Source organism: Lepisosteus oculatus, chromosome 12 (genome assembly GCF_040954835.1).
Source record: "Lepisosteus oculatus isolate fLepOcu1 chromosome 12, fLepOcu1.hap2, whole genome shotgun sequence".
NCBI classification, from domain to species: Eukaryota; Metazoa; Chordata; class Actinopteri; order Semionotiformes; family Lepisosteidae; genus Lepisosteus; species Lepisosteus oculatus.
In genome coordinates this window covers 7,333,372-7,390,684 of record NC_090707.1, presented here as the reverse complement: position 1 = coordinate 7,390,684, position 57,313 = coordinate 7,333,372, and the positions used below count along the sequence as shown (strand labels likewise).

Sequence of the window (57,313 nt, the reverse complement as noted above, 5' to 3'; positions counted from 1 at the left end):
CTGCCTCCCTCTCTCTCTCCCAGTGCCTCAGCTCTCACCACTAGCCCACACTGCCTCCCTCTCTCTCTCCCAGTGCCTCAGCTCTCACCACTTTCTCACAGCTCTCTCCTAGTCAATTTGTTTTCCCCTGCAGTTAAAAGAACTAGACAAAGGATGTTTACTGTACACTAGTTTTAAAGCTTTTAATTAAAGATGGTTTTTGACTTCATCAGAACAATTGAGTGCCACCCTGTCCCCTGCAGTCTGAAGGATCGGTGTGAAGCGTGGTCCTGTTCTGCAAGACCAAGAAATACAATCTGATCCAATCCCTGACGCCACTGGCAGAGTCTCTTAACTCTCACAATCCAGGTCCTCCTGGCCAGTGTGGGTTCCACACAAGTTCTACATTAACTGACCCCAGATTTGATGAGCAATTTTACCATGTGGGAAACTTTTTTTCCCAGTTTTTTAAGCAGTTTTTAGGCATGCAGAACAGACCCAGCAGATACTGAGGTCAGGCGCTGGAGTTCCCTTCTTCATACTCCAGTGGGGCTCTTCTGTGGCCCTGCTTCTCCAGGGTGATGGAGGCCTCAAAGCTGCCCAATTCTTTCTCTGGACTAGAGCTGTGCCTGCACCTCCCTTCTGAACCCCGGCAAACCATTTTCACTTTGTAATCAGTTGAGGGATATCTAGGGAGAATGTCTGAAATAATTTCTTCAGAAACACAATACCTATTACTGATGTCCATTTAACAAATATCAATTAAATTACAGGTTTAAAATATTTAAAATATTCTAAGGCCCAATCAGCCCTGTTATGTCAAGCTGCTGATTCTGTCAAGTCTTCAGGAGCAGAGCAGGTGACCCAGCCCTTTTCATTCTGTGCAAAAGTAATACCGATTGACCGGTTTACAGTCTCCTGCATGGTATTGCTTGATACTTTGCAAATCTAGAAACAGAAAAACAACAGGCACTTTTAGAGTGCCACGTGTAGATGCTGAGGCCGAGTTGCCGATCGTGGTTTTGAGCTCTGTTCTCTCCTGTTGCAACAGCACGCCCGTGAGAGCAGACGCTGTACTGTGTCCTCTCTCGGTCTGAGCTGCCATTTCTGTAAACCTCTCCTGTAACTCATTAGCCAGGCAAATGTAAAACTGGTCCACCCTGTGAAAGCATTCCCAGTTCTCTGTAAAAAGAATCACGCACGTCCTTAAATCATCACATGCAGCACAAGTCATGCGTGTCCAGCTGAGCCAATAATTAAATCAGTACTAAGTAAAAGGAGCAGCTGCAGGTGGACCCATGGACAGCAGGATTTGTGCCGTGCAGGCGTAGGAACGCATCTCCTGGTTTACAGCCAAATTTTCCATCACTTTGCACCAAAATGGGTGGCGCAGATCCATAAAGGAACAGGTAAAGGAACTACGACCATCTCAGTTTAAGGACAGGTTTTAAAGACACACAATGGACAACTGCAAGTGGTCACAAGCTGGAAGCTTGCAGGGATGTTGTTGTGCGAATCCAGCCTTCGAGACCGATTGCCACGTCGTTCGATTGGTCGTGGATAATCACTTCTTTTTAAGACCTTTTGAAACTGGTAAGAGATTTTAGAGCTGTGCTCTTTGAAAGAATTGTACACATTGCGGGGAATTAAGTTTATTTTCTTTAAAAAAAAAAAAATGAACGACTGCGACAGGCACCCCGCATCTCCGGTTTGACGCCTGCCGGCAAAGCACTCTGGTCACGCCTGCTGCCAGATCATTCACAAAGCAGCCGTCCGGGAGAGGGGGACAGGCCCTGCGGGAGCCCCTGAAACGGGTGTCCCACGGCTCGCCTGGAAGGGAAATGGACAGGAGCCTGCAAGACTGCGGTCCCCGGACTGATGGCACCACTGTGGTAATCAGTGTCGAGGCGGATGGGGACGATGGTGCACCCCAGACGCCTTCCTGACCCTGTAGGCACGCTGTCCCAATCAGCTGCCGCGCGCTGCAGCACGCACAGCCCACAAGAGCCCTCGCCGTCCCATCAACGGCGGTATGCGCGGACCAATTAATTCGGGCTGCCGCCACACCAGATTCCATTCTTTTAACGACAGGAAAATAAAACAAACCGAAATCATCAGTCACATCAGAACCCTCACAATTTAATTGCACCGTATATACAATCCCAGACTCGCCCGTGCAGAGCAGTGCTGCACGAGGTTTCGCGCAGCGCTTGCATGGTACAGCATTTTTCTAAACTCGTGAAGCTGAACAGAATTGTGCCCAAGGTGGTGGTGATCGCAACTTTAATACTGTAGGGATAATTCCTTTGTGTGGATTTTTGAACATTTCACACCGTCTTACTCCCTTAAATGTCGGGCCAATCGGGACAATCCCGATTCTTGAAGCCGTTCTTCCTGAAAGGATGGGCCCCATGCCCCAGTGCCTTATGCCCCCTTTACACAACGTCTATCCATCTGTCCACAGTCCTGTCTCAGCCCAGGCCATCTACCACCTGCCTCACTGCAAGAACCTCACATGGCCAGAAACCACTGGCACGTGAGCTGTAGTATCTTGTCCTACCCCTGCAGCTAGGAGCAGTGGCCCATCGGAAAACATTGGGAACAGGTATAAAGAGGAGAACCTGTGCTGCCCTCCAGAAAAATCTCAGAACGTGTCCATTTGCAGTACTCAGAGGAGCTGTAACAGCATGTCAACTGGGCTTGTCATCGGGTATGGATTACTGCTCTGGCCAGGCTGACCCATCAGACTGACCCACCAGGGAAATACCACACAGGGACCACCGACAGAGACCACTCCGAGGGCATCCCAGTGTGCCCTGGGCTCCCCCCTGCTGCTTCTGTCTCTCAAGCTCGCCTTCTGCCTCCGTCACTGTCTGTCTGTCTGTCCGTCCGTCCGTCTGTCTATCTGTCTCCGTCCCTCAGTGTTGGTACTGAAAGTGCAGGATAATCCATAGGAATCGAAAACGTTATTTTTAAAATTAAAAGAAAACAAAACATCTATTATTAGTGCCACTTGTAATAGAAAACTCCAGGCCCCTTGCTCGGTCTTGCTCAGCCCCGGGAACCTCCACCGCTCTCCTGGGAAGAAAACCGTAGCAGGAAGCGCTCTCTCGCTCTCCCTCCCTCTCTCCGTGGCAGCAGCGCAGGGGGACTTTGGGGATGGGGATGGGGGCTGGGGGGGAGGGGTCTCCTCGGCGCCGACCCCCTGAGGGGGCATTAATTGCCACAGCAGCCCCGGCTGGACTGGGCGTCGGGGTCGTGCAGATTGACCCCCCTGTGCCGCGCTGCGTGCGTCGGGTGCTGGGTGTCTGTTTTTGGCATTTTCTTGGCTGGAAGCAGAGAAGGGAGAGGGTTCAGATGGCGCGCGTGCAGGCTACACAAGACTGACACCAGCAGGGGGCGGCGGAGGGCGGGCCTCACCGATGGCCAGGAAGAGCTCGTTGACGTTCATGGCCGTCTTGGCGGATGTCTCCATGAACAGCAGGCCCGTGTCTTCGGCGTACGTCTGAGCCTCCTGACGGAGAGAGAGGACATGACGTTGCATCCATTAGCCTTATCGCATCTTGAAGTTTAACACTCTTATTGCGAAGGTGCGGTATTGGCATCAGACGCGTGCCCACAAATACCGAGTCTTGCCCTCAGAGGATTAGAAAAACTGTTCATGTGGATTACCCGTGCTCTCTTGGCTTTCAGGTTAATAATTAACAATATTATTAATTAATAATATCCAATTGGAACAAACACCGTGAATACTTTTTTCACTTAGATTAGATTAGATTTCACTTAGAGGCACAGTTACACGTCCTCTCGCTAACCAGCAGAAAACCTTCAAACGGTTTCCAGACTCTGGATCCCGATTTTAAGCCCTTGAAGGATTTAGAAATAGTTATTGATCCATTCATTCACTGTAAGAAAGCCTGCATTACCATCAGAAATAATTTCTGTGACTGACGCTTTTATTTCAAGACCTACATTTGGACTAATTTCTACAGAGGGGTATCTCGCTGGAGCACTTCAGGTGAAGCGCTTTGCTCAGGGGGACAGCAGCGGCCTCTCGCCTGCGATTCAAACCCAGGGCCTTCTGGCCGTGAGTCCAGCGGCCTCACCACTGCCCCGCACAGCTCATTACACCCAAACGATGAGAGGAAGCCCAGCTCTTAAAGACCCCCTGGGACACCCCGACCCCGAGCACATGTCCCGTTCGTCTCTGCTCGTAGCCTGGGCTCGCGGCTCTGCTCGTGCCACTGAAGCGCAGGGAGCCAGTGAGCTCCGATGGTAGCCCTGCCCCTGCCCCTGTCCCTGTCCCTCCCTAGAGCCGGGCGCCGCCCCTACCTCGTACTCCACCATGCGCTTATCGGCCAGGTCGGCCTTGTTCCCCGCCAGCGCGATGACGATGCTGGGGCTCGCCTGCCGCTGCAGCTCCTTCACCCACGCTTTGGCACGCTCGAAGGTCTCCTGCGCGCAAGCGGACACGCACGGGACGGTAAAGCAGTCGCCGCAACAGGCACCAGGCGGACGTCTGTCAATCGTTATTCTAATATCATTCGAGCAATTATTCCATGCTTTTCTGGACGCCCCACTCTGGACGCTTTACAGGTAATGGGGCTCCCCTCCACCCCCTAGATGATGCGACGGCAGCCAGTGTGCGCCAGTACGCTCCCCACACACCAGCTCTCAGTGGGGAGGAGAGCAGAGTGATGGAGCCAGTTCAGAGACAGGGATTATTAGGAGGCCATGACTGGTAAAGGCCAGAGGGAAATCTGGCCAGGACACCTGGGGGGACACCCCTACTCTTTCTGAGAAACACCCTGGGATTTTTAATGACCACGAGGAGTCAGGACCTCGTTTACAGTCTCATCTGTGCCTTTTTAAAGTATGATGTCGCTGTCACTATACTGGGAAATTAGGACCCACACAGACTTTAGGGTGAGCGCCCCCTACTGGCCCCACTAACACCTCTTCCAGCAGTAGCCTTGACTTTCCCAGGAGGGCTCTCATCCAGGTACCGACCAGGCTCTTGCTGAGCTTCAGTGGGCTGCAGTGTCATAGTACTTTCTCTTGATATGTCAGCTACAATACTCTGTTTCAGCACGTATTGCCTGTTGTTCTGCAAATATATTTTTTGCGAATACGAATTTTTGATAAGCTTGGCCTAACCCGGTCACATCCACAACATCTGCTGGGCCCCGCGAATCTGGACCAGCATGCTGTCAGCGCAGGCGCGGCCAGGCGTACCGGCTTGGTGATGTCAAAGACCACGATGGCAGCCTGCGCCCCGCGGTAGTACATGGGGGCCAGGCTGTGGTAGCGCTCCTGCCCGGCCGTGTCCCAGATCTCAAACTTCACCGTGGTGTCGTCCAGGCAGACTGACTGGGCCAGGAACGCAGCTACAGGGGGGAGATCAGTGTGAGCAAGGCAAGAGGGTTTAAGAGAGGGGAGCAGGAGAGAGGATGCAGGGGAAAAGAAAACGACGGGAAGAGGGAGAAACACATCCCATTAGACAGCAGGAATCTACAGAATTTCTGAAGACATGTTCGCCTCTGCCCTAAGACACTGGGAACGCGTCTCAGCCCGATGCTATGGCAGTCCCACTTGAGTGGAGTAAACCAATGAACTGTGATGGGCTGCTGGACCTTTCCTCATTTGTTAACTTGCCTGTGCTCTTAGAGCAGCACACTGGCCCTACCTCGTTCTTCTCTGCCAGGTCAGCCTTGCTCCCTGCCATTATGAAAACAATGCTCACCCTGTGGGAATGTGTCCTGTGCTTCTCCTTCACCACCTTTCTCATCGTGTCAGAGAGCTCCCCTCTCTCTCTCTCGTCTCTGTGTCAGTGTGTCAGAGAGCTCCCCTCTCTCTCTCGTCTCTGTGTCGGTGTGTCAGAGAGCTCCCCTCTCTCTCTCGTCTCTGTGTCGGTGTGTCAGAGAGCTCCTCTCTCGTCTCTGTGTCAGTGTGTCAGAGAGCTCCCCTCTCTCTCTCTCGTCTCTGTGTCGGTGTGTCAGAGAGCTCCCCTCTCTCTCTCTCGTCTCTGTGTCAGTGTGTCAGAGAGCTCCCCTCTCTCTCTCTCGTCTCTGTGTCGGTGTGTCAGAGAGCTCCTCTCTCGTCTCTGTGTCAGTGTGTCAGAGAGCTCCCCTCTCTCTCTCGTCTCCATGTCAGTGTGTCAGAGAGCCCCTCTGTCTCTCTCGTCTCCGTGTCAGTGTGTCCCTCTTCCCTCTCAGTATCCCTGACAAGGATCCCCCTCTCCTGCTGCCCGTGCTGGTCTCGTTTCCTCCCTCCCTCGCCCCCCTCACCCCCGATGGTCGTCTCCTGGAACTCGTCAAACTGGCCCTTGACGAAGCGCAGCACCAGGCTGGACTTGCCCACAGCCATGTCCCCCAGCAGCACCAGCTTGAACTGGCAGATCTTGGTCTGGGGCAGGTTGCCGTTGGGCCGGGCAGTCCCTCTGCTGGCCATGGCTGGCAGGGCGGGGGGGCTCCTTCAGAAGGGCGGCAGGCACAGGGATGGGAGAGTGTGAGGCCGTCAGACCCTCCTTCGCTCGCTGCGTCACTCTGTAGCCCTGTCTGCTGGAACACAACGGCGAGACAATGGCTGCAGGCCTGCTGACACCCTCTACGGTGGCACTGCCATTCCTGGGGTAGATCTGATCAACGTGGGTGTTAGTGATGAGCTCCTGAACACGTGGTAAACCACAACGCCACCACAAAACAAAATAAGAGCAATAGCTGGGACAGTCTTGAACTACAACAAAAGCACCACAGGAATGAGGCAGGAGGAACGTCCACTGGGTTGACTGCTGGCACACAAACGGGAATAAAGACCTCTGCCGACAGTAAGCCATCTCCGCCCGGGTTGCCTGTGGTGGTGATGGCGCTACACTGCCCGGCGGCCCGGGGTGACACACACTCTGGGGCAGGAGCAGCGGGCGGTGTGCAAGGGGCCCGGTAAATGACAGGCGCCCGTTAGGGATACTGTACGCCGGACCGGGGTCAAGCCGTTCGTCTGCTGGACAGGCACTGACCAGGACAAAACAAACTGCAAGGAACTCCTCGGGTAAGCTCGACCGCACGCACCGGGTTCCGCCGCGCCTGTATTGTTAAACTGTTTCTCCCGGGACCTGCCGGTCGAGTTTTACACCGTCTGTAAACACCCGCTTGATACCGAAGACCAGATCGGCAAACTACCGGTTTGAGAGAGAGAGAGAGAGACGCGGGGGGGTGAGACTTCCAGGCCAGCAGGCGGAACTGCGGACCGTGGCTACCGCTGGGGCTGGCGCGTTGTACCGTCCCCCCTCGCTCCCTCGCCCGCTGTCAACACCCGAGCCGCCCGGCCGCCGTGTCGCAGTGCCTCTCCGTCAGTCCCCGGGGCGTCGGGTGAGATTCCCGGCGCAGACGGCCGCCGCCGCGGGTTTGTTACGGCACAGCAGCAGGACACGGCTTCCCCTGTCATTCCGCATGAGAGGGATCTCGTCCCGCCAGCGCTGGGCCCGGCGCTGCTCCCAGTACGTCCAGTGTAACCCCACACCAGCCCGAGCGGAACCCAACTCCCACCCCGGCCGAGAGACGCGCTAGGCCCTGTTCCCGGGGGGGCCGCAGAGCCGCTCTCTAACCCCTCGCTTTTCCCCTGGAAGTGACCGAGGGTCCGAGCACTTTACCTGTGTCGGCACGGCGCTGCCCGTACTGCGGCTGCGGGCTCTGCTTGTTGTTGTTCTGTCAGCTGGCCGAGAAGCGACTCGGTACTTCCTGCTCTACTGCGCAGCTGCGGCAAGCTGACCCCACCCCCACCCCCCTGCGCCTTAAAGGGGCAGGCGGCCTTTTCGGGGATCGGCGTGCGTTCTTCGGCATTTGACTTAGATTACACTGCTTCCTGGTAGCATATTTGTCATTCTTCCCCGCGGACGCTTTTCCAGCACAAGTTGGGCAAGCCGGTTATCTACACACGAATATTTCAAGACTTTTAAAAGCTTTCTGATATGTAAAGTATGTAAAACTCCTCGTTGTCAGGTGATACATCAGTTAGGTCGCACACCCAGGCTGCAGCCTTCACACCACCTAGCCTGATCTGGTCAGCTCTCGGCAGCCGAGCAGGGCCCAGTCTGGTCAATACTGGGGAGTGTGTGACTGTGACCAGTAGGTGGCGCTCCCTACCTCTGATCCATAATTTCCACATCAATGATGAGCACGGTGACAAGGAACACTGTGCTGTAGGAGGTGTCGTCCTTTGGGTGAAACTTTAAACTGAAATCCTGACTGCTTAGTCATTAAATTTCTCTTAGTTAGTAGTGGTGTTACCTGCAGTGTGCAGGTACAGCCCGGCCTTCCTAAAGTTTCCCGTTCACACCTGGGGCATCTCACCCTCTTTTAGACAGACAGACAGACAGATACTTTATTAATCCGGTGAGGGAAATTGCAGTGCAACAGCAGCCAGGCACAATCAACACAGCACACTACAACGTAATCATACAGATCATACAAAAATAACACAGAATGTACAGGGCACAAAGAAGACGTATTGCACAATCCTATACGTTACACAATTACAGATAGGTTGCAAATCCACTTCCTTATATTGCACACCAGTTGTAAACGGAGGACTCAGGTTTAGTCCCAGAACAGGTCAATGTTGCCCCTGCCCAGACACCCAGTGGAGGAGTTGTAAAGTCTTATGGTAGTAGATCCCAGATACAGGGGGCTCCTGGCGCAGAATAGCTACTGTACGTCACCCAGCTGAGGCTACACATTCCGTGGTGAATGAAATAAAACCCCTCTCATAAGTCAAAGTAAAGCTCTTTTGGATCCTCTTAGGGATTAAAAGAGCTGTATATACTATACATGTAAAATATGTTTAATGTAGTTGAAGAGCACTGGAGGCCGCTGCTGTATTTGGGCAGGTTTGTGCTATTATTCAAGGAGCCGAACATCTGGCAGAAGCAGCAGCTCCATTCCAAACCGTTCCTCATGTCCTTTCACCCACCTGCAGCAAGACACCGAGACCGACACCGACATTGCGTGCTAAAAAAAAATGCCTCCTTGTCAATAGATGGCGCTGTCTTATTCGTTTCAGGGCCATCTGCTCTCATCGATTCATTCTTGGTAGATTTGTCTCCCTTAAAATGCAATGTATCCCAGAGCGATCGAACTACAAGAGTGCTGTGCTGCAGAAGTTCATTGTGGTGTAAACAGTCGGGAAAGACTGCTGTAAACTGACTCGCTGAGGCTTGTTTTCTACACAGTTTCTAGTGTTTTTATTCCCGAGAGAGACTTTTAACATGTACATGCCGTTTTCACGGACTCTGCAGGGTTGATATTCACGCAGAGGAGTGCTCCCGCCTGCTCTGCGTCTTCGTCGCCGGTGACCATGCCGGGCGGAGACGGCGCGGTGGCTCGCGGGGCAGAGAGGCGAAAGAGGCAGGTCGCGAGGGATGTGGCGGTGAGTTCAAAGCTTGGTGTCGGACCTTCTCGAGCGGTCGATACCTCTGCGCCGTTTCCGTGACCCGTTTTGCAGACGATGTAGAAATGGTCACTCTCCCAACAGCCACACCGCTAGATGTAACTGAAGGCTCGGGTGGAGGTGTGGTTAGAAAGCAGACTCTCGGACCTGCGTCCGGGGCTGAGAGATCTTGTCTTAAGGTAGGGGTCCCCAGTCCTGGGTCCTGGAGGGTCAGTGTGTCTGCAGCAGGAGTCTCCAGTCCTGGTCGTGTAGGGAGGGTCAGTGTGTCTGCAGCAGGAGTGTCCAGTCCTGGTCCTGTACGGAGGGTCAGTGTGTCTGCAGCAGGAGTGTCCAGTCCTGGTCCTGTAGGGAGGGTCAGTGTGTCTGCAGCAGGAGTGTCCAGTCCTGGTCCTGTACGGAGGGTCAGTGTGTCTGCAGCAGGAGTGTCCAGTCCTGGTCCTGTAGGGAGGGTCAGTGTGTCTGCAGCAGGAGTGTCCAGTCCTGGTCTTGTAGGGAGGGTCAGTGTGTCTGCAGCAGGAGTGTCCAGTCCTGGTCCTGTAGGGAGGGTCAGTGTGTCTGCAGCAGGAGTGTCCAGTCCTGGTCCTGTAGGGAGGGTCAGTGTGTCTGCAGCAGGAGTGTCCAGTCCTGTCCTGTAGGGAGGGTCAGTGTGTAACAGCAGGAGTGTCCAGTCCTGGTCCTGTAGGGAGGGTCAGTGTGTCTGCAGCAGAAGTGTCCAGTCCTGGTCTTGTAGGGAGGGTCAGTGTGTCTGCAGCAGGAGTGTCCAGTCCTGGTCCTGTACGGAGGGTCAGTGTGTCTGCAGCAGGAGTGTCCAGTCCTGTCCTGTAGGGAGGGACAGTGTGTCTGTGTCTGGAGGATGGCCCATCCTTATCCTAAGGTCATTTTTCTTAAGAGCAGCGGTCATAGGCCCTGCCCTTATGCCCACATCCAAAATCAGCTTAAAAAGCCTGGGCCGGCGAATAGTGAAATCTCCCTCCCCCAGTCTGAGAGAGGAGCTTGTGTTGCCCCTCCCTGCAGGTGGCGGTGTGTGGCATTGCACTGAAGGGGGGAAAGGAGCTCGGTGTGTATAGACTGTACCTGCTGTGGCCCCGGTGCTGTGTGGAAACGTTGTGGTCTTGCCCCACAGGTGCAGGGGACCAATGACAGCAGCGTGGTCAGTAAGGTCTCTGCGGCCATGCAGGGCTACTTCCCGGATCCCTTCCTGAAGAGCTTTGTGTGCCGAAGCGTCAGGAGGGCGCCCCTTATCAACCGGTAAGAAGCAATACAATACATCTGTACACGCTGCACAGTGCCTTGCGCCACACTGAGTGCACACGTCTCCTCTCCCTCTGCCTCTGCCTCTGTTCCCCCTTTCCTCCTCTTCCTCGTGCAGCCTGGGAGGGGTGTGTACTTCCCTTCTTCGCTGCTCTCTCTCTTCATGTGGTATCACGTTAAAGCTCACATTGTGGGTAGTTTTGTAACAGAAGAGCAGGAGATAGCCTTGTGCTGTTGCGGGCTTTATTGAGCTTTAACACACGCAACAACAGGCAAGCCGCTGACCTTTCCTAACCCTGTTTATACAGTCAGCAGTACGTGACTGGGTCGTCTGCCTCAGGCTCATGTGGGTTCCATCCTGCTCTTTGAAGCTGATCGCTCCTTCTGTTAACCTTGTTAGGAGCAGAGAGTGCGTTCTTAGCTCACCTTCACAGACATTGAGGCCCTTTTGGAGGCCAGAGCAGGCAGACCACAGACTTTCTCACAGCTGAAGGCTCCACAGCCGAAACGTTGTGTTTTCTTTCTTCTCTTTTCAGCAGGGAATAAACCTATGACTTGTTCCTTTGCAGCCTACGGTATGCGTGCTGACGCAGCTGCCCACCTGCACTAGATCACAGATTAGCTGTGTTCACACGCCTGGGATTGTTCACGCGTTCCGCGACTCCATTACTCACCAGCCCCGTGAGCTTGAACGTGTGCCGATGTGTTTGTCCCCCTTCGCCCACGTGCTTGTGACACCGGGGGGGGGTTGTGGCGTCTCTCCCCAGGGGCTACTACGTGCGCTGGAAGGCTGTGGACCACTGTGTCAGGGAGTTCCTGCGCGGCACGGCGGGCAGCACCAGGAGACAGGTGAGCTCTCCCTGTGTGGTCCGTGCCTCCCGATGTCGGCTGCCCGCCGCCCGGCCCGGCGCCTTGTCCTGGTGCTCCGCGGGGAGGCACTGCGTCACGGGGGGACTTGCCCTGACGCAGCCCTGTAGCTCCGCCTCCGCCGGCTTCCGCTAACCTGGCGTCGCGCGTCGTCTTGCAGAGCTCTGAAAAGGGCTTTGCAAATTGCGACCCGGACGCGAGAGGAAAGAACCCGTTGCTGGGAGTGGCTTCATGCGCAGAGGAGGAGATTTACCCCATGGCTGCCCCCAGAGCACCAGGCACGCAAGGAAGGGCTGCCCCAGAACTGATTTACCCCTGGGCACAAAACTACCCAACAGTCGGGGCCTAGAGTAAATGGGGGGGTCCCCTTCTTTTGATTAGAATAGGATTTTCAGTCAGGTGGATCAAGGGTGAGGGTCAGGCCTGCTGTTAATATCCGAGTTCCTGTTTAGTTTCTGCAGGGTTAGAGTTAGTTCTATGCGGCGCACGTGTTTGGTTCGGTTCTAAACTGTTTTGGGCTGGGGGGTACGTCCGTGCTGCTCTTTGTCCTAGGCGGCGCTGTGCCAGTGATCTGAGGTTGGAATCCCTGTCCCGCCCCTCTCTAGGTGCTGTCACTGGGAGCAGGGTTTGACTCGCTGTATTTCCGGCTGCACAGCGCAGGGGCGCTGGAGGGGTGCGTGGTGTTTGAGCTCGACTTCCCCGACGTGTCGAGACGCAAAGCTGGGCTGGTCGCTGCCAGTCCCAGCCTCATGGGGGCGGTGCAGAGCCCAACTCCACCACTGCAGCCTGGTAAGACCCTGGGCACTCTGGGCGCGTTGCATGATGCGATTGGAATAAGGGCGGCCGTGGTTCGAGGAAACAATGGAGACAAATTCATGTGACTGCAGGTTGTTTTGGAGCTAGATCTCTGGTTTCACACGCCACGTCTCTCTCCCGCAGTGTGTCTGTACAGTGAGCAGTACAGGCTGCTGGGGGCGGACCTGAGGGAGCTCCGGGGGGTGGAGTCCGCTCTGATGGGGGCGGGCCTGGACCCCACCGCCCCCACCCTGCTCCTCTCAGAAGTGGTGCTGACTTACATGGAGACGGAGAGGTGAGACGCCGTCTGGCCTGCTGTCTGCTGACTCTCTGACACAAGGCCGATGTTCCCTGCCGAGCGCAGAGCTGTAAATGTGCTGAAGGTGTCCATGTGCCTGTGTCTGCCTGTCCCAGGTCCAATGCTCTGATTGGGTGGGCGGCTGGGCTCCTCCCCCATGCCGTGTTTGTGATGTACGAGCAGCTCCGCCCCCACGACCCCTTCGGCAGGGTGATGCAGGAGCACTTCCGGCGGCTGAGCTCCGCCCTGCACGCGCTCAGTGAGTACCCTGACACCGAGGCCCAGAGACGGCGCTTCCTGGACAGGGTGAGGGTTGCGTGTCACTGGCGCGCTCTGTCACTCGCTGCGCACGCGGATTCCAGCTGTGCCTGCGTTTCTGACCTACACACTGGCATTGACAGGCTTCCTGCTGTCTGCGTGCCAGACTTGTAATGCAAAACTTTACATACTGTAGGAGAGAACATCGCCATCGGGTCAAGGTGTTTTGAGGCCTTTTCAGTTAAAGATTAAATTATCGAATTTTCTAAATGTTTAAGCTCCTGTCGGTTCGTTGCTGAAAAGAAGCTCGGTAAATGTGTATGGTTTTGAGTGAGCAGGCATCCTTTATTCATGCTGGTTCTGTTTCCAGCCTTTCGGGGGGCGTGCACAGTGTCCCAGCTCTGTGCTTGGCCTGCTGTAACGCTCTGCTGTGTCTGTCCCCTCCCCCTGCTGCAGGGCTGGGAGCATTGTGTCTGCCTGGACATGAACCACTTCTACCTGGGCCAGCTGGGGCCGGGCGAGAGGCAGCGAGTGGAGGCCCTGGAGCCCTTCGATGAGTTCGAGGTGAGGGGCCGCGGCCCCAGGACAGCTGTCCACCCCTGGCCTGTGCATTCCTCCTATTCACAGTAAATCAGAGCAGCGTCCGTCTCAGTAAAGCCTCCCTCTTGCACACTGCCAGGCTCCAGCAGCAGGCTGGGGCACTCTGGTGTCTCTCTCCCCCCGTGTCTGAATCTCACACTCCTAACCTCATCTCACCCTCCATGTCTCCCCCTTCCTTTGAGTTACTTCGGTCTTTGTGTGAGGAAATACAATGGGCAATCAAAATGCTAAAATATCTAGTTAAAAGTGTAGACTGTAAAGGCATATTCAAACTGTGCATTGCATTAGTAAGAACTCATTTAGAAAATAGTGCACAGAGCTGAGGGGACCCGACACAAGTATTCACAATCCTCAAGGACCGTGACAGAGTCGACTCAGAATGAGCAGTGAAACACAGACCAGAGGGTCTGAAGAAGAAGCTACTGGGAAGTGCATTTAAAACTGAGCACAGGAGGCACTTCTCTACCAGAGAGTTGCTGCCTGGCCATGTGGTTGAAGACCATGCCTCCGCTTCTCTCAAGAATCAGCCGGGTGAGATCATCCGGTCTGTTAGCTACTAATGACTGAATGGCCTCTCGGGTCTCTGACCTTTCTTATGTCCTAGGAGTGGCACCAGAAGTGCTCTCACTACTTCATCCTGACAGCCTCCAAGGGCTGCCTGACCAGCATGCCGTTGCTCCCCTCCCCTGTTGGTGAGTCCAATCATGGCGCAGCTCGCTACACAGCCCCTCCCATATCGCTAAGCCCCTCCCACACCGCCACCAATCAGAACGAGCCTGATATATTCTGTTGGTGCCAGTAGACTGCATGTCTGTTGTCATTTTTATTTTACCCAGCCTTACACAAGCTAACCCTCAGTGTAAACCCCTTACTGTCCTAGCTGGTCAGGAGACCAGTTTTGTCATGGCTGGTCAAGCAGTGATGGTTTGGTGCAGGACAGCAGAGCTAAGTGGAGCTGTTACTGGGATGATGTTAGCTGGAAGGGGGTGAGGAGGACAGTGATGAAGGCGATTAAGACTTACAGCTGAAGAACAGCTGCATGGGTTGTATTGATTCTTCTTGTATTGAGCACTAGGTGCTCCCCATCAAACACAGAATGTTTTTCCCCCGATTGTGCAGTATAGAAAACCAGATAACTAGCAGGCAGGAATATCGGCGCAGTCTCCCCTTCCCAGTTAATCACTTTTAACAAGACCTCGTAGGTTTGAAGAGCCAGGCGATGGCTTTGCGCCCCGGTCCACCCCTGACATCTCTCTGTTCCCCACAGCACCTCCAATTCCCCTGCTGCGCCCAGTGTCGCGAGCCCTGGCAGTGCGGCCCGTGTCCCTGGCCCCTGGAGGGGGCTCTGTGGAGGGACTGGGGCTCGGCTTGGGCGAGCTCAGCCCCGGGGCGGTGCTGCTGAGCGGGGGAGCGGGCCGGGGGGGCCGCGGAGGGGAAGCCCGGGTCCTGATCAGAGACCAGGCTGGCTGGAGATGTGCCCGTGTGGAGCCATGCAGTGATTGGGGTGAGCACACGGCCTCCAACTCTCACACTTCACCCACCCACTGCTGTTTTGAGAAAACTGAAAAGGAATACAGGTGGAAATGACTGCATTTTTTAATGTTCATTGGTTTCACTTCAGTGTTTTATGACATTTCTACTGCCAGCCTGATGCAGCTGGGTCTCAGTCCAGTCAGTGAGGAACAACAACAAGTAGTAAACCCACCAGGACAGAGAGCAGAGTTGCAGCAGTCCTGACTGATTACGTCACAAGGTCCTCTGAGCTGTTAAATGTCGGGTCCATTAGATGTGTTGTCGATTTTTACATCAGTCAGCGCATTCTTCCAGAGCACAGATGATTCCCTCTCATTGTGTCTGGGTCTCCTTGCGTCTCACAGGGCTGCTGTATTGTTTCGAGCTATTGTGCTCCTCATGAGCGAAGATGTGTAGGGTCTGGAAAGATCCAGTTCTCTTCCTGTTTTGCTGCTCTTTCTTCTTAGAGCGCAGTTCCGCTTGACAAAGTAGCTGAGCACTGTCCCATAAGTCCTCTGTCGTGCCGTGCTGCCACGGTTCTTCGGCTGTGAAAGAGCCACCAGCACCAACAGCAGAAACTAGCCTTTATCTACTTAATCCTGAAGACAGTGGGGTGCAGTTTGAGCTTATGTCATCTTTTAGAGGCCCACATTTAAAACATGACCATTTGCCTTGTTATTTTAATTCTTTTTAGTTCTGAAAATGTTTCCTAGCCTGCTATATAGATTTGAAACGAGACAGAATATGTGTTTGCCTCAGTACAGATTTTACGAGAGCCCACAACGTGTGCAAACTGCAACAGCTCAAGCTCCTGGGCCTGGGAGGTCCAGCTCGTGTCCTTGCAGCGTGTTGACCTGTAATTCCCTTGCTGTCCTGCAGGGGTCAGGGTGTTCCACACGGTGACAGCCGTGCCGGGCTGGGGCTGTGTGGTGTACGGTGGACGTTCTTCCCCCCTGCAGCCTGTGACCAGCGTCCTCCGTGTGAAGTATGACCCCCCGCCGGGCCTCGTGGGTCCCGTGTCTCCGGCTGACCTCTGTCCAGTCCGTCTGTCTGCACGAGAGCTGGTGTGCAGCGGCGGCACAGCACCGCGGCCACGATGGCGGCACACTGCCACCTCGCTGGCCTACAGAGGTAAGGGGCAAGATCGCAAGCAGGCATCAGCCTGGACACGGGGTTGCTTACCCATCGCTCTTGAACCGGCGAGTGGGGATATCCTGCTATAAAAGCCCTTCCTGTAACTTCCATGTTTGTCGAAAAACATGCGAAAGCATTTCCACCTTAAGGCACCAGGGAGGGGGTAACGCATGATTCCTGCCCCCCAGCCCCGACTGGGACGAGCTCTCCTGAGCTGCTCGGGTATCTCTCTGCATCTCTCGCTCCGGTCCCCGGCCTCTGTGGCCGCACTCGGGCGGGCGGCTGGCGGGATCGGCGCTGACTCTGTCGCGACCCCCCCCTGCCAGGTCGCGGTTTCCTGTTTGTGTTCGGGGGACGGACGGCGGAAGAGCCGGCGCTGGGCGACGCCCACTTCCTGTGTGTGGAGGAGCAGCGCTGGGTGGAGGTCAGTCGTGCGGAGGGGCGGAGGGGCTGCAGGATTCCTGGGAGGAGCAGGGGGGCTCTGCCGACGTCTGGACCGCCGTGGCCGTTCCTTGTTCCCAGGGTTTGATCCGAGTGCGCACGCACGCACGCACGGATCAGCCCGCGGCCTTCGGTTTGAGCCCCCCGAGACCGCCGGGGGTCAGATGGCAAGGTTTATCACAGAAAGGCAGCCCGTGGGGAAAGGTTCGGGCCTCGAGACGGGTTCCGGTGGGGTGTATGAGTGTGGTGAACGAGGTGAACTCTTACGCTCAGCTCTGTTTCTCTGTGCTCTCTAGCTTTTCATTAGTCTGTCTTACTGCCTGTTTCTCTCTTGAGGGTATGGCACACTCTGATGCTTTTAATAAGCATTTTTCCATCCTAAAAAGAATCGGACCAATGCAATTCAGTACTACATTTCCTACAATAGCATAGTTTCTGCAAACATCATTGGAAAAACGGGTTGATTTTGGGCTGGAAAAACACCGTCCTCTTCATCACTTCGGCCTGTAAAATATTGTGTCCGTCGTCTGCTTCAAAAATATTAAAAAACGGCTACGTACATGCCCTCCAAAAGTTTTGGGACAGCAGACTCAAAACTGTTTTCTTGCTGCAGAGTCTAACAGTCTGGATTTGTGATCATGACATCAATATTGGTACAGGTGTGAGCCTGGTCAGTACCTGGAGGGGAGACCTCCTGGGAAACACTAAGGCTGCTGCTGGAAGAGGTGTTAGTGGGGCCAGCAGGGGGCGCTCACCCTGTGGTCTGTGTGGGTCCTAATGCCCCAGTAAAGTGACAGGGACACTAGACTGTAAAACAGGCGCCGTCCTTCGGATGAGACATAAAACCGAGGTCCTGACTCTCTGTGGTCATTAAAAATTCCAGGGCGCTTCTCGAAAAGAGTAGGGGTGTAACCCCGGCGTCCTGGCCAAATTTCCCATTGGCCCTTACCAATCATGGCCTCCTAATAATCCCCCTCTATGAATTGGCTACATTACTCTGCTCTTCTCCCCACTGACGCTGATGTGTGGTGAGCGTTCTGGCGCACTATGGCTGCCGTCGCATCATCCAGGTGGGGCTGCACACTGGTGGTGGTGGAGGGGATCCCCATTACCTGTAAAGAGCTTTGAGTGGAGTGTCCAGAAAAGCGCTATATAAGTGTAAGCAATTATTATTATTATTATTATTATTATTATTATTATTATTGCAGTGAGAGGTTTTTAAAAGCCTCAAACACACGGATGGGCATAGAGCAGGATTTCTTGCTCTTAACTGTTAACGTGGAGGGCCCAGCCCATACAGGTTGGCAAACTTAAAAACAGGTGGGCGCTGGTCCATACCCTCTGGGGTTTCTTCCCGTAGGTCCTCCTGCTCATGCGTTAAGTACACCCAGGGGGTGAAACGCAGAAGGCGGATCACACTACAGTACAGCAGTAGTACAGTGGTACCCAGTGAGTTGCATCGTAGTGTGACCTGCCTTCTTTGTTGCCTTTTGTCACCTCTCTCTCTCTCTCTCTCTCTCTCTCTCTCTCTCTCTCTCTCTCTCTCTGCCGGGCTCTGTGTGTTTGCAGGTGCCAGTAGGTGGCGCTGTGCCCGAGCCTCGTCACTCCCACACGGCCTGTGTGTACGGTGAAGGAGTGGTGGTAGCCGGGGGCTTGGGACGTGGGGGTGTCCCACTGGGCTCCGTATTGCTGCTGCGGCCACAGGAGACGGGCTTCTGCTGGGAGGAGCTCCGCACACAGCCCCTCCTAGTGCCCAGGTGAGGTATTGCAAGGACAGTAATTGAGTGGCCAGCATTGCACACCTGAAGAAGGCTCCACGGCCGAAACGTTGTTTTCTTTCTTCTCTTTTCAGCATGGAATAGACCTGTTACTTCTTTCTTTGCATTTTATAATATGACTTGTTTTTCTTTCTTAAAACATGTAGCCTTTGATAAGTAGATTGCCTTTAATGTGAATGATAAGTACAACAATTGTTTTGTTTTTTGTTTCTGCTGGTATATCCCACTAAATGCTGGCTGTTGGAGAAGGATTTTGGGTCATGCCTCTGTGTGCTGCATAGTACTGATGGCTCTGTTTGCTCGCTTTGTGTGTGTGCTCCATCAAAACAAATGAAAACTCCCTTGTAGCTAAGGCTCCTCCCCCTGTTCCAGGTACTCCCACTCGGCACACGTGATTGGCCAGCGCCTTATTCTTGTGGGAGGAGTCTGGCTGCAGGCAGAGGGAGTGCCAGGCGTGGCAGTGGTTGACCTGGCCACTGGGGGCAGTGTGGAGTACAGTCTGGACACTGTGAGTCACACACACGCGGAGGGGGAGAGGCTTGACGGGGTGGGGGGACTGGGGGAAGAGGGAAGGGAGAGAGAGATGTGAGGCTGGTAGAATGGGAGCACTCTGGAGGGGAAGAGAGAGAGGTAGCCAGGCAGCGAGAAGATCGGGGAGGTGGAAGAAACCTGCACAGCTGCACATCGGAGTGATGGAGACAGGGAAGTGATAGGAGAGACATGCTTCTCTTCTCTTTTTTTCCCCCTGTTTAAAAGGCTGTTGTCGGAATTCTGTCTCCCCGTGCAGTCGGCCGTGCCCTGGCCTCTCATGCTGCACTCCCATCGCTCCGCGCCCCTGGAGGATGGAGGGCCCGAGCTCTTGCTGGTCGGAGGAGGGGGCAACTGCTTCTCCTTCGGGACGCACCTCAACCCCTGTCCCGTCAGCCTGGACCTGCGGCCCGCACTCAGCTGAGGAGAGGGCCCCCACCCCCCCCCGCCTCAGCTCTGCTCGTGACTGAGCCTCCCTGCCTCCCTGTGCTGAGGCAGGCTCTCCGGACTTCTCTTCCCAGACTGACCGCCCAGCCAGGAGAGACCATGAGCCCTCCTCTCTGGAGCGGACCCTGCACCACCCCTGAGACAGTACTTGTTACTGATAGGTGTGAGCACGTGTTTCCCAGCCTGCAGGGGGCGTCCTTCCCAGCTGCTGTACTAGCTGGTACTGACTTGCTTTAAGAGGCACCCCTGGCAGAGCTCTCCGCTCTGTGTACCCCTCAAACACTCCCGGCAGCAGCAGCAGCCTGGGTAACGGACACACACAAACACACACGACCGGCGCCGGCTCAATAAAGACACACTCGCCCACAGTGCGTGCAGTCGGGATTTATTTCAGCCGGGGCTCCGGCAGGGAGCTGCAGGCCAGCCCCGTCCGGTCAAGGCGGGTGATGAGGAGGGGGCGAGGGGGACGGGGTCACACGGCCGCTCGCGGGGACTGGGGGGGGCGGCAGGGATCACTCCGTGATGCGCCGGAAGGACAGGACGGTGGGGCAGACGGCGCCCCACTCGACTGGCTTGTGGTATTCGCCCTTCTCCAGCAAGTACTGCCGGCCGCGGTAGTTGGGGTTCTCGTAGAAGACCCAGACGCCCTCCAGCACCTTGCAGGAGTGCACCTCGCGCGTGCGGTAGCGCTCCAGCACCGAGGGGCAGTCTTCCGTCGCCTCGAACACCTGCCCGGTGAAATCGCCCTTGTCGTACAGCTGGATCTTGTACTGCGTGCCGCTGGGCTGCAGGGGGAGAGACGGACAGAGGCATGAGGGGAGCGCTGACCAGCTGTGTGCGAGAGCTGGGGCTCAGCGTGGCCTCGTGCCTGTGTGCGAGAGCCGGGGCTCAGCGTGGCCTCGTGCCTGTGTGCCTGTGTGCGAGAGCTGGGGCTCAGTGTGGCCTCGTGCCTGTGTGCCTGTGTGCGAGAGCTGGGGCTCAGTGTGGCCTCGTACCTGTGTGCCTGTGTGCGAGAGCTGGGACTCAGTGTGGCCTCGTGCCTGTGTGCGAGAGCTGGGGCTCAGTGTGGCCTCGTGCCTGTGTGCCTGTGTGCCTGTGTGCGAGAGCTGGGGCTCAGCGTGGCCTCGTGCCTGTGTGCGAGAGCTGGGGCTCAGCGTGGCCTCGTGCCTGTGTGCGAGAGCTGGGGCTCAGTGTGGCCTCGTGCCTGTGTGCCTGTGTGCGAGAGCTGGGGCTCAGTGTGGCCTCGTGCCTGTGTGCGAGAGCTGGGACTTCTCAGTCCCATTACCTATTAGGGCCCCAACAAGCTAAATGTCAAGCAAGTACTGATGAGGCCGAAAGCTGCCTTTCCAAAAGCAGGGGCTACTCCTCTATTCCACACAGTCCAAACAGCAGCTGCCCGGTGGCGTCACCTGGCTGCTCACGACTGGAATGACTAAGGAGGCGGCAGCAGAGGCCGCAGGCCGGACTTACGAAGTGGATCATCTTGCAGGAGCCCAGCCGGTCGCTGAGGCCCATCCAGCGCTGGTACTCTGGATACTCCCCCCGGGTCAGGACGTACTGGTAGCCCATGTAGTTGGGGCGCTCGTACAGGACCCAGGCCCCGCTCTCCACTCGGATGGAGTTGCAGCGGCTCAGGTAGGTGTGGAAGTCGGAGCAGTCGCTGTCGCACTCATACCGGCGGCCCTGGAAGTTCTTGTCCTCGTAGAAGATGATCTGGGGCAGAAGGGAGACGAGAGGAAGCGCTCTCAGTGGCCGAGCAGTACGTGGGTGTGAAGAGACACCGACCTTCCAGGCAGGCTGGCCTGGAAGCCCAGTTCAGCGAGGGATCTGTCAAGAACTCAAGAACTTGCTATTACCCCATTCTCCCTCTTTCACAACCTAATGAGAGCAGCTGTGTTACAAAGCTTCCTCTTGTTAGGCAAGATAGGATTGATTGAGCCATCAGATGGATCTTAAGATCTGTTGGCAGACAAAAAATATTTTTCAGGATTTCTAGCATGGGGGAAGTGTGTCTAAACGAATACCCAAAGCGTTTTCTGAGATGAGTAGCACTGGCAGGTACACGGAGAATCACAGATAACTGTTGTTAAGTAAACTCTCTCCATTTCTGTAGAATAGCCTCCTTCATTAGGAGTTGATACAATACTGCTTTCAAAGCTCCAGTGAAGAGCAGGCTGCACCTCTGATTGAATACATCTGCAGAAGTCATGACATCCTCCACAAACACAGGTCGGCAGCTACTGAAATGTTCACCCAAGACTCTTCTACACTATGGAAATGTTGATACTAAAAAGGGACGGAGGTCTACAGAGACCTCAAAGCAGGAGTTCTTATGAAAACGAGTAAAGTTGATTGGGAAGCTTTTGATCATTTTCTGTAATGACAGCTCTGTCATCATTTAAGGGGCAATTCCTGTTTGCAGGCTCTTCAATTAATCCGAGCAGCAGTACTTCAGTTATGAGCCCTCTTGAAGTGGTCACGGACGGTCATCGTCTTAGGACACAATTATTAATACTTCAGACATTCTAGCCTAAACTAGAGAACTAATCCCGAGGCATAGCAATTATATTTATCTGTACTGTCTTTGGATATCTGAACGAAAGCACATTCCAATAACCCCTACTTCACTTTACAGTCGCACTGTGAGGTGTGCAGAACAGTAACATTTTGCATGCAAATCTGTAGAACTAAACTAAAAAAATCAGAACAGGCGTGCAGACTGAGTAATCGCTTGTGGTTGGTGCCTGACTGGCCCAAGGCTACAATAACTTGCAAAGAGGCGCCAGAGATTTACAGTAGTAACACAGGGCAGAGGCAGGATGCGATGCTACGCCGGACACTGGTGACCTGGGCGCAGCTGGCCTGCTAGGTCTCTGTCCAGTCTCTCGGTACTCACCCGGCCCATCGCTGACATCGTTTCCCTGAAGTCCGCGTGAAGTTGCACTGTGAAGCCGGACCCTCGCGCTGGGCCCTTTTTATAGCCCGCTGGGTTTTATAAACGGGACAACCGCTTTGTCATGAAAATGAGATCCAAAAATTGAGTCAGTGATTCTAACGCTATTCAGGTTTTCCAGAAAAGCAAAGCGGGATTATGGCATAAAGGCAACACAGTAGAATTCCCATTGAAGCCCCCTGCTGCCCTGGCCAAACCTGCCCCCCCGCCAGGGCCAAATGCACACACTCTGCCCACTTACCCCTCCTGTGCCAAGATCCCTGCCAAATTTGGGAGCCCTGATGGCCTGGATTACTGCATTTCATTGCGTGTACAAAACTGATCCCCTTACTCAGTGCTTTTTTCTTTAATATGCAAGTTGGTGGTGGTGGGGGGGGGAGATTCTAGATCCATCAGCTTTGCCAATAGAAAAACAGAAAGCAGATCACAATCAAGGGCCAGCCTTAGGTTCAGTCAGTGAGCAAGACCCATGTAGAGGAGAACTGATCATCAAGATGGAGGGGAGGAACTGAGCAGCTGCTACTTAACAGGAAACTCTTCCCTTCATTTGTAGTCCACTGGAGACAGCGGCACACTTGTGACTGATTATACAGGGTGGACCATGGGTTAAAATGAACTGAAGCAGTTTACCCGAGCTAGGAAGAAGGAGAGTGCGGCTCATGATTCTGTAGGTGTGACTGCACTTCCTGTCGGCCTGTTTTTCAGTGTGTCTCTGCCAGTGTGTCAGAGCATAATCAAGCAGCCCCAGCAGGATTCGGTTCTGGCCCCGAGCAGCTTGTGAGGCCAGTACTGCACCACTAGTGCCTTTCTCCTCACCTGTCCCTTTGGCGCACCTATAAATTTACCCAACAGAGGGCACTCTAACAGCACTCCTCTTCCAGGCTGGAGGATCACAGCACTTCAGAGCCATACCCAAGCATCAGTAAAATGGTGTTGGAGATTATCCACATATACATGTTTTAAATTTACTGCATTTGACTGGAATACAAAAATAGCCTCACACTCAAAATGACCATAACTACATTATTAACATAATTACATTGTGTTAGGGTTTGTAGTATATAGTATGAAGAAATATAACCTAACATGAGAAATATGGAGCAGTATAGCCCTGTTGTCACCCTAAATGGCCAAACACTGCAGTCAGTCCCTTACACACTTTGACAACAACTACATGCCAGAGTCAAGGCACAGAACTGAGTGCTTTATTGCTTGAAAATGTGCTTTACAAAACCCTCCTTCCTTCATTCATTCATTCATTTTTTGGTGTAATGTATAGAAGAACTTACACATTGTGAACATTAGATATGAAACAGGAGCACATAAGTTTACATAAAGGTAAAGTGTTGTAAGGCTGTTTCAGAAAAGGCAGGATACCTAAGGCTTCTTATATGCACCCTATGTTAACACAAGGAGTTTCAGGCTGTTTTACCTGTAAAAACAAAACCGATGTATGTTTCCAAGCCTTGACATTTCCAGGATAATTTGTCGCTTTATTTGTAAGAAATTGAAGACAATTCTTGGGACCTCCACTTTGTTTTTTGTATTTTTTGGATAAAGCAGGTGCTCCTTTTCAACAAAATGCACAGCTGGATTGTTTCTCCAGCTCCAGGCGTCCCTGTGCTGTTCCTTCTCTCTTCCTCTGTCTTGGAGACAGGTTTCAGCTCTCAGCTCTCACTGAAGCCAAGAAGGAGGAGTGGGTGAATGAGCACCTGGTGTAATATCTGTCACCCTCTCCCCTCTTCAGGTCAGCAGGACAGATTTCATATACTAACAACAAATCAGGCATAAATATGCAGTTAAGGTGTTGTAAAATTCCACTCTATTAAATGTTCCTCTTTATATATACACCCATTGTCTATCTCAGTTCATTTACAGGAAGAATCGAAAAAAACACACTAGTGCAAACCATACTCTAGACTACAGCTGGTCACATCATAGGGAACACACTGTTATAGATGAGCCATTGGTGATACTCTCTAAGAACTGATGATGGAGATCACAGAGAGAGGTGAGGAGATTTGTGCCCTGTAGTGTACTGCTCCTGAAGCCTGGACATGAGAGAACAAAAGTCAATATATCCAGCTTTCATAATGCACTAACTGTGCCACACACCAAGGTGAGCTGAAGCCCCTCTGCCCTGTGAAACCGTCGAGTGGGCTATTGCCACTCTCACTGGGAAACACGGTTCACACTCAGGCGTGTGGAGGTTCGAGTGGGCCGCACAGAGACCAGCTGCCGACGTGGTGCTTTGGGATTCGTGATCGAGCGCCCCGAGATGGGGGCGCGCAGCGCGACTACCCAGCCGCCTGTTTCGTCTCTGGGGGGGCGGGGATGAGGCTGTCCAGCTGCTGCCTGTGTCCCGACTCCAGGAGCCACTCGTGGAACTTCTGTTCGACCAGAGCCTGGAACTGCCTGCGCTGCTCCCTGCAGAGGGCGACACAAACCATTAACACACTGCAGACTGGCACACGGGTAACAAACGAGGCTTCCCCGCGAGGGCAGCACAACAGCTGTACCGCCTCTCCGCTTGGGGTTGGTAATCCTGACTCACTTGTTGAGTTTTGCTTCCTTGACTGTCCTTTGCCAGTTCTGCACCCTCTGCTCTCGTGCTGTCAGGGCCTTCTGATACTGTGGGGGTAACCCCCCTGGTATCTCGGTGGTGTCCCCCTCCATCTCGAAGGGCACCACCAGCGGACAGAACTCGCTGGGGGGCAGCAGGCGATAAGGCGGGTTGCCCAGGGGTCCCTCGGAGCCCAGCAGGAGCGGCTGGTCCCAGCTGCTGGGAACCACAGCGAGACCCACGCTGGCCATGTGGTCCTCCAGCGAGGGGTAGTGCGTGTGGAAGGGGGCCAGAGTCAGGGCCTCGTTCCCCGGCAGGAGCAGAGGTCGCGTCGGGGTCAGCGCGTGGAAGGTGCAGCGGGAGGAGGCGCCCACCGACAGGCGGCCCGCCACGCAGACCACGCACACGTCCTCGCAGCTCTGCACGTGCACGGTGGACTGCACCGGGCCCAGCACCACCGTGGTGTTGCGGCACTTCTCCACACTCACGGACCTGCAGAGACAGGACACGGGGTTAACAGTCCACCTGGGAGAGCCACATTTACCATGGCTGGGAGATATCCATCTATCCATATACTATACGTACTTATACCTCTATACTTACATATATAGAGACATTTCTTTTTGTTTTGAATTTTCTCATAGTCAATTATATTGTATACATCCACTCAATTTGGACGAGCCAATTGTGTTTTTCGGGTCCTGGCTTGCACAGGCAAGGCAGAAAGAGAAAGTGTAGGCGGACTCCCTTCGATCTGTCATAATTCGAAGCGCTCCTCTTTTAACATGGCACAGGCGGCACAGCGCCTCCCCAGAGGAGGGCAGAGCTCCTCACTGACAGCACTGCTTACCTACAGGCACCTGGGAGGCCATGGTGTCTGAGAGACAAGACAGCCCTGGGTAACCGAGCAGTCTTGGCCTCTGTTCTGATCACCCTATCCTTGGTGCCACCCATCCCACAGTGCACTGTCCCTTGGGGAAATCCCAGTCACAGTGGCCTGGGGACATGACCCAGGCACGAACCCACAATCCTGGAGCTCAGCCTGCTTCCAGGAAAGCACATGAGCCAGTGGAGCCACTTGGGAGGCTTCACACTGGACGAATTGAGACCACCGGAAGAGGGGCGGGGAGCACAGAGCCTGAAACGGATCAAAACGGTACCCGTGTATTTATCCACGGGCTGTAGAGGGGGCGGCGGGACAGACAGACGGCACGCGTGCCAGCGCAGGGGGACAGGACACTCGCCTGAGCGGAGTCAGCAGGTAGATGTAGGCCTCGCTGCAGCGGTGCAGTTTGACGTTGGCTCCTGCCAGCTTCTCCGAGTCCTTGGCCACCGTCTGCCGGTACACCTGGGACATGAGCACCACCCTGCTTCCCGGTGGGGCGATGTGCGTGTTCCGCGCGATCTTCGCCCTCTTCATTGCGCCGTCCACTTTAAAAAAAAAAAAAAACAACAACAGACGATGGGGACTACCGAGAGGGCTCCGATTCGTAGACGACGGACCCGGGACTTTATTCCACTCGTTTCTCAAAGGAAGGCTAAGGAGCAGCCCCAGCAACGTGATGGTATAGACCCTCTAGACACTTACGACAGCAGGATAGCAACAGTTGATCTTGTAAGCCCCTCCAATGTCAAAACACATCCAGCCCACGACACTGTTCTCTCTCTGAACAAGTGGTGCCCTGTAAATAATGCACCCTGGTTTGTGATTATCGGAGGATTTTAAAATACGTTTCTGACCCTTTAACAGGCTCTGTCCTCATTGTTCAAACATGAAATTTACTCTACAGATCTTGAGATTTGTTCTACGCTGCATCTGTGAGTTCGTGATGTGTATTTCCTTTTACACTGAAGCTCACCTTGGATGATGCCTTCCCCAGAACAGTTAATGATACATCATCTAATCATTTACCCAGCGGCGGGCACGGGGGCAGAGAGGTGGCTGCAGTACCTTGCTGTGCCCAGGCCAGCTTCTTGCCGGAGCGCAGGCAGGCTGTGGTGCCGAAGGGGTTGGCGGTCAGCGACTCGCGCAGCCAGGCCTGCAGCCGCGGCAGGGAGAAGCTGTGGGTCAGCGCAGAGTAGCCAGCCTGGGCCTGCAGGGGCCCCCAGCCCAGCAGCTCGTGGAGGCCGTGCACGGCCCGCCCCCGGCTCAGCGACCCCTCCAGCAGGAAACTGAGCCCCCGCAGCGCCTCAGCCGACACCTGGCTGTCGTGCACTGCCTGGCCCGGCCCGCCCAGCTGCTCCGGCTCAAGAACCAGCTCCAGCAGGTCTGACAGGTGGGTCTGGATGAAGCTCAGGTGGGCCTGGTCATCCCAGTTCTGCAGTCCGGCAGGGAGATGAGCACAGAGAGACAGGTGAAGTCAAGAGAACATCTTTTTTCCCCATCATGCTCAATGGAACTGTACACATTTTGGTCTTACTAGTGCACTGTACAATAAGAACGTAACATCCCTCAATATAAAAGCTGTGCTTCTAACTTTAGATCCTTACATGCCTTTCTTGTTGGTTTCCCACGTTGTCTAAATCAGGGACTCAGTCCTGGTCCTGGAGTGCCAGTTTTCTGCTGGTTTTTGTTCCAGATGGCACTTAATCAGCAATACTAATCTGTACCTGCACCTGATCTGCTTGTTGGTTTACTTTTTTTCCCCCACACTCACCCCTTGGTTTCAAGAGCACCCCAACATACATTATTTCCAACAGACGAGAGCTTAGAACCCCTTCTTTATTTTTAGTTACTTTTTGCTACTTACATGTCACACTCCACACTGGTCTACACCTGTCAGGTGTTTGTCAACTCTTGAATTGTAACTAACTTTTTTTTTTATTTCATGTGCAGCTCCTAGTACTTGTTAAACTCTCCCTTGTGGTATTATTTTCAAAAATTGCCTAGTTTCCTAACTATATCAGAGTCCGATTGGTTCTAGATATAAAATAGGAAGGAAAGCCCTGTGGTCCTAATACATAGCCCTGTGGTACTCCACTAATTATAACACCTCAATTTGAGTCTTCACTTCTTTCTGTACTCTAAGCACTCATTAACCAGTTCTCACAGAAGAGACATACATCTCCTTGAACTGTGCCTTTTACAAGAAATTCAAGGAAATCAATGTCTCTGGTTCGAGAACTGCCTGTGATTTTCAAATTAGACTAAGGTACTTGATCAAAGGCTTTCTGAAAATCTAAGTACTCCACATGACATGCTCGTTCTGTATGCCCTACTGCTCTTGCTAGTTCAAACAAGTTCTAACACGTCAGCTAGCAAGGCCAACCTTTTCTACATCCCTGCTGGTTATCCCTTTGAATCACCCTGCTATTGAAATGATCCCAACGGTCTAGTTCTAATTTGTGTTTGCCACAACCTTACATGCAAAACGAGTAAGACCGATTGGTCTGCAATTACTAGGGCCTCTGCCGAAGCACCAGTCTGTGAGGAGGCCGGCAGCCTGCGAGCCGCGGCGCTTGCCGGGGTGCGGCGGCCGAGTACCTTGTTCTGCGCGGCGGTTTTGGCGTCGCGGTCCGGGGAGGGCGAGCGGGAGCGGGACCGGGGGCTGGGCCACTCCTCGCCGATCAGGGACGTGCGCAGAGAGACGCGGTTCAGCTGCTGGATGTAGAGAAACAGCAGGAACTGCAGAGTGTCCACGGAGAGCTGGGAGGGGGACACAGAGAGAGTGGGGACGAGTAGGGGGGCGGAAGAGATGAAAGGGGTGGTTAAGACGCCGTAAAACATCTGATCCCTGCCATCTCATCATGCCCAGAAAGGAATGGGGGCAGATATCCTTGAAGCCCCCTGACACCACTGCCTTTCGCCTCTCACCACTCCCCCTCGCCTAACCCCGTGCTCCCTGCGCTTCAGGCTCCTCTCCCCACCTTGTACCGCAGCTTGTCCAGCTCCTCCACCGAGCCGCACTGCGACACGGCCTCCGCCCACTCCAGCCGCTCCTCCGGGGGGCGCGGTGCCAGCAGGTCGCAGGTCTCGAAGTAAAGCCAGGCGGTGTCTTCGGGCAGCTGCAGCTTCCCGCAGGCGATGTGGCGCCAGAGCGGCCAGTGCAGCCGCGGGAAGCAGCCCTCCCGCGTCCGCGCTCGCACGTAGGCCGCCATCTTGCGGAGGTAGTGCATGCTGAACTTGGCGGGGGGGGCAGCTGGCAGCACGCCCAGGAGGAAGGGCTCCAAGCGTGGCCACACACTGACGCTGCGCTGCTCCATCACCCTGAGGGAGAGAGAGAGGCAGGGACAGAGGGGTTAAAACACACACTGACACCCTGGGAGAGAGAGGCAGGGACAGAGAGGTCAAAACACACACTGACACACTGGGAGAGAGAGGCAGGGACAGAGAGGTCAAAACACACACTGACACCCTGGGAGAGAGAGAGGCAGGGACAGAGAGGTCAAAACACACACTGACACCCTGGGAGAGAGAGAGGCAGGGACAGAGAGGTCAAAACACACACTGACACCCTGGGAGAGAGAGAGGCAGGGACAGAGAGGTCAAAACACACACTGACACCCTGGGAGAGAGAGAGGCAGGGACAGAGAGGTCAAAACACACACTGACACCCTGGGAGAGAGAGGCAGGGACAGAGGGGTTAAAACACATACTGACACTGCACTGCTCCGTCACCCTGAGAGAGAGAGAGAGGCAGGAACAGAGGGGTTAAAACACACACTGACACCCTGGGAGAGAGAGGCAGGGACAGAGGGGTTAAAACACACACTGACACTGCACTGCTCCGTCACCCTGAGAGAGAGAGAGAGGCAGGAACAGAGGGGTTAAAACACACACTGACACCCTGGGAGAGAGAGGCAGGGACAGAGGGGTTAAAACACATACTGACACTGCACTGCTCCGTCACCCTGAGAGAGAGCGGCAGAGACAGAGGGGTTAAAACACACACTGACACCATGGGAGAGAGAGGCAGGGACAGACAGGTCAAAACACACACTGACACCATGGGAGAGAGAGGCAGGGACAGAGGGGTTAAAACACACACTGACACCCTTGGAGAGAGAGGCAGGGACAGAGGGGTTAAAACACACACTGACACTGCACTGCTCCGTCACCCTGAGAGAGACAGGTTAAAACACACACTGACACCATGGGAGAGAGAGAGAGAGGCAGGAACAGAGGGGTTAAAACACATACTGACACTACACTGCTCCATCACCCTGCGAGAGACGGGTTAAAACACACACACTGACACCATGGGAGAGAGAGAGAGGCAGGGACAGAGAGGTCAAAACACACACTGACACCCTGGGAGAGAGAGACAGGCAGGGACAAATACAGACCAGTCTGACTGGCACTGCCCAATGCTAACATGGCTGAGAAGGTGCCGATGGAGTGAGAAGAGACGGAAACAGCAATAGCTGTAGGACACAGGAGTCACACAGTAGCCCCTACCGATGACAAGCAGTCTAACTGCAGACACGTAGGAGAAACGCAGATGAGGGGAGAAAGATGACTTGGCCAAGACTCTCCAGAAAGGCTGGCAGGCAGAAACCACCGGATAAACCACCAGAGAAAGACGCTGCAACACCAAGGAGTCAAAAAGACCGTTTCTAACCCATGCCACCTGGACTACATGAACGTTAAAGGGAAAAAAACACTCGCCACTCAATGTTTCAAGTGTAAACTTGCGTCGTACGCAGTGGACGATTTGGCTATTTTCCCGTATTCTTGACGGAGGGAAACAAAACGTGCACGACCGAGGAAAGCCCCAGGTGTCGGCTCTGTGGCCTTCGCCAACACCCAGCCGGCTCCGGCGGAAAGCCCTCCGCGTCCCCATGGCAACAGCTCCAGCGAGGGCCCCGTCTCCCCGACCGACATACCTGGCGCTCCCTCGCCGCAACACAACAGACACGCAAGCTTCACCTTCCGCGGACCGGCCCCGCCGTCCCGCTGAGGGCTGGGGGCTGGGGGCTCCTCTGTAAGTCTTAGTACACTTATCTGGCGACCCCTGTGCCCCCACAGGTTAATACGAAAGGGGTTTCTGTCTCTGTCCTGCTTAAAACAGCCGGCCGCCTCTCTCTTGCTTTTGGCGCCGCCGCTTCCTCGGCCTCGTGAGCGCGCACGTCGTCAGCTGGAGCGCGGGCACGAGCAGGAGGCGCTGGCTCCAGTCCTGCTTCCTAAAAAATTCCCAGCGCATTAATTAACCATCCGGCCTGATTCCGACACCGACTGCTTTAATGTCAGACAACACACACCGCAAGGTCGAGTCTTCCAACAGCACGCTTGCGGGGAAATAAATCGTTATGTTTAAAATGTTATTTCTAAGCTCTCAGTACGGGATTTTATCCACAGAAGCTGAGGCAGAGCGTTCCGCTCACAAAACTCGGACCGATTTAAAGTGTTGTGAAATGGGAGTCAGATTTGCTTGTGTTTTTTTTTTTTTACCAAAAGACTATAACCGTAACAGGTATTTTCAGAAAATTAAACCCGGTGACAGCTTTTATATCCCCCACCCCATAACACACAAACAAAAACGAATAGCTTCTGCTCAGCAACTGATTTGAAAGTAAGGCGCCCTTTCTCAAGAGGGCGGCGTGCTCAGCTGCCCAAGCCCAGCGCGCCCCCTGCAGGCAGGCCGGGGAGGGGCGGGGCCTTCGCGGGGGCGGGCCTTCCGGGCGGAAGCGCCGCTGCCGAGCCTGCGGGAGAGAGGCAGAGTGACAGGAGGGCCGGAGCGCAGAGGGGGAGAGAGCCGGAGAGCGGGCTGAAGTGGACAAATACAAAAACTACATAAAAAAAAAAACTAAACATCCATATGGCTTCCAGGGTACTGAGTCTGAGCAGCGCCTGCTGTCTGCTGCTGTATTTCGCGGCGGCTGTGCTGGCAGGGTGAGTCAACCGAGGCGCTTTCAGCGGCGCTCATACCGGCTGGTACACATGTTGCGCTGTGATTGGTCTGCCGCGGCTCGGACCCTTCCGCCGGGCTGGGCGGCGATGGCAAGCCGCCGCTTGTGAATTGCGGGTTTTGAGGCTGTTGCACTTTTTAACAGGCTTGCTGGCGGCGTGTCCCCGTAGGGGAGCTGGTGTATGTTGCACTGGTGTTGCCTGGTCGCTATACACGCTTTGAAAGGGCTGGCGCAGGGTCCGATGTACGCACCTCCTTACCTAACACACCGGTCCGTGCCCTGTTACATACTGGGATGCATCAGCCCGTTTCTTTAAAACTATCTCGTCAGTTTTTTTTTCAAATATATATATTTTAAGTGGGTTGCAAAACTGTACGCAGACGTTTCCATGAATGCAACCGACTCGGGGTTCCCTCTCGTTCGGGGTTCATTCGCTCGTGGGTTCGGTTTCCTTTCGGCTGACTGGAGGGAACACCAGCCCCATTGCGTGTTTCATGTCCGTCCCCTGCATCTGGGAGGGATACTGTGGGAATCCTGGAGTGTCCCTTCTGACTGTAATAAAGACTTTCCTGTGCGCGCTCTCAGAGTCTCTTCACACTGGACCCCACAGTGCTCGTCCAACAGCCCCGAGGGGTACAGGGGGGAAATGGAGCTGTCTGTTTCCAGCTTGCGTGTAAGCAGCCCTCTCCGTGGCGCTGTCTGTTCCTCGGTTCCAGGCGGGATTTCTACAAGATTCTCGGGGTGTCCCGGTCGGCGTCCATCAAGGACATTAAGAAGGCGTACAGGAAACTGGCCCTGCAGCTGCACCCGGACCGGAACCCGGACGACCCCCAGGCGCAGGACAAGTTCCAGGACCTGGGCGCGGCGTACGAGGTGGGTGAGCCGGGCCCGACTGGAGCGCGGAGTCCTGCTGCTCCTCGGTGCCCCCAAGCGCAGTGGAAACCAGTGAGCTGGACCTGCAGGAGGCTGCTGCTGGGGCACAAGGGGATGACCTGGTTTGATTTTGACACGTCCCTAGAAGCGTCCCTAACATTCCCGACGAGTGAGCCGCAGGAGGCCAGCAGGGCTGCCCCTGTAACGCCAGGGCCTGGTAGCTCATGGATATCACCGGTACCAGGAGTGCGTGTGTTGCTTTGTAAGGTGTTGGCATCATTTCCTTGAGCAATACGACAAACAGTACACAAACAACAAGGACATCCCAGCACAGTACAAGTGCAGCTCCCACCCCCAGCTGTGAGCAGGTGTTTAATAGCCTCAGCTGGCTTCTCACCTGCACTCAGGCAGAAATCAGTCTGTGCTGCTCTTGCTGAAATATTCACAGCAGGATTGCTGCCCAGTACCACACCCTGCTGTAGCAGTACGTGCTGTGACTAAAGAAGTCAATGATATGAATGCTAGTATATCAACTTATAATAAACTTTATTTTATATAGCTCCTTTAAAGGTGGCTTCTCAAAGAGCTTTACAGAACAACAACAATGAAATAAAAATTACACAAGATTTGCACAATGAGATCACACAATGAGAGGAGACAGTAGATGGGGGTACTGAATACAGTAGGATCAGGGGGTAAAGAACAGAACCAGTCAAGGAAAGGTGTTTCTGAAGAAGGTGGCTTTGAGTCTGGATTTGAAGGAGTTTAGAGAAGGTGGCTCTCTGATATCCCTGGGGACTTCTGCGGCGTTACTGTAACCCTCCTCTCTGGCTGGGTGATGGAATCCTTCCTGCCCTACACTTGCACTGGGCCCCGTCCAGTGATTTCGATTATATCACTCGATCTCTTCTTTCACTGCCTTGTCTCCTGTGCTATAGAGTGTTTCGGTTCAGGTTGTCACTGGAAATGTCAACTGGCTCAACGGGTTAGACAAAGGTCGGTGATTGCCCAGCAGGTCTGTGGTGTTTGTGGGGCCTGTCAGTGATCCAGAGGCTGTAGTCACACCTGGACTGTTCTGATTGGCTCAGCTGTTTCCTTCCTGCTGTCTCTCTCCCTCAGAGAACGGGGGTGGGTGGGTGGGGGTGTGTGTGTCAGTATAGACCCCGGAGAGAAAGACAATCGCCTTACTGGCATCTGGGCTACAGTTGTGTAATATTATAGCACCTTGTGTCGTGGACTATGCTTTTGTACAACCCACAGTAACATTAAAAGGAAAATCTGGGTCATGATACCCAGCAAGCCCTGAGCCTGAAACTCAAGCAGGTGTTGTTGTTTATTAGCTCCTGGGCCTTTTTTGGCAAGACAGACCTAATTAAATTGTCTTCCGAAGAAAACGTATGTGTAATGTAATAGCGTCCCTTCTGTTAGACCTGTTTCCTGAATCTTCTCTCGTTCGGTCTCAGTTGTCTTTAGCAACGTGTTTCGGTTGCAGCAACGTAAAATTCAAAACGTCGATGGCTTTTTCCAGAATCGCGCTTGACTGGGGCACGGCAGCTCCGTACCGGCATTAATTAGGTGTGTTTTGATGACGTTATTAATTGCACCTGCCGCGATGTGGAAGAGCTCGGGGCTCAGAGAGCACGCTGCCTCTCGTGAGCCGCTGAGAGTTCCTTTGTTGTTGGAAACGGAGGCCCGTCCTGATTGGTGGACAAGCATGTGTGGCCGCATGTGATTGGTTGAGGGGTGAAGGGGTGAAAGTTGAATTAGCCAGCTGTTTTAACCACGCGGCTGTCTGAGACGCCGGGACCGGAAATCTGCGAATCTGCTCATTACATAGTAATTTAATATGAAACTACATCAGGAAATCTTAAAAGCGTTCTTTTCCCAGCTATAGCAAGCGTTATTTCAGAAGAGCTGCTGTACATTTGTAGAAAAAATACATAAAATGAAAACGCATTCCTATCTCTTTAAAAACAAATATTAGAGATTACATTCCTGAACTGCGTTGAGCACTCACACAAAATACTGAATAATATAGCCAGGTTATTTAATGGAAATAGTAAGGCAATGCTATACTGTACCTACTCTGTGTTTCACTGTTGATGTAATGCATGCGTTTCGTAATAGTGAAGAAACGATTCGATTTGAGAATTATGTCCAAGTACCAAATGGTCAATGGTCTTACATGACTTGTTCCTGTGTTGTTGGAAAATGACGCGGACAGAATCGTCCTTTTGATGAGCCTCTTATTCTTCACTGCACATTGTATGCACGCAGTCAGCAGTCTTTTTGTGCACCTGGTCCTGCGTGGTGCCAGATGCTGTGGTGTTTGTGGTGGCTCCTGTGGGTGCTTGGCCACGTCCTTCTCAGTTCCACCTGGTGCTGCAGAGCGGGGAGTCGGGGTGCGAGGTCCCTGACCTTAACTGTATCGCAGGCATCAGTGGCTTGCGAAGGGAGGCCTGCAGGGACTGGGGGTCCGGGGCTCCCCCGTCCCCCCAGGGAGTCCCTAAAGGGCAAGAGGTGTGTGCTCCCGCAGGTGCTGTCGGACGAGGAGAAGAGGAAGCAGTATGACGCTTACGGGGAGGAGGGACTGAAGGAGGGGCACCACAGCTCCCATGGGGACATCTTCTCCAGGTGGGTGGGGACAGTGGGAGGGGGGGGTGGGGACATCTTCACACGAGGCTGGTGAGGCTGGGCTGGTGCCCTGTGGTCAGCCTGGTAACAGCGAGAGCTCTGTGGATTGGCTCATGGGACTTGATATCGAGTCCAGTCCGTAACGATTGCTCAGTTCACTGCTCGGCTCGGTTGGGCTTCATCAGCTGTTTTGGTAGTTGGCACAGTGGTTAGCACTGCTGCCTCGCAGCGCAGGGGCTCTGGGTTCGATTCCAGACCTGGGGTGCTGTCTGTGTGGAGTTTGTATGTTCTCCCCGTGTTCGCGTCGGTTTCCTCCACATATCTGATAGTTTAATTGGGTTCTGGTTTGAGTGAGAGAGTGGGGATGGATGAATGAAACCATTCTGGTCGGCTGATTGTCAGCTCCGTGCCGTTGGTAGCAAAATTACACCCTACCTCACGTCTCATCCTCTTAAATGATTTCTCCTCTCCTCTCTCTCTCTTCCAGTTTCTTCGGCGACTTTGGGTTCATGTTCGGCGGTAACCCGCGGCAACAGGACCGGAACATTCCCCGAGGAAATGATATCGTCCTTGACCTGGACGTGACCCTTGAAGAAGTGTATTCTGGGAACTTTGTGGAGGTAAATCCAGACAAGCACAACTTCCCCCCCAGAATGCATCAGGAGTGAGGGTGGGGAGGTCATTAAACACAAGCCGCAAACATCAAGTAGCGGATGATGTGTTAATGTGGTGATTATGCTAATTACATAAACTGTTTAAAGTAAACATTAACGTGTAGATGAAGAGAGTAGAAGGACAGGAAGCCCTCGGTTTAAAAAAAACTAATGGAGGGAAGGAGTGTTGTTATTGTAGAATGTCTGTTAAATCGGACATTGTAGTTCTTTCAGCCCAAAAACATACAGGAAGAATACATACTATGTATGTTTACTGGATCTTTTGAATTGCGATCAGCGCAGTAAAGGAAAATTGTTCCTGTGCCCTTTTTATCAGAAGCACACAAGCTCTTTATTCCATGCGTTCTACAGTAAATACACTGTTCAAAATGCGCTAAAGCCCTCGAAGCACCGATCGCCCATCGTAAGCAACTGACCTGTCGTTTCAGGGCATGGTCTGTGTTCCTGAATTTTGAACCTCTTTAGCATTTATTTTAACTGTGTGTTATTATTTGTACCTTTCCCCATGGTTGCTGGGATGTCCGATATTTCTGGTTTTAGAGACTTACAGTAATTCCCCTTCAGCAGATTTTGCCTAGTAAAGCCGAAGTTGGTGAAACAGAGTTCGCGGCTTGCGCTGGAATTGCAATGAAGAAGTTACTGACCACGGGGTGTCCCTCCCCTCCTCTCCCCCGCGCACTCCTGACCTCTCCTGCAGGTGATCCGCAACAAGCCGGTGGCGAAGGAGGCCCCTGGGAAGAGGAAGTGCAACTGCCGACAGGAAATGAGGACCACGCAGCTGGGGCCAGGCCGCTTCCAGATGACCCAGGAAGTGGTTTGCGATGAGTGTCCCAATGTCAAGTGAGTGCTGGGATCGGTGGGCGACGGGGGGCTGGACGTTAGTGCTTCGCCCTCCCGGGACAGACGGGGGTATCCCCGAGCTGTAGGGGGTGGGGGGACACGGCGCCCTGACTCCTCTCTCTCTCTCTCTCTCTCTCTCTCCCCCCAGGCTGGTGAATGAGGAGCGGACTCTGGAGGTGGAGATCGAGCAGGGGGTCAGAGACGACATGGAGTATCCCTTCATCGGTGAAGGTAACGCAGCAGACTCGCAAACTGTGGTTAAACGACGTCAAGCTTGCGAGAGCGCGTGGCCTTGAAGGCAGAGACGTGCCCACAGTCGTTTCTAGTGGCGTTACTCTCCTCGTGGGCGAGTTTCCTCATGCTGCGACCCTACACCGTGCACCGGAGTGATTTCTACTGCACTCTTAGACAGCAGACCGCGGGGGCTCAGACTGAGCGGGGAAAGTCCCAGATCCAAGAGGTGCCTCGTTTTCTGGGATGAAAAGATGGATTCCAACCGTCTGATGGGATCTGTAAGGGGGTCTTCATGCAGTGCATTTAAACAGGAGGCAGGAGGCACTTTTGCTGCACAAAGGGTTGTGGGGGTAGGGAACGAGCTACCCAGCCATGCTGTTGAAGCCCACAGCCTGTTTTGTTTCTAGAAGTAGCCTGGAGGAGACTCTCAGATCAATGGCCACTGCTCCTTTATGGGCATCATGTGCTCAGTGAGAGGGCTGTTTTCCGGAGCCCTGAGCTCTGGAAATGCCAGGCGGGAGTCTGCATGCTGTCGCAGCTCAGCGAAAGCTGAGGGAGGAGCCTGGAGATCAGCATGGAACAGATCAGGGGGCTCAGTGCGGGTGTTATGGGACGTGATTGGTGCGGTCTCTAGACTGGGTCCAGGTTAGTGTAGGAGCTGTTGAATTTTAGATCAAGGTCTGGGCAGACCAGCATGCAATGAGCAGCGCACGTCTGTGGAATAAACAATTGAAGTGAGCGCAGTAGTTTCCCACACCGATGGAGGTAAGACACTGTTTCCAAACGAGGCCCGAGGCGGTATCGTGTTGTCCACACCATTGTGTGCTCTTCCCGGCTTGTACAGTGTGTATGATTGTCTTCCTCTCTCTCTGCAGGAGAGCCGCACATCGACGGGGAGCCCGGAGACCTGCGATTCCGCATCAAAGTGATGAAGTGAGAGCCCCGGGGGATTGCTGTGGGTTTAGTGCAGGAATGAGCGAGCTGGGAACGGACGTGTGGGAGTGCTGGGGAGAGAGCTTGTGCTACAGCTGAGAATGCAGTCCTCTCCTTCTCCCACTGTTCCCATTCCCCCGCTTGAACCTGTGATCCTCCCTCCCTCCCTCTCTCACCTTCTGCTTTCTTCTTCTCTTTCTCTGCTTTCCTGTACCCTTTCCCCTCTCTGCTCTCTTCTTCCCTGTCCCCATCCCTCTCTCCTCCTCCTCTCTCTCTGTTTTCCTCTGCCCTGTCCCCATCCCTCTCTCCTCCTCCTCTCTCTCCTTTTCCTCTGCCCTGTCCCCATCCCTCTCTCCTCCTCCTCTCTCTGTTTTCCTCTGCCCTGTCCCCATCCCTCTCTCCTCCTCCTCTGTTTTCCTCTGCCCTGTCCCCATCCCTCTCTCCTCCTCCTCTCTGTTTTCCTCGGCCCCGTCCCCTCTCCCTGTGTCTCTCCCTCCTCTCTCAGTGAGAAGACTGGTGGTCTGATGGTGTGTGTTTCTCCTCAGACACCCCGTATTCGAGCGGCGCGGAGATGATCTCTACACCAATGTCACCATCTCCCTGGTGGAGGCGCTGGTGGGCTTTGAGATGGACATCACACATCTGGATGGACACAAGGTGCGCTCACGAGTGCCCATGCACGCTGCCTGACCCGTTCTCATGCGGCATGAGCACACCTCCCAATAACAGACTGGGAACACTCTGCCCCCTTGCATTTTAGACCCCTCCATCCAAAAACCACAAGCAAGTCATTTATATTCCGTCCTCCTGTTTGGCAACGAATGGATGGAACAGTCAGTCGCCTACCTGTTGTTTTCATTCAGGTGAAACAACGTGGCTGTGCATTTAAACCTGAAATAGGAGGTTCTTCTTTACACAAAGGGCTGTGGGTATATGGTACAAGCTAGGCAGCCATGTTGTTGAAGCTATCCAGCAGCTGAATTGATGGCGTGTTTGCACTGGTTGAATGTGGAGTTCAGGACTATACCTGTGCGTTTCACAATTTATGAATGGCGCTATGAAATTTAAATGACATTTAAATGAGTTCTGGATTAACAGTGCAACTATGCAAGGATGGAGAGGAAATTTAAGCTTTATAAATGCTGAAGTTGATTCGCTGGGAGCGGCTGACTGAGGGCCTTATTAATTAGCTGCTGAGCCCTCATGAGCTGAATGGCCTGTGTGTGCCTCAGTGCTCATAGTCTCTCTCTCTCCCTCCCTTCTGATTTCTGCCATTCTTCTCTGTCCGTCTCCCGCTGTCTGTCCACGCAGGTGCACATCGTCCGCGACAAAATCACCAAACCGGGGGCCAAGCTGTGGAAGAAGGGAGAGGGGCTCCCCAACTTCGACAACAACAACATCCGCGGCTCGCTGATCGTGACCTTCGACGTGGAGTTCCCCCGGGAGCAGCTGACCGAGCAGCAGAGAGAGGGTGAGACCCCCGAGACGCACGCGTGGAGACTGGGGCTTCCCCTCGGGTTGAAACAATTCATGGCTGAGGTCAGGAGTGTTCACTGGGCAGCTGGTTGAGACCCCAAAAACTGAGATCTGGGGAAAAGCAGGACTACAGCTGCCCATCCCAGACTGAAAGATGAGCTTGGCTGGTACTTTTGGGTTAGCAGAGAAAAACAGTGGTCTTCTGGGAGATGCAGGAAGTTATTCTCGTTGGCGGACATCTGTATTTTAAAGGAGCTGTTAGTCTTCCAGACGTTTATGTTTTGCCCCATCGGGCTGAATTTGTACCAGTCAGCTTTTCTTCTGACTGGCTTCTGGACAAGTGAACAGCGGACCCGGGCTGTTGTTTTCTTTCCGTCCTGGAGAAGAGATGGTTCTCTCTGGTCTTAGAGAGCATCGGGGATTTCACTTCACCCGAAACTCTTAATGACTCCGGGGGATCGCTGATGGTCTTTGGGCATTGTGCCTGCCCCACACCACTGACCTGGATCGAATAATAATCGGATGAAGTGCCTTTTTTTAAACCTGCAGGGCTTTGCCTGTCCCGAGACGGGGTCACGGGTGTCTTCCCAGGGGCCGAGGGAACAGCCTGGTCGCTTTGAGAAGCTGTAGTGCAGGGGTTCCCCAGCCTGACCTCTGGAGCGCCCCATTCCCGCAGGTTTTAGAGGCCACTGTCCAATCGACAGTGTTGTACGGCTTCACTGTGATCGCTCAAGCGGGAGATTGGGTTGAATGAAGTCGTTCAGAGGCCGTGGGGGATCGGAGCCCTCCAGATGGAACAGCTTACCTGCCGACAGCGCCAGGGGGCTGCCAGGCTCCGGGTGCAGGTGGTGTGCAGGCCTGGCTGTATCGGGGCTCTCTAGGAGCAGGTGGCAGGTGTTAGTGTGACCCCACCCTGTGTGACGCAGTTGCTCTTGTTTGCAGGGGTGAGGCAGCTGTTGAAGCAGACGCCACTACAGAAGATCTACAACGGACTGCAGGGGTACTGACCCCACTGGCACACTGGACTGCCGACAGACAGACAGACAGGCGCACGCAGAGAGAAAAACAAGCAACAGAGTTTATTTAATTTCCAGTTTGTGCTCTCAGGATGGGTTAATGTCCTCTTTGTATTTTCCACTTTCAATGTTTGGGATGTCTGTGACATTCAGATCTTTATAGTTGTCACAATTTTATTTTTTTTATGTTTTTTTTTTCCCCTCCCACGCATTTATATGTTTGTTAATTTTAGGTGGTTCATAGAGATCAGCCAAGGTCTTCTGAATGGCAGAAGGGAGTGTGGGTTTTTTTTCTGACGCCATGGGGCTTTGAGATGGGAGTTCATGTGTCGTCATCCTTCTTGATCGAAGACCACCTGCATAGGAGAGTGCGGGTTGGGGGGGGGGGGAGGAGTTTCAAGCTGTCAATCAGGCCGTCACCTGGGCTACGGCTGCCATGACGGAAGGAACCTGCCAATCGCGGCTCTCCAAAGTCTGAACTGGACACAGCAACCAATCACAGCTGGGAAAGAGGGGGCGTGGCTTGGGAGAGTGAGAGCAGGCGGTGCTCGGCCCTGGAATTTCGCTGGACTGGAAGTTCTGGACGTTTTTTTTTTATTGCTTTTATTTTAAGCCTTCAGCTGACCATGGAATGTACCCGTTTTATTTGTCCTTAGAGACATACAGTGTGTAAAATCTAGGTTTCTGTTGGGTCTTTCCATCAGGAAAGCAAACACCAGTATGGTCTCGGGTTCCCTGTTTTTATATTTTATTTTATCTGTATTCTGTGTGCCCCAGTGGTGGTGGTGATGTACCCCTGCTCAGAACGCCCCAGCGGACATCTGGGAGAGCATTCTTATATTTTTAAAAGCGAAACGCCAGTGGGGCTGCCCCGGTGTTGCACGTGTCCATCGCCAGTGCAGTGGAGAGGGCCCTGACGCTGTCGGGGGGGCGTGTGAGCCCGCTGGTCCCCGTGCTCCTCAAGGGGCCGTGACCTCAAGCCCGGACCAGCGAAACAGGTGTGGCCCTCTGGCCGGGGCTGTCCCCTTTATGATGTCATAGGAGGACCTCCCTTTATGATGTCACAAAGGAACCCACCCCCCCTGCTCCGCAGCGGCTGACACTTGGGAACGGCTCCAGAAACAGGGCTGGACTAGAGCAGGGCTGCTCGTCTAGCGGGGATCAGCGATCCAGCAGCAGGGTTCCCCCAGGGCTGGAGCTGGGCGCCCCTCGTTCAGGGATATTCTAAACTGGGGTGGCCGAGTCCGGCCCTTGAGGTCGGCACGGTTTTATTCCACCTCTGACCTCAGTCGGGTTCTGTGATTAAGAGGTGAGGATCACCTGCTCTTTAGTTAGTTGCCGATACGGAAATGCCTGTTATCCCCTCTGTGGTACGGGGCCGGGCCTGCCGGTTCTGGTCCAGCGGTCCGGCTTGGTACCAGGAGTCCACTCCTGGTGGTACCCGAGGCCCCGCTGGACCTGCTCTCCCCCTGGGCCTGGTTCTGGTTCTGCCTCGCCCCTTCCCGAGAACGTCCGCACCTGGTCGGGTGGCGTTACAGGTTGTAAATTGTCCCCCTTGATTTCACTTATTTTCTTTCGTTGTGCCCACCCTCTTGGCCTGTCCCAGCGCCGAGTTGGGACGGTTGCGCGCCTGTGATTCTTCTTTCGAAACAAACCTCTCCAGCGCCCCTGCGCCTGTCCCATCAGCTGGTGCCCCCCGTCCCCCCGCCCTCTCTCTCAGCACCCTCATTGTCCAAACTCTCGTCAACTCGAGAGTTGTAATTTTCTAGAATGCCCTTAATGCAATTTTTTGACTCCAGGCTGCAATTAAAGAGTTTATAAGAATGTTTCCCTGTTGCACTGTGCTGACTCCAGTTTGGGGACTCTCTCCTGTCGCGCTGTGCCCAGGACAGGGCTGCTGCTGCAACAGCTGTGTGTGTGGCTGCAATCGTGTGTCGGTGTGTCACTGCGCGCCGGTCACCCTGCATCTTGCCGTCTGTGTCAGGGTGTGAGCCCAGCAGTCGTGTGCGTGTCCGTCGGGGAGTGTGGACTGTGTGCATGGTGGGGTTTCAGTAAGTGGCTGTGGTCAGTCTGTGTCCAAGGTGGTCAGTCAGCTTCAGTAAGTGGCTCTGGTCAGTCTGTGCGCGTGGTGGTCAGTCAGGGCCTCGGTGAGTGGTCAGTCTGTGTGCGTGGTGGTCAGTCAGGGCCTCGGTGAGTGGCTCTGGTCTTGATTACAAACAACAAGACCACTGTTGCACTTTTTATGCGAAGCACATTCGTCAACGTGAAAAAGAACCAGGGTGTTTTTAGGAGCACTACGTGCAAGGTTGTCGCGGGTAGTAAATAACACATCCGAGAAGCAACACTGGAAAGTCCACTGTCTCACACCTGCGAACCGTGGCAGTATTGGAAACATATTTTTATTTTCACATAACAGAAGTGAACATATATCTGAACTCTTTAATAAACTCATTATCCTTGTGTTTGTATTTACAAGGGTCTTATGCGCAAACATGAAACATGAGCTCACAGTCCTTTTTTCTTTGTGTTTCCGGCCAGTCCTTGGTGTAGAATACAGCGTGAGGGCACACCTGCCCTCTGAAGACACAGGTATGGGTGCCTGTGTTACATCCTCAGGTGAAGTCGAGTCTTCTGCAGTCTGCAATGTGAAGACTCAGACATGTTTGCTTGTCCTGCTCCATGAAGTTGCCCACCCGCCCGTCGAACAGCACAAACGACGAAACTCACCGCAATCGTTAGAGCTGCGTTTGTGCTGCTTTCGTTTCCGAGATATAGCGCCTTGGTTTTCCGGGTAATCACGTGACTATCTACAAGAAAGTTTACAGGTACCAATAAACTCGGCACTTGAACTCCTGATTGTGATTAAAACAATGGGGGCAATTTGTTTTCCGAGTCTGTCTGCTCGGGTGGGGTGGATGTTTCCTCTGTCACTCTGTGACGTACAAAACAGCAAAGTCACGACCACCAGATCTTTCAGTTGTGATCTTTTGATCAGTTGATCCCAGACTTTGCAGCCTTTGCGCTGCAATGTAAACAGTCTTACATTTAGGGAGGAGTTACTATGTTAGTTCATTTCTGTGTTTTCTTTTAATTTTTAACCATTTTCTCGAAAATGTTTTTCTTGTGTACTCCTTTAATTGGTGAAGAGACCAGTTTCCAAATTACCGCTGGCACATTACGAGAGACAATACTCACATTTTCAGGTATTAGTTTCAAGATCGATATAATTTAACAATAAAAAACAAAATTGAAAGCACGAGCATAATAATATAATGATCATAGACTTTACATTTCTATTCATTTTTTAAGTACAAATCAGGTGTTTCCCCTACCTTAAATATACGATTACAATTGTTTAAATAACATGTATTCATTACAGAAAGCTGCGGAGACAGTTATATTGCAAATAAAAAATGTATTTATTTCGAAGATTACGGGACATTTTGAATCAATAAAGATATTAAAAAATAAGCCAATATAGTTATTTTGCAAATAAGTAAAGCATTGTAAAAATAGATTCTCATTGACAGTAAACAAGCCGATCCACCTGGCGCTGCTCGCTTGAACAGCTCTCAGACCCGTGATTGGCTAAACCCCCGAACAGCTCGGGCCGCGATTGGGTGAAGAGTGAGAATCGACACTCTGATTGGGTACAGCGCCATAGCGGAAGTTCCGAGAACATGTAGATACACAGGGGATGGATTTTCTTCTTGGTCCAAATACTGTAGCCCCGGTTAACCGTGTGTGCTGTATGAGCACGCTGGATATACAGTAACACATCCATTGGTTTCCAATTACTTATCAATCTAAGAGAAGTCGCACTGAGGTCAAAACTGAATAGGAGACAAAGTATGTCATGGCATTCACAGCTCGTTCACGACACCGATAGTATGTCACGATAGGAGTGCGCGCATCACGATTACATCGCGATACCCATTGCAACTGGCGCATCAGTCATGGCTTCACCGTCGCGACATTAAGTCCATATATCGCGATATGACATACCCCTGACAAAACGGCCACCTCCCATGTCGCGACATGAAGCCCGCATATCGCGATATGACATACCCCGGCAAAAATGCCCCTCCCTATGTCGCGACATGAAAGGCCCTATATCGCGATATGACATACCCAGCCAATAAGCCCACCCCCCATGTCGCGACATGGAGTCCATGTATCGCGATATGACACGAACTTTCACGCACATGTCGCGACATGAAGCCCGCATATCGCGATATTACATACCCCGGCAAAAAATGCCCCTCCCTGTGTCGCGACATGAAAGGCACTATATCGCGATATGACATACCCCGACAAAATGCCCACCCCCCATGTTGCAACACGGAGTCCATATGTTGTGATAGGACATATCCTGACAGGATATGCTGACCCCATGTCGTGACACATAGCCCATGTATAGCGACCCGTCCTATCTGGGTATACCATGTCCCGATATGAGACGTTTGTTGCGACAGCTGTGCCAGAGTGGCATGAAAGCAAGGCACCAGTCGTGATATACACTGCCGCGATATACATGCGATATACATGGGGTTCCTATCATGACTTGCTGCGGAGGTCTTGTCGCGATGGTATCCCACAGTTACGCGTTTGGCAACAGCGTGTCACAGAAGGGAAAGTAAAGGAGAACGTGCCTTAGAAAATAAAAAAACATCGATCTTACAATCACGGTGATTTTACATACATTACAACCACAGGTTTATGTCATAGATGGTTAACTTGTTGGCATGCGCCATGTCTTAGTATTATTCACTTCTAAGAAGGCTCATATGTTTATGGATATTGATTGTCTTTAAAATGTTAAGGCTACGAGCTAAACTGTAACAGAGCGCTTGAACTCGGGAGACGGGGTCACTGGAGGTCAAAGTCACCGTGCATGGTCACGTGATCACCGGAAACACAAGGCGCTATATCTCGGGAACGAAAGCAGCACAAACGGTACTTTCAACGGCACAAACCGGCACAAACACAGCACTGACGAATGAGGTGGGTTTAATCGTTTGTGCTGTCTGTAGGGGGGGCAACTTCACGGAGCTATCCAACTGCCATCAAGCGGCGTATTTAACAGCTGTTAATCTTCCGTCTCCAGCTACTCCACAGTTAAAAAAGCACGTCACGCATGTTGTAACAGCGGATTGAAGTACGAGGTCAGCTCGTGAATGCCCACTGAAAGTGGGAATTTGTCTCAGGGGTCCCCTGTTACAAATGATCAAATTCATTTAAATGCACGAGATACAATTCATCAAATATAAAAGAAGCTCAAAACATGAGACATGAAAAGCATACATTTACAAATAAAATAATGAAACTAAGAGTAACATAAAGCATAGATTAATCAGCTCACCACTCATTAGTTCACTACATTTTCTGCTAGAACAATTAAATCAATACAACAATGTGTAGAAAACAATACTTAAGGAGTCATTATTATTACTACAGAGTTATTAGATTACAATATGGAGTACGCTGGGCATTTGATATCTATAGTGAAGGACCATATTTACGAATACAGTCACAAGCGTGCTACAAGCAAACTCTTGTCTTTGACATCGCCTGTGAGTCTCAAACAAATGCTAAAACTGCTGGCCAGTGAAATAATTAACATCATCATAAATTGTCTCTCTGAGCAGCACCTTTCAGAGCAGAAAAAAAATATATCTGCATGACATTATTTTTGCTTTGTATGTGTTTAGCACTTAGGAGTGATGTCTTTAAGGTATGTAACCAAGAAGCTTTTCAGGATGTCTTCAGTTGTTCTTATTGTTTCTAGAAGCGCCAGGCTGCTGGGCGCAGTCCATATGGAGACCTGAACCAGGACCAGGACCTGAAGAAGCCTGTTGACTCCCCCAGCTCGTGGGCCTTCCCCTGCCGCTGGCCCGGGTCAGACTCTCCCCTGGGCCCCAGCTGTGGGGGATTTTCAGAGCTCGAGTTCGGTACAACGTGTTCCCTGCTTTGTAGGAAGGAAGGAGGAGGCAATATAGGTGTGGAAAAGATTTGATTTTTTTTGCAATATAAGAACAGTTGCACACGAGGGGAGACCATTTGACTCAGGTGGCCCGTTTTCGTCGAGTCAGTAGCTGATGAGTCTGAAGATCCAGCTGCTTCTTGAAACAGGCCGGGGTCACGGCTTCGACGACGTGGCTGGGCCGCCTGACGTCCTCCAGGCGACCCTCTGTGTCCAGGGGCGCCCCCCGGCGCTGCCTTTTACCGATGTTTACTTCTTGTTCTGAGTTACAGAAAACGGAGGAGGTCGCAGAACCGGTCTTTTCTTCACTAGCCAAAAGGGTTCAAGTTTGTCGATGAAATGTTTCTTGAGATGCAATGGTGTATGAAGTAGAAAAAAATGAATAGTTACGAATCCTTTCGTGAAATAATACGTGAGCCCCTCATTTACATAATTAAGAGGGCAGTCAGAATTAGGGGATTACAAGTAAATAAGGACTGAGTTTTGGCCACCCTGCACTGTCAACTACTTTGTTTCTTATATCCTCTGAAATACTTATCACATTTCTTTTCTAGCCATTGGAAAAGTTTCTAAGTTGAAGTTCCAGTGAGATTCCTGCAGACAAGTAGGCCACGTGTTAGAGGATCTGGGTTTTACCCTTACTTCATAGCACTACCTAGCTCACAGAAATCACCTTTCCCGATATGAATTGGTTTTTCCATATGAATACACAACAATGTGTGTAATTACACAGTTAATAACAAGACATTTTGAATTATTCCCCATAGCATGTTTAAGCAAGGTTCAATGGTTTGTAAAACGTCCATTTCTAACCAGCAGAGGGCAGTAGAAGTCTAGTACAGTTGGAGTACTGTACTTTTGTTACTTCAGATGACATTCTTAAGATGTGGAAGGAAATGTATTTTCTCCGCAGAGAGAAAGATATGTAGGGAGACAATGAGTCACAGAGGTTGCAGATGGTGATTGCAGCCTTTTCTGAAGCAGGCGGGCTGCTTTTAAGAACCGAGGGACTGCGAGGTTGTGATGTACTCTAAAATACGGTCTCTTTTGTGAGGACAAAACGCCATGCATTTAAGGGAAGAATATGCTGGAGTTCTTAGAGCTTTTAGAGGTTCAGGAAGTAGGACGTGATGCAAAGTTTTTGCGGGTATTGAGTTTTGATACTGCTTTTCACACTGCAAGGTCATTGTGTAAAAGGTCTATCAAACTGTACAGCTCTGTTTGAGCTACTGTGAGCCGGGCGAGCAGGAGGGGCAGGAGTCTCTCCCAGTACGCTGGTTTTTGTGTCGTTTGTTCTTTCCAGCAGCTCCTACCACACATCCCTGCCTAGCCCACTTCACCCCAGACTGCTCTTTCTCAGCCCTGTGCCCAGGACACATACTGCAGGCTGGTGCTCTGATGCAGACTGCTCAGTGGTGAATTCATCCTCTCAGCTACAGACACTATGCCTTGTCACGTTTTGTCACTGTGCTTTCACCGAGCAGCTCATTTAGAGCACTCCTAATCTGGGGTTGTCTTTATCCTTTAAACATTACACTTTGAGTTGAATTTACTTATTTGGATTTTGGGGTAATTTCAAGAAGGGTGGTCAGTCGGCTTTTATTTTTTTTCAAAGTTCAAACAACATAAAAAAACTGCAGAGTTTAGGCTTTCAGGCAAGACTTGTTTTGCTTATTACAAAAAGATGCTTACTGCAGTTTTTCAAAACGCATCGCTAATTTTCAACCTCTGCAGGCAGAGACGTAATGAAGGATAAGATGTTTCCAAGAGGTTTAGTCTCCGGTTTCTGTGTTTTGGGTTTCTGTCAGAGGTTTGTTTATGGGCGTCAGTTGCCTTGATATTGTTTCTATATCCTGACTGTAAACGATCAAGACAACTTGTAAAGCTTAGGGTGCATTATTGTTGTTTTATGTCCTGCATTTTCCAAACCACCCAAATGCGATTGCATTGGGAAAGTTTTTGAAAATGTGTTCAGTTTGAAAATGTGTTCGACATTCACCTGAATGTTGTTATTTTTACGTTTATTATATACAATTCTAGATGCAGGTAGATTTCCCTAAATCTCATCACTGAGCTTGTCGGTTTCTTCCACCCCTTTACTGACATACTGTACCTGCACCGCTCTGTCCTGAGCCTACAACCGGCAATCCATCCCACTACGGTCTGTCTTATCCACCCATACAATCTGTCTGATCTTCCCTTCGATCAGCGTGGACAGGTCCAGCAAGTCCTGCTGACAGACTGGAAATCCACGGAGCGCCGCTCCCGATCCATCCGGTCTCCATGGCGTGAGCCAGGTGGCTTTGCAGACTCCGAATCCGTCACTGCACGGCCCCACACAACGGCACAGCTAAGTTTCCCATAGCGTGGATCTGTGTGTGTCTGTGTGTGGATGTTGTTGGATGTGTTGAAAAGGGATATTTCAGTGTGTGTGTGTGTGTGTGTGTGTCTCTGGCTGTGTAAGTGGGAGACGTGGGTGTGTGTGTGCAGTACGTGTTTGTGGGGTCTCTCCGAGAGCAGCTGTGTGGAAGCATCCAGCGTTCTCCTCAAAGCACAGCCCCACTGATCCTACCCTTCTGACTTGCCTTTTGTTTCCAGCAATTCTGGCAGAACTAATTTGAATTTATCTTTCTTCTCCTTCCTCTCCTTTAATTTAAATATTATTATTTTCCCATTTCGAGATTTCAAAGCCCCGTTTTGGCCGTTCCCATCTGGAAGAGCAGGGCTGCGCGGCCACAGTATTTGTTTCTTGAACTCCCACACAGAATAACCACAGATATTAAACACTGCGGGGAGGAGTGGGCTTCCTCCCCCACTCACCACACATCTCAGCTAATCATTATCAGTCTAGACCGGGACAGAGACAGCGGGGCAAGCCCACAAACTTCTGGAGCCTCTCGGCATGTGTGTGTCTGTGTCTTCGCTCATCTCCGCGCTCCTCACCTCTGCCCGGGATCGGGAGTGTGTTGGGAATGAGTACCTCCAGCCGTAACTGTCCACCGTAACTGTCCACTGTTCCCGTGTTTCAGCTGTCACCCAGGGGATCCCAATGTGTTGAGGTTAAGTCAATAAATCAACACCAGGAGTGCTTTTTCCATTCTTGTTGTTATTTCCTAGCGTAATTCAAAGTTTATGTCTGGCTTTTTTATGCTTCTTGTACGCAGACGTTTATGTCACAGATATAACTAAGACTGTAGTTGCATCTCTGTATTCTCAAATTCAATGTGTGATGGGGATGCAGCATTTGAATCTGTTTGTAAGGGTAGGTTAATTAGTTTGAACTGTTCTTGCAGTTACGTTGGTGGGCACAAGAGGGCGGACTTGTACCTAAAATAGTTTTCCTTTTCCTGTCCTGTTCTAGCACCGTCCTACACAAGGCTCCCAGGATGTCTGTCAGTCACTGTGCAGATAAGTGCACAGATTGCACTTGCCTTTGAGAGTAATAGTTTTAAGTGTAGCCTAAGGTTAAGAAAGTCACAGAGGCCGCAGTGTATAATTGCACAATCTGTAACTAACTCTCTGTGGTGGGAGGCTGAGCTGGGAAATGCTTATTCACACTGACCTGATGATGTGTGCTCTGCTAATGGAGCCTGACCTTCGCAGTGCAGTAGAATCCACACCGCTGCTAGTCTGCTATGCTACAAAAGGCCTATAATATACCTTTTTATTCTTTCCAGTAAGTAATACTTAGAACAAAGTGTTAGAGTTTAGGTTGTGATATGTGAATTAAGCTGTTTTAGATAAATGGTATGTTTGTAAAAGAAGAACTGTCAGAAGGGGACTACTGCATATGAGTAAGCAGTTTGAATATCAGTGCTCTAGAAATGATGAGGTCATGCACGTTCATTTCTGCTTTCGCTGGGACCATCACTCTTCTTAAAGACTTCGAAGTTAAACTGATTCCTAAACGTTGCTTCCTGCGAAAGTGTTGCGCGCGTAGCTCAGGTTTCCTCTCTGCCCATTGCAAGCGGTCAGGCTGCAGGCTAAATTCAGAGGACAATCCTTCACTTCCCATCACCTCCACAGACCTCTCTGGTTTGTGTCCTGCACTAGTCAGCGCACAGACTGCGGAGAAATCCAAAACGCAGACTGCGGTACACAAACCTAAAATTTTCCTTGTGTTCAGTACTTAGGTTTTCTATTGAAGGAGGGAAAAAATAAAAAAAGATGTCTGAAGCGTTAAAAAAAATTGTTGCAGCTTTGAACATTTTAGGGACACTCGTTTTTGTCCCCAAGGGATGCTCTTTGTGCCTTGTTACTATAAAAAGAGCGAGTCACCTCAAAAGAGAAAGCCTCAACTATTTGACAGTGAATTGTGGTCTCTAATTATAGGAGCCTTGGGCAGGAGAAGTGGCTTGTGTTTCCAGTTCAGTGAGGAAGCCGTTCTGAGACAGAGGTAGAGCTGTTGTTTATTGAAATACTTCTGGCCTGAGCTCTGTCAAAGTCTTGTTATGTCTTTTTTATATGTTTTCCTTACATTTTTTTGTATTCTAATGAATTTCGAAGGCGTTTCTAGAAGATGAGAATCGGGTGTTTTTCTTTTTTCCCGTTTTATGTATTTGCAAACCAGCAACAGAAAACGCGGCCTCAAAGCGTCCCAGAAGGCATGACAGGGTGCCCCAGTCTTTATACTTTAATCCAGGATTAGAGCGCATTCCTGAAATATGCTGCGCTTTGCCCACATCCACATATTAGGAGAATCAGAAGTTAACGAATGAGTGGCAAGTGGAACTGATCTTCTCTGTCACACTGCTCTGTGTGCCAGACCCGGTGCCGGGCACAGAGGTGTTCCGTGGGCCATGAACAAGTGCGCTGTGGAGTTGTGGAAAAATAACAGGAGGAAAAAGTCAGAAACCTCTCAGAGATTTTAAATTCTGTCAAAGCCAAACTGCATCCTGGGCTGCTTCCCTTCACTTCTCAGCAGATCACCAATGCCGAGCCTGTCTTGCATCAAGCGCAAAGAGCAGCTCTGAGATGAATGGTTCCAGGGCTCAGAGATGCACGGTCAACATGTAGCTGCCCCAGTCAAAGGGCTCCGGACCACTTCAGTAAGGGTGTGCAACGTAAAATGTTGTTCTGACGTAAAAAAAAAGAAGTTTCTTGTTTTAATGTCTGTAACGAGGAGGTGTGTGTTCCTCCGTGCAGCCCTCATTCACATCTGTATACCCTCAGACTGCAGAAGATTAGAAAGCACATTTATCCGGCTTGATCGTCACTATCGTTACAAAAAACCCAACGTGCTTTTTTTTTTTACATGACTCCGAGTGTTTTTTGCGATGCGCTAACCGCTGGACTCCATTCCAGCAGAAACATCTTCCAGTGCTCCAATATGAATAGATGTATTAATCTGAAGCCTATCTACACACACGCACACACACATAGACAGTATATATTAAACACATAACTGCGCAGGTCTGAAAGCACTGGTGGTTTCCCCTGAAGCCTGGGGGGCTGTCAAAGCCCCCTTTGTGTGTGAGCTTCACTCGGGGCCCGGCCTCCCTCACTCCCTCCCTCGCCGCGCGCTGGCTCTGTGGTGGCGAATCACAGTTAATAACTGTGTGGTTAGCTGTCAGGAGCACTTAGTTTGATGCTAGGCAGGTTGGCTGGGGAACAGAACTTCCTCTGGCTGTTAGGGCGGTCGGTCTGTCACAAGAGAAGGGGTGAACGAGAGAGGGAGAAGGACGGTGAGGCTGAGGGGGGGCAGTTTCAGGTTCAAAAGGGACATAGAAGGAGAAGAGGGGATTAGAAGTAAAGGGTGGTGGGGGTAGTAGGAGCAGGGTCATCTAAGTGTTTCCTCTCTCTTGCTCTCTCCACCCCCCGCAGTGCTGATCCAGCCCTGCTGGTGAAAAGCTCTGGATGGACAGACACAGAACCTCCACTTCCTGAAGCAGCACAGGTGCAGCGCCCTGCAGACGACTGCAGCTTGACCTGTCCTCTGGCCTCCCCGCTCGCTGTCCTCTGTGTCCACAGCCCTGGACCTCTGCGCTGCACTCTGGCAGGCGATCAGGGGTGCCCAGTAGCGTGCCATCTTCTGGTGAGAGCACCAAGCCCAGTGTCCTGTTGCAGTTTTATTTCCTTCATTATGAGATGTGCATTGTAATTTACAGCCAAGGGAAAAAAATGCAAGCAGCTATTTTATGTAATAGACAAAATAGTTTATTTGTTGGAAGTAGCAACTTGGTCAGAGACATTGTAGTTTGTTCTGAGGGGGTTCATATGTGCTTTAGGTCCTGTGTGCATTAATGTTCATTTTGGTTTTGTCCTGCTTTCAGAACGTCCTTGACCAGTGTTTCAGATTGCCAAGCCAGTCCTCTGTGAGCTGGAGGGATGTGCAAGTGAAACTCTGGGCTGTGTGGTTCAGGGTTAAATATATTAACTCAATTCCCGTGACTTCTCATACACCAGTTGAACCCTTTAGTGTCGGTTCTCAGCTTTCTGTGAACCTTCAGGAGCACTGTAAGTCACAGTGGGTGTGTGTTGTTAACTGTCACTGAACGTACAGTCTGTTGTTTTTTGAAGGCAAGACATAATGAAATCTTTATTTTCCTTTGTTGTGTATCTTTCCATGTCCGCTGAACACAGTTTAGGATGAGAGTGATTTGTTTTATTTATTTGGTTTTGTGTTCTGCGAGTATACAAGGCTTCCTTAGTTTGCCTTTCAAAACAGAAAACAATTGAATCCTCTCGGAAATTGAACGGATATTCAGCTAACGTCATTAACCAGGCACTGGAGGAGACATTCAACTCCAAAAAGAACCCCCGTGGATGCACACAAAAACACAGTAACTGTTTGCCCAGTACATGTTACAGGAATTAGTCAGCTCTGCAAAGGTTACTGGATCAGAACAGCATTAGATCTATTGAAGAGAAACATACAGTTCAAATGTATACGTGACATTCTCAGCAAATATGAAGACAGGCTGCCAGGTCTTCTCAGAAATAATGGCATATGTGTGATTGCATGGACCAGCTGTAATGCAATGTGCACAGGTGATACTAAGAAGGAGCTGGATATTAGCGTGGGGCAGCACGCGGGAGGGTGTTTATTTTCTGTTTATTGAATGCAGGGTCCCTGCGCCAAGAGACAGCTCCTGGCCCGGCTGTGTCAGGACCGTCCTCCACTGAGTCTGTGGAGTGGGCAGCCCACAGGCTTGCTCCATCCCACAGGAATAAAGAGGGCGGCACTGATCCCCCGTCTGTAGAGGCTGGCCGAGATGTGGACCACGACCAGTCCTAAAGCGAATGGGAGGGGGCCACTCTTCTCCTGGGAGGTGAAAGCCAGGAGACTGTTGGGCAGGGCATGCAATCAGGTGCTCGTTAGGCGAGTCCAGCTGGAGCCTGCATTGAAGTCTTGCTGGGGAGGGATTCTCACAGACGGGCCTTCTTGAAGGCAGACGTGTCTTTGGAAGATTAAATGTATCCCCGTGTAGCGGCAAGCAGGTGGGGAGTGTTTTGGACCTTTCTGAGCATTTTATGGAAGGTATAAGGACTAGGAAGTTGCAAACGAACCTTGGCACTGGAGATGGTATTTATGATAAGAAAGAAAAATAGTGGCAGGAGAAAAAGTGTATTTTAATTCAAGGCTGACATCCTCCACTCACAGGGCAGGTATCCACAAACCAGATATTACCCACAATCCTCCCCAAGAAGGGCTCACAGCTCTCAGCAGGCCAGAGAAGATGCATAACAAAAGAATATCTGATGTTCTTTGCTGAAAGAAATCACAGGCTCAATGACAGTGATCAAAAGACAAAATATTCAGGACACATTTTTGGGATGTGTAGTGCTTTATTATGACCAATTGCCTCAGCTTTAGTGAGTTAATTTCCCAATTCAGTTACACATCAAGTAGCCACGGTCTGATTCAAAGTTGACCTGAGCCCAGGTGAGGCTTGAAGCTGAGACTTCTTTCGTTCGATAGCATCCATCCTCTTTCTAGCCACTTCGTCCAATTCAGGATCGTGGAGGAGACAGAGCCTATCCCTGCAAGCAATGGGCACAAGACAGCATAGACCCTGGACAGGACGCCATACCAACACAGGGCAAACAGACACTCGCACCAGGACCAATTTCCCCAGAAGCCAATTAACCTAGAAGTACGTTTTGGGACTATGGGAGGAAACCTACTGTACATGAGCACAGGGAGAACATACAACTCCACACAGTTAGCACCCGAGTTTTTATATATTAAATATAATTCCGTTCCTTAGGCTCTGTGTCTTTGAAGTTACAAGTTAAATCCGGTATTGCAGCGTTTACAAGATTGTGAGCCTGTTAACATGAAATTGATAGAGGTTTAGCCTCAGAGGAGGCTGATATATACTGAAAGACACAGAAGGGAGGAAAAGCTAAGCATGTATTTTGGGGTTAATGCAGAATAGAGGGGCACAAGACTGTAAAGAGGACAAACATTTACACGAGGAAAGGAAGGCATAGGATTGAGTTAACGAGTTAACTAGCTGAGATCATGAGCAGAAGAGACAGGCTGGAAGGAGACTACTACAGAGCAGCAGGGGTGGCTTAAGCAAGGGGGAGCAGAAAAAGTCAGCATTAGAGAAGGATGAGCAAGGGAAGCTGTTGGGAGTTGAGGAAAGACAGTCTGAAAGACATCTGTCCTGAATCAGAGCATTTGGATTAGAGCAGCAGTGTTGTTCAGGTTAGGGGTTTTCAAGCCCAATTTCTCTGGCAATCTCAGAGTGTGGCCAACGTTGCTTACAGGTGAACACCCTTCCGTTTGTGAGGGTACAGTAGAGCACTGCCAGGGCTCCTCTGTGAGAAGACACTTGCTTTTCCCTGTCCTGAATGTGCTTTTCTCCTCATTTCCTCTCGTGTCCCTGCGGCTTAGTCTCCTGCGCCGAGTCTGAAACAGGGTTTTGAATCCCTCCCTCAGATTAACCCCCAATCAGCCAGACAGCCTTAATAGCACTCAGAGGAAGACCCCCAGCCAACGGGCAAGCCACCCTGGAGCCTGATCTCCTCACGGAGCAGAGGAAGACAAACAGGTTTGGCCTTGTCCTTGACAGGCCGCGAGCTCTGAGAGAAACCAGGTGCTGCAGTGTATGACACATATTGGCACATTCCCGTTTTCTCTCTCCCTTCACAGCCTCAAAGCTCGTATTTTTCTTCCACTGCTCTTTCCTCGTTCCTTGAACACGACTATAACATCCCTCTGTTTCTGTTTCCCCTTCGCTGTCTCTTTCTCTTCAGGCCTTTCCCCCTTTCCCTCTCCAGACTCCAGACCGTTCTCCGGATCCCCCCTGCGTACACGGGACTGAAAAACAATGGAAAGACGTCATACTTACCCAGGTGAATCAGTGAAGGAAATGTTCACATTTACAGTACGTGTTCATAACTTCTGCATGCCTGAGATCAGCATGCATTCAGGATTACAGTTAACGACACTCTTCTCGAGTCCTGTACTGGCTGAGGGGTTGAGGGGGATGGAGAGGGCTGTGTTTGTTCAGCTCTCACACTGCTCAGGCAGAGCGCTGTCCTGTGCCCGTGCTCCCCAGGCTGTGTGTGAGCGGAGTGGGGCACTAACCCCAGGGTCCTGGCCAGCCTCCAGAGCAGACTGAGCTCTGGCTTGGCTCCATCCCTAATTCCGGACACTCCATCATGATGCCGTCGACAGCGCAGAAAGAAACTGAATCTGGGGAACAAATGTTTTCACACATAGTCTCCTTCCGGCCTAATTGCCTTGGATAGTTTAATAAAACAAGTGCTCAATCCTCAGTGATGGCTCCGGCCCGCAGACTCGATCTGCGGCTGTCTGGGCAGCACTGCGTGTCCCTGCCCCCAGCCCCGCCCAGCCTCCACTGACATTCTGGCTTCTGTCGTCAGGATTATTACATCAAGAGGTCATTGCCTTAGTTTCGTGAATATACTTTTGCAGGTTCAGCTGTTAAACGGAGTCCCTGATCTTCACCATCCTACTGCCTCTTGACTCTTCTTGGCTTTACATAACATACCATCTATAGTGCAAATGGTGCTGCATGTTTCATGCTGTGATTTATATTGGCTTTATTTCCTTAGAAAGTCACCATCAAAGGTCTGCAGAACCCCTTGTCTTTGACCTAGTGCTATTTCTTTTTCACCTCTATTTTCACATTCACTAAGCCTCTCTCAACTCCTCTTGTTCCTCCCCTGTCTCCCGGTTCTTGACTCTTCCTCTGCAGCCCTGTCAGTTCCCTGGTGTTGTGCTCAGCCTGGCCTGGCCTGTCCAGAGCTCAGGAGCAGCTGTGTGTGTGCTCAGCCTGTCCTGTCCAGAGCCCGGGAGTAACTGTGTCTGTGCTGAGTCTGTCCTGTCCAGAGCTCAGGAGCAACTGTGTCTGTACTGAGTCTGTCCTGTCCAGAGCCCAGAAGCAACTGTGTCTGTGCTCAGCCTTCCCTGGCCTGTCCAGAGCTCAGGAGCAGCTGTGTGTGTGCTCAGCCTGTCCTGTCCAGAGCCCGGGAGTAACTGTGTCTGTGCTGAGTCTGTCCTGTCCAGAGCTCAGGAGCAACTGTGTCTGTGCTCAGCCTTCCCTGGGCTGTCCAGAGCTCAGGAGCAACTGTGTGTGTGCTCAGCCTGTCCTGTCCCGAGCCCGGGAGCAACTGTGTCTGTGCTGAGTCTGTCCTGTCCAGAGCCCGGAAGCAACTGTGTCTGTGCTCAGCCTTCCCTGGCCTGTCCAGAGCTCAGGAGCAGTTGTGTCTGTGCTAAGCCTGGCCTGGCCTGTCCAGAGCTCAGGAGCAGCTGTGTCTGTGCTGAGCCTGTCCTGTCCAGAGCCCAGGACCAGCTGTGTCTGTGCTCAGCCTGGCCTGGCCTGTCCAGAGCTCAGGAGCAGCTGTGTCGGTGCTGAGCCTGTCCTGTCCAGAGCTCAGGAGCAATTGTGTCTGTGCTGAGCCTGTCCTGTCCAGAGCCCGGGACCAGCTGTGTCTGTGCACAGCCTGGCCTGTCCAGAGCCCAAGAGCAGCTGT

General features: G+C 52.1%; 5 protein-coding genes across 7 annotated transcripts; 2 read left to right on the top strand and 3 right to left on the bottom strand.

Moving 5' to 3' along the window:
• Positions 1 to 2,097: 2,097 nt before the first annotated feature.
• rab5b (RAB5B, member RAS oncogene family) lies at positions 2,098 to 7,736 on the bottom strand. Of its 2 annotated transcripts, none has more exons than XM_069196559.1 (6): positions 7,628 to 7,736; positions 6,267 to 6,536; positions 5,215 to 5,366; positions 4,312 to 4,434; positions 3,400 to 3,493; positions 2,098 to 3,308 (listed from the first exon to the last, which is right to left on the bottom strand). In XM_069196559.1, the coding sequence occupies exons 2-6, from the start codon at positions 6,427 to 6,429 to the stop codon at positions 3,196 to 3,198; spliced, it is 645 nt and encodes a 214-aa protein (XP_069052660.1). In that variant the 5' UTR covers positions 6,430 to 6,536; positions 7,628 to 7,736; the 3' UTR covers positions 2,098 to 3,195. The 2 variants fall into 2 exon arrangements, with proteins under 2 accessions (XP_069052660.1, XP_069052661.1); XM_069196560.1 differs by having other exon boundaries at positions 6,267 to 6,539; positions 7,628 to 7,726.
• Positions 7,737 to 9,107: 1,371 nt separating this feature from the next.
• Positions 9,108 to 19,701, top strand: lcmt2 (leucine carboxyl methyltransferase 2). Its single transcript, XM_069196474.1, has 14 exons — positions 9,108 to 9,402; positions 10,547 to 10,671; positions 11,442 to 11,523; positions 12,147 to 12,330; positions 12,481 to 12,631; positions 12,751 to 12,940; positions 13,349 to 13,456; positions 14,097 to 14,184; positions 14,760 to 14,996; positions 15,884 to 16,135; positions 16,465 to 16,562; positions 18,149 to 18,336; positions 18,730 to 18,865; positions 19,145 to 19,701. Exons 1-14 carry the CDS (start codon positions 9,331 to 9,333, stop codon positions 19,307 to 19,309), a joined length of 2,076 nt encoding a protein of 691 aa, XP_069052575.1. The 5' UTR covers positions 9,108 to 9,330; the 3' UTR covers positions 19,310 to 19,701.
• crygs2 (crystallin, gamma S2) lies at positions 19,672 to 22,323 on the bottom strand. The gene is made up of 3 exons (XM_015358519.2): positions 22,229 to 22,323; positions 20,803 to 21,045; positions 19,672 to 20,117 (listed from the first exon to the last, which is right to left on the bottom strand). Exons 1-3 carry the CDS (start codon positions 22,244 to 22,246, stop codon positions 19,845 to 19,847), a joined length of 534 nt encoding a protein of 177 aa, XP_015214005.1. The 5' UTR covers positions 22,247 to 22,323; the 3' UTR covers positions 19,672 to 19,844.
• Positions 22,324 to 23,463: 1,140 nt separating this feature from the next.
• Positions 23,464 to 30,944, bottom strand: tbccd1 (TBCC domain containing 1). Of its 2 annotated transcripts, XM_069196475.1 has the most exons (8): positions 30,675 to 30,944; positions 30,247 to 30,373; positions 28,716 to 29,055; positions 28,333 to 28,494; positions 26,800 to 27,166; positions 26,093 to 26,279; positions 24,840 to 25,340; positions 23,464 to 24,712 (listed from the first exon to the last, which is right to left on the bottom strand). In XM_069196475.1, exons 3-8 carry the CDS (start codon positions 29,049 to 29,051, stop codon positions 24,583 to 24,585), a joined length of 1,683 nt encoding a protein of 560 aa, XP_069052576.1. In that variant the 5' UTR covers positions 29,052 to 29,055; positions 30,247 to 30,373; positions 30,675 to 30,944; the 3' UTR covers positions 23,464 to 24,582. The 2 variants fall into 2 exon arrangements, with proteins under 2 accessions (XP_069052576.1, XP_006636353.2); XM_006636290.3 differs by lacking the exon at positions 30,247 to 30,373.
• Positions 30,945 to 31,462: 518 nt separating this feature from the next.
• dnajb11 (DnaJ heat shock protein family (Hsp40) member B11) lies at positions 31,463 to 42,205 on the top strand. Its single transcript, XM_069196478.1, has 10 exons — positions 31,463 to 31,680; positions 32,414 to 32,570; positions 35,107 to 35,204; positions 35,692 to 35,824; positions 36,576 to 36,718; positions 36,867 to 36,949; positions 37,828 to 37,885; positions 38,431 to 38,542; positions 39,197 to 39,356; positions 40,304 to 42,205. Exons 1-10 carry the CDS (start codon positions 31,607 to 31,609, stop codon positions 40,366 to 40,368), a joined length of 1,083 nt encoding a protein of 360 aa, XP_069052579.1. The 5' UTR covers positions 31,463 to 31,606; the 3' UTR covers positions 40,369 to 42,205.
• The last annotated feature ends 15,108 nt before the right edge of the window (positions 42,206 to 57,313 follow it).

What these genes read in the sequence shown, in the direction of transcription:
- rab5b (XM_069196559.1), bottom strand. Translation starts at nt 6,429, where the DNA reads ATGGCCAGCAGAGGGACTGCCCGGCCCAACGGCAACCTGCCCCAGACC. An exon ending in CCAGGAGACGACCATCGGGG is followed by an intron (nt 5,367 to 6,266) that starts GTGAGGGGGGCG and finishes TCCCCCCTGTAG; the next exon opens with CTGCGTTCCTGGCCCAGTCA. An exon ending in TCTTTGACATCACCAAGCCG is followed by an intron (nt 4,435 to 5,214) that starts GTACGCCTGGCC and finishes GCTTGCGCGCAG; the next exon opens with GAGACCTTCGAGCGTGCCAA.
- lcmt2 (XM_069196474.1), top strand. Translation starts at nt 9,331, where the DNA reads ATGCCGGGCGGAGACGGCGCGGTGGCTCGCGGGGCAGAGAGGCGAAAG. An exon ending in AGCCCTTCGATGAGTTCGAG is followed by an intron (nt 13,457 to 14,096) that starts GTGAGGGGCCGC and finishes CTTATGTCCTAG; the next exon opens with GAGTGGCACCAGAAGTGCTC. An exon ending in AGGAGCAGCGCTGGGTGGAG is followed by an intron (nt 16,563 to 18,148) that starts GTCAGTCGTGCG and finishes GTGTGTTTGCAG; the next exon opens with GTGCCAGTAGGTGGCGCTGT.
- crygs2 (XM_015358519.2), bottom strand. An exon ending in CCTGCAAGATGATCCACTTC is followed by an intron (nt 20,118 to 20,802) that starts GTAAGTCCGGCC and finishes CTCCCCCTGCAG; the next exon opens with CCCAGCGGCACGCAGTACAA.
- tbccd1 (XM_069196475.1), bottom strand. Translation starts at nt 29,051, where the DNA reads ATGGAGCAGCGCAGCGTCAGTGTGTGGCCACGCTTGGAGCCCTTCCTC. An exon ending in AAACCGCCGCGCAGAACAAG is followed by an intron (nt 27,167 to 28,332) that starts GTACTCGGCCGC and finishes GCCGGACTGCAG; the next exon opens with AACTGGGATGACCAGGCCCA. An exon ending in AAGGAAGCAAAACTCAACAA is followed by an intron (nt 24,713 to 24,839) that starts GTGAGTCAGGAT and finishes CGCCCTCTGCAG; the next exon opens with GGAGCAGCGCAGGCAGTTCC.
- dnajb11 (XM_069196478.1), top strand. Translation starts at nt 31,607, where the DNA reads ATGGCTTCCAGGGTACTGAGTCTGAGCAGCGCCTGCTGTCTGCTGCTG. An exon ending in TTCCGCATCAAAGTGATGAA is followed by an intron (nt 37,886 to 38,430) that starts GTGAGAGCCCCG and finishes GTTTCTCCTCAG; the next exon opens with ACACCCCGTATTCGAGCGGC. An exon ending in GACCGAGCAGCAGAGAGAGG is followed by an intron (nt 39,357 to 40,303) that starts GTGAGACCCCCG and finishes TCTTGTTTGCAG; the next exon opens with GGGTGAGGCAGCTGTTGAAG.